Source organism: Leuciscus leuciscus (assembly GCF_965113295.1).
Source record: "Leuciscus leuciscus genome assembly, chromosome: 20".
NCBI lineage: Eukaryota > Metazoa > Chordata > Actinopteri > Cypriniformes > Leuciscidae > Leuciscus > Leuciscus leuciscus.
The window spans coordinates 25,533,315-25,605,403 of record NC_138744.1 but is presented as its reverse complement, the minus strand read 5'-3'; the positions used below and the strand labels follow the sequence as shown (position 1 = coordinate 25,605,403).

At 42.4% G+C, this 72,089-nt stretch overlaps 2 protein-coding genes across 3 annotated transcripts; one reads left to right on the top strand and one right to left on the bottom strand.

The window, feature by feature from the left end:
• Positions 1-27,959: 27,959 nt before the first annotated feature.
• On the top strand, positions 27,960-34,095 carry LOC309483126 (uncharacterized protein; the record flags this gene model as incomplete). Its single annotated transcript, XM_082148771.1, has 16 exons — positions 27,960-28,151; positions 28,301-28,439; positions 29,196-29,291; positions 29,377-29,760; positions 29,894-29,995; positions 30,070-30,302; positions 30,396-30,574; positions 30,674-30,764; positions 31,264-31,611; positions 31,713-31,830; positions 32,108-32,199; positions 32,295-32,412; positions 32,650-32,754; positions 33,024-33,209; positions 33,497-33,673; positions 33,878-34,095. The coding sequence occupies exons 1-16, from the start codon at positions 28,077-28,079 to the stop codon at positions 34,093-34,095; spliced, it is 2,661 nt and encodes an 886-aa protein (XP_082004897.1). The 5' UTR covers positions 27,960-28,076.
• A 3,637-nt stretch (positions 34,096-37,732) lies between these two features.
• LOC309484353 (uncharacterized protein) lies at positions 37,733-43,049 on the bottom strand. Of its 2 annotated transcripts, XM_082150580.1 has the most exons (8): positions 42,699-43,049; positions 41,842-42,144; positions 40,474-40,533; positions 40,002-40,061; positions 39,547-39,606; positions 39,101-39,174; positions 38,920-38,963; positions 37,733-37,931 (listed from the first exon to the last, which is right to left on the bottom strand). In XM_082150580.1, exons 2-8 carry the CDS (start codon positions 42,062-42,064, stop codon positions 37,883-37,885), a joined length of 570 nt encoding a protein of 189 aa, XP_082006706.1. In that variant the 5' UTR covers positions 42,065-42,144; positions 42,699-43,049; the 3' UTR covers positions 37,733-37,882. The 2 variants fall into 2 exon arrangements, with proteins under 2 accessions (XP_082006706.1, XP_082006707.1); XM_082150581.1 differs by lacking the exon at positions 40,002-40,061.
• Positions 43,050-72,089: the final 29,040 nt, after the last annotated feature.

The following is a 72,089-nucleotide window of genomic DNA, read 5'->3' as shown; positions in this document are numbered from 1 at the left end:
AATAACTTAGAACACCATATCAACCACTCAGAACACCCTAGCAACTGCTTAACAACCACCCAGAACACCCTAGCAACCACCTATAATACCTTAGAACACCCTAGCAACACCATAGCAACCACTCAGAACACCGTAGCAACTGCCTAACAACCACCCAGAACACCCTAGCAACCACCCAAAATACCTTAGAACACCCTAGCAACCACTCAGAACACCCTAGCAACCACCCAAAAGACCCTAGCAACCACCCAAAATATTCTAGCAACCACCTAGCAACCACCCAAAACACCCTAGCAACCACCTAGAAACCACCCAAAAAACCTTAGCAACGACTCAAAATATCCTAGCAACCGCCTAGCAACCACCCAGAACACCCTAGCAACCACCCAAAACAGCCTAGCAACACCATAGCAACCACCCAAAATACCTTAGCAACCGCCTAGCAACACCCTAGCAACCACCCAAAATACCTTAGAACACCATAGCAACACCACAGCAGACACTCAGAACACCCTAGCAACCACCCAAAATACCTTAGAAAACCCTAGTAACTCCATAGCAACCAGTCAGAACACCCTAGCAACCACCCAAAATACCTCAGAACAAACTAGCAACTGCCTAGCAACCACCCAAAAGACCTTAGCAACCGCCTAGCAACACCCTAGCAACCACCCAAAATACCTTAGAACACCATAGCAACACCATAGCAACCAGTCAGAACACCCTTGCAACCGCCCAAAATACCTCAGAACACCCTAGCAACTGCCTAACAACCACCCAGAACACCATAGCAACCACCTAGCAACCACCCAAAAGACCCTGGCAACCACCCAAAATACCCTAGAAACCGCCTCAACCACCCAAAAGACCATAGCAACCACTGAAAATATTCTAGCAACCACCCAGAACACCATAGCAACCGCCTAGCAACCACCCAGAATACCTTAGCAACCACCTAGCAACACCATAGCAACCACCCAGAACACCCTAGCAACCTCCTAGCAACACTGTAGCAACCGCCTAGCAACCACCCAAAATACCTTAGCAACTGCCTAGCAACAACATAGCAACCACCCAGAACACCCAGGCAACCGCCTAGAAACCACCCAGAATACCCTAGCAACCGCCTAGCAACACCATAACGACCACCCATAACATCCTAGCAACTGCCTAGCAACCACCCAGAATACCTTAGCAACCACCTAGCAACACCCTAGCAACCACCCAGAACGGCCTAGCAACCGCATAGAAACACCCTAGCAACCACCCAAAATACCTTAGCCATCGCTTAGCAACACCATAGCAACCGCCTAGCAACCACCCAGAACACCCTAGAAACCACCCAAAAGACCCTAGCAACCGCCTTGCAACCACCCAGAGTACCTTAGCAACCGCCTAGGAACACCATAGCAACCACCCAGAACACCCTAGCAACCTCCTAGCAACACCCTAGCAACCGCCTAGCAACCACCCAGAATACCTTAGCAACCACCTAGCAACACCATAGCAACCTCCTAGCAACACCCTAGCAACCGCTTAGCAACCAACCAAAATACCTTAGCAACTGCCTAGCAACAACATAGCAACCACCCAGAACACCCAGGCAACCGCCTAGAAACCACCCAGAATACCCTAGCAACCGCCTAGCAACACCATAACGACCAACCATAACATCCTAGCAACTGCCTAGCAACCACCCAGAATACCTTAGCAACCACCTAGCACCACCATAGCAACCACCCAGAACAGCCTAGCAACCGCATAGAAACACCCTAGCAACCACCTAACATACCTTAGCCATCGCTTAGAAACACCCTAGCAACCACCTAACATACCTTAGCCATCGCTTAGCAACACCCTAGCAACCACCCAAAAGACCCTAGCAACCACACAAAAGACCCTATCAACCACCTTGCAACCACCCAGAGTACCTTAGCAACCGCCTAGCAACCACCCAGAACATTGCATTGCATTGCCTTGTTTTGCTTTGCACTGCATTGCATTGCATTGCATTGCATTAACGATCTAACGTTGTGCACTGAAGAATAACATATGCACTTTTCACACTGCATTGCATTGCACACCAGAACTAAATCCTTCCCATGTTCATTAAAGAGATATGTGTGTTGTTGCATTGCATTGCAAAAACTATCTAACCGTTGTGCACTGAAGAAAAACATATAGGTTATGCTCTTTTTGCATTGCATTGCACAACAAACTGTCATTCCCATATTCATTAAAGAGATAACGTGTGTTGTTGCATTGCATTGCATTGCACACCAGAACTAACTCATCCCCATGTTGATTAAAGACATAACGTGTGGTTGCATTGTATTGCATTGCATTGCATTGCATTGCTTTGCATTGCATTGCATTGCATTGCATTGCATTGCATTGCATTGCATTGCATTGCATTGCATTGCATTGCATTGCATTGCATTGCATTGCATTGCCTTGTTTTGCTTTGCTTTGCACTGAACTGCGTTGCATTGCATTGCATTGCATTAACGATCTAATGTTGTGCACTGAAGAATAACATATGCACTTTTCACATTGCATTCCATTGCACACCAGAACTAACTTATTCCCATGTTGATTAAAGACTTAACGTGTGGTTGCTTTGCATTGCATTGCATTGCATTGCATTGCATTGCATTGCCTTGCATTGCATTGCATTGCTTTGCATTGCATTGCATTGCATTGCATTGCATTGCATTGCAATAACATACGTTATGCACTTTTTGCATTGCATTGCATTGCACACCAGAACTAACTCATCCCCATGTTGATTAAAGACATAACCTGTGGTTGCATTGAATTGCATTGCATTGCATTGCATTGCTTTGCATTGCATTGCATTGCTTTGCATTGCATTGCATTGCATTGCATTGCATTGCATTGCATTGCATTGCATTACCTTGTTTTGCTTTGCATTGCATTGCATTGCATTGCTTTAACGATCTAACGTTGTGCACTGAAGAATAACATATGTACTTTTCACATTACATTGCATTGCACACCAGAACTAACTCATTACCATGTTGATTAAAGACATAACGTGTGGTTGCATTGCAATGCATTGCATTGCATTGCATTGCATTGCATCGCATCGCATCGCATCGCATCGCATCGCATCGCATCGCATCGCATTGATTTGCTTTGCTTTGCACTGCATTGCATTGCATTGCATTGCATTGCATTGCATTGCATTGCTTTGCTTTGCTTTGCTTTGCTTTGCTTTGCTTTGCTTTGCTTTGCTTTGCTTTGCTTTGCTTTGCTTTGCTTTGCTTTGCTTTGCATTGGATTGCATTGGATTGCATTGTATTGCATTGTATTGCATTGCATTGCATTGCATTGCATTGCTTTGCACTGAACTGCGTTGCATTGCATTGCATTGCATTAACGATCTAACGTTGTGCACTGAAGAATAACATATGCACTTTTCACATTGCACACCAGAACTAAATCCTTCCCATGTTTATTAAAGAGATATGTGTATTGTTGCATTGCATTGCACAAACGATCTAACCGTTGTGCACTGAAGAATAACATATAGGTTATGCACTTTTTGCATTGCATTGCACACCAGAACTGTCATTCCCATGTTCATTAAAGAGATAACGTGTGTTGTTGCATTGCATTGCATTGCACACCAGAACTAACTCATCCCCATGTTGATTAAAGACATAACGTGTGGTTGCATTGCATTGCATTGCATTGCATTGCATTGCATTGCCTTGTTTTGCTTTGCTTTGCACTGCATTGCATTGCATTGCATTGCATTGCATTGCATTGCTTTGCATTGCATTGCATTGCATTGCATTGCATTACCTTGTTTTGCTTTGCATTGCATTGCATTGCATTGCATTAACGATCTAACGTTGTGCACTGAAGAATAACATATGTACTTTTCACATTACATTGCATTGCACACCAGAACTAACTCATTCCCATGTTGATTAAAGACTTAACGTGTGGTTGCTTTGCATTGCATTGCATTGCATTGCTTTGCATTGCATTGCATTGCATTGCATTGCATTGCATTGCATTGCAATAACATACGTTATGCACTTTTTGCATTGCATTGCATTGCACACCAGAACTAACTCATTACCATGTTGATTAAAGACATAACGTGTGGTTGCATTGCAATGCATTGCATTGCATTGCATTGCATTGCATTGCATTGCTTTGCATCGCATTGCATTGCATTGCATTGCATTGCATTGCATTGCATTGCATTGCATTGCACTGCATTTCTTTGCATTGCATTGCATTGCATTGCATTGCATTGCATTGCATTGCTTTGCTTTGCATTTCATTGCATTGCATTGTATTGCATTGCATTGCATTGCATTGCATTGCATTGCATTGCATTGCATTGTTTTGCTTTGCTTTGCTTTGCTTTGCTTTGCTTTGTCTTGCTTTGCTTTGCTTTGCTTTGCTTTGCTTTGCTTTGCTTTGCTTTGCTTTGCTTTGCTTTGCTTTGCTTTGCATTGGATTGCATTGGATTGCATTGCATTGCATTGCATTGCTTTGCACTGAACTGCGTTGCATTGCATTGCATTGCATTAACGATCTAACGTTGTGCACTGAAGAATAACATATGCACTTTTCACATTGCACACCAGAACTAAATCCTTCCCATGTTTATTAAAGAGATATGTGTGTTGTTGCATTGCATTGCACAAACGATCTAACCGTTGTGCACTGAAGAATAACATATAGGTTATGCACTTTTTGCATTGCATTGCACACCAGAACTGTCATTCCCATGTTCATTAAAGAGATAACGTGTGTTGTTGCATTGCATTGCACTAACATACGTTATGCACTTTTTGCATTGCATTGCATTACACACCAGATCTAACTCATTCCCATGTTGATTAAAGACATAACGTGTGGTTGCATTGCATTGCATTGCATTGCATTGCATTGCCTTGTTTTGCTTTGCTTTGCACTGCATTGCATTGCATTGCATTGCATTGCTTTGCATTGCATTGCATTGCATTGCATTGCATTGCATTGCATTGCATTGCATTGCATTGCATTGCATTGCATTACCTTGTTTTGCTTTGCATTGCATTGCATTGCATTGCATTAACGATCTAACGTTGTGCACTGAAGAATAACATATGTACTTTTCACATTACATTGCATTGCACAACAGAACTAACTCATTCCCATGTTGATTAAAGACATAACGTGTGGTTGCATTGCAATGCATTGCATTGCATTGCATTGCATTGCATTGCTTTGCTTTGCTTCGCATTGCATTGCATTGCATCGCATTGCATTGCATCGCATTGCATTGCATTGCATTGCATTGCATTGCATTGCATTGCATTGCTTTGCACTGAACTGCGTTGCATTGCATTGCATTGCATTGCATTAACGATCTAACGTTGTGCACTGAAGAATAACATATGCACTTTTCACATTGCACACCAGAACTAAATCCTTCCCATGTTTATTAAAGAGATATGTGTGTTGTTGCATTGCATTGCACAAACGATCTAACCGTTGTGCACTGAAGAATAACATATAGGTTATGCACTTTTTGCATTGCATTGCACACCAGATCTAACTCATTCCCATGTTGATTAAAGACATAACGTGTGGTTGCATTGCATTGCATTGCATTGCATTGCATTGCATTGCATTGCATTGCATTGCATTGCCTTGTTTTGCTTTGCACTGCATTGCATTGCATTGCATTGTATTAACGATCTAACGTTGTGCACTGAAGAATAACATATGCACTTTTCACATTGCATTGCATTGCACACCAGAACTAACTCATTCCCATGTTGATTAAAGACATAACGTGTGGGTGCATTGCATTGCATTGCATTGCATTGCATTGCATTAACGATCTAACGTTGTGCACTAAAGAATAACATATGCACTTTTCATATTGCAATGCATTGCCCACCAGAACTAAATCCTTCCCATGTTCATTAAAGAGATATGTGTGTTGTTAACGTTGTGCAATATTATAGCTTATGCACTTTTCGCATTGCATTGCATTGCACACCAGAAATAACTCATTGCCATGTTCATTAAAGAGAAATCTCTCTATGTCTTTAATTAACATGGGAATGAGTTAGTTCTGGTGTGCAATGCACTGCAAAAAGTACAAAACCTATGGTGTTGCTAGGCGGTTGCTAAGGTATTCTTGGGTGTTTGCTAGGCGGTTGCTATGGTGTTGCTAGGATATTTTCAGTGGTTGCTATGGTCTTTTGGGTGGTTGCTAGGCGGTTGCTAGGGTATTTTGGGTGGTTGTTAGGGTGTTCTGGGTGGTTGCAAGGATGTTATGGTTGATTACTAGGGTTTTCTGGGTGGTTGCTAGGCGGTTGCTAGGGTATTTTGGGTGGTTGCTAGGGTCTTCCGGGTGGTTGGCTATGGTGTTATGGATGGTTACTAGGGTGTTTTGGGTGGTTGCTAGGGTGTTGCTAGGTGGTTGCTAGGGTATTCTGGGTGGTTGCAAGGCGGTTGCTAGGGTATTTTGGATGGTTGCTAGGGTCTTTTGGGTGGTTGCTAGGTGGTTGCTAGGGTGTTTCTAAGCGGTTGCTAAGGTATTTTGGGTGGTTGCTAGGGTGTTTCTAGGCGGTTGCTATGGTGTTGCTAGGCGGTTGCTTAGGTATTCTGGGTGGTTGCTAGGCGGTTGCTATGGTGTTGCTAGGATATTTTCAGTGGTTGCTAAGGTCTTTTGGGTGGTTGCTGGGCGGTTGCTAGGGTATTTTGGGTGGTTGTTAGGGTGTTCTGGGTGGTTGCTAGGATGTTATGGTTGATTACTAGGGTGTTCTGGGTGGTTGCTAGGGTATTTTGGGTGGTTGCTAGGGTGTTGCTAGATGGTTGATAGGGTGTTCTGGGTGGTTGCTATAGTGTTGCTAGGCGGTTGCTAGGGTGTTCTGGGTGGTTGCTATGGTGTTGCTAGGCGGAGGCTAAGGTATTTTGGGTGGTTGCTAGGCGGTTGCTAGGGTGTTGCTAGGTGGTTGCTAAGATATTTTGGGCGGTTGCTAGGGTTTTGTTAGCGGTTGCTAAGGTATTTTGGGTGGTTGCTAGGGTGTTGCTAGGTGGTTGCTAGGGTATTCTGGGTGGTTGAGAGGCGGTTGCTAGGGTATTTTGGGTGGTTGCTAGGTGGTTGCTAGGGTGTTGCTAAGCGGTTGCTAAGGTATTTTGGGTGGTTGCTAGGGTGTTTCTAGGCGGTTGCTATGATATTCTGGGTGGTTGCTAGGCGGTTGCTATGTGTTGCTAAGATATTTTCAGTGGTTGCTAGGGTCTTTTGGGTGGTTGCTAGGCGGTTGCTAGGGTATTTTGGGTGGTTGTTAGGGTGTTCTGGGCGGTTGGTAGGATGTTATGGTTGATTACTAGGGTGTTGTGGGTGGTTGCTAGGCGGTTGCTAGGGTATTTTGGGCGGTTGCTAGGGTCTTTTGGGTGGTTGGCTATGGTGTTATGGATGGTTACTAGGGTGTTTTGGGTGGTTGCTAGGGTGTTGCTAGATGGTTGATAGGGTGTTCTGGGTGGTTGCTATGGTGTTGCTAGGCGTTTGCTATGGTGTTCTTGGTTGTTGCTATGGTGTTGCTAGGCGGAGGCTAAGGTATTTTGGGTGGTTGCTAGGCGGTTGCTAGGGTGTTGCTAGGTGTTTGCTAAGTTATTCTGGGTGGTTGCTAGGCAGTTGCTAGGATGTTATGGGTGGTCGTTATGGTGTTGCTAGGCGGTTGCTAGGGTATTCTGGGTTGTTTCTAGGCGGTTGCTATGGTGTTGTTAGGCGGTTGTTAGGGTCTTTTGGGTGGTTGCTAGGGTCTTTTGGGTGGTTGCTAGGTGGTTGCTAGGGTGTTCTGGGTGGTTGCTAGGCGGTTGCTATGGTGTTGCTAAGCGAGAGCTAAGGTATTTTGGGTGGTTGCTAGGGTGTTTCTATGCGGTTGCTAGGCTGTTCTGGGTGGTTGCTATGGTGTTGCTAGGCAGTTGCTCTGGTGTTCTGGGTGGTTGCTAGAATATTTTCAGTGGTTGCTATGGTCTTTTGGGTGGTTGAGGCGGTTGCTAGGGTATTTTGGGTGGTTGCTAGTGTGTTCAGGGTGGTTGCTAGGATATTATGGGTGGTTGCCAGGGTCTTTTGGTTTGTTGCTAGGCGGTTGCCTGGGTGTTGCTATGATGTTGCTAGGCAGTTGCTAAGGTATTTTGGGTGGTTGCTAGGCGGTTGCTAGGGTGTTGCTAGGAGGTTTCAAGGGTGTTCTGGGTGGTTGCTATGGTGTTCCTAGGCGGTTGCTAAGGTACTCTGGGTGGTTGCAAGGCGGTTGCTAGGGTCTTTTGGGTGGTTGCTAGGGTCTTTTGGGTGGTTTCTAGGGTGTTCTGGGTGGTTGCTATGGTTGCTATGGTGTTGCTAAGCGATGGATAAGGTATTTTGGGTGGTTGCTAGGGTGTTCTGGGTGGTTGCTATGCTGTTGCTAGGTGGTTGCTAAGGTATTCTGGGTGGTTGCTAGGCAGTTGCTAGGATGTTATGGGTGGTCGTTATGGTGTTGCTAGGCGGTTGCTAGGGTATTCTGGGTGGTTTCTAGGCGGTTGCCTGGGTGTTCTGGATGGTTGCTATGTTGTTGCTAGGCAGTTGCTAAGGTATTTTGGGTGGTTGCTAGGCGGTTGCTAGGGTGTTGCTAGGAGGTTGCTAGGGTGTTCTGGGTGGTTGCTATGGTGTTGCTAGGCGGAGGCTAAGGTATTTTGGGTGGTTGCTAGGCCGTTGCTAGGGTGTTGCTAGATGGTTGCTAAGATATTTTGGCCGGTTGCTAGGGTTTTGTTAGCGGTTGCTAAGGTATTTTGGGTGGTTGCTAGGGTGTTGCTAGGTGGTTGCTAGGGTATTCTGGGTGGTTGCTATTGTGTTGCTAGGCGGTTGCTAAGGTATTCTGAGTGGTTGCAAGGCGGTTGCTAGGGTATTTTGGGTGGTTGCTAGGGTCTTTTGGGTGGTTTCAAGGCGGTTGCTAGGCGGTTGCTAAGGTATTCTGGGTGGTTGCTAGGCGGTTGCTAATATATTTTGGGTGGTTGCTAGGTTGTTGCTAGGCGGTTGCAAAGGTATTCTGGGTGGTTGCTAGGCGGTTGCTATGTTGTTCTGGGTGGTTGCTAGGTTATTTTCAGTGGTTGCTATGGTCTTTTGAGTGGTTGATAGATCTATCTATCTACTTCAAACTATTTTAAACTTCAAATACTTTAAACTTCAAACTAAATTAAACTTTAAACTAATTTAAACTTTTTAAACGTCAAACTTACATAAACTTTAAGATAATTTAAACTTCAAACTACTAAATTTACTTCATTTTAACTTATAAACTGTAACGCATATAAACTCTGAGTGTGTAAGTTTTATCGAGTTATTGTATGTGTGTGTGTGTATATGTATGTGAGTTAATGTGTGTGTGTGTGTGTGTGTGTGTGTGTGTAACCGCCTAGAACACAATAGCAACCACTGAGAACAACCTAGAAACCGCCTAGCAACCACCCAGAACACCCTAGCAACCATCCAGAATAACTTAGAACACCATATCAACCACTCAGAACACCCTAGCAACTGCTTAACAACCACCCAGAACACCCTAGCAACCACCTATAATACCTTAGAACACCCTAGCAACACCATAGCAACCACTCAGAACACCGTAGCAACTGCCTAACAACCACCCAGAACACCCTAGCAACCACCCAAAATACCTTAGAACACCCTAGCAACCACTCAGAACACCCTAGCAACCACCCAAAAGACCCTAGCAACCACCCAAAATATTCTAGCAACCACCTAGCAACCACCCAAAACACCATAGCAACCACCTAGAAACCACCCAAAAAACCTTAGCAACGACTTAGAAACACCCTAGCAACCACCCAAAATACCTTAGAACACCATAGCAACACCACAGCAGACACTCAGAACACCCTAGCAACCACCCAAAATACCTTAGAAAACCCTAGTAACTCCATAGCAACCAGTCAGAACACCCTAGCAACCACCCAAAATACCTCAGAACAAACTAGCAACTGCCTAGCAACAACCCAAAAGACCTTAGCAACACCCTAGCAACCACCCAAAATACCTTAGAACACCATAGCAACACCATAGCAACCAGTCAGAACACCCTTGCAACCGCCCAAAATACCTCAGAACACCCTAGCAACTGCCTAACAACCACCCAGAACACCCTAGCAACCACCTAGCAACCACCCAAAAGACCCTGGCAACCACCCAAAATACCCTAGCAACCGCCTCAACCACCCAAAAGACCATAGCAACCACTGAAATATTCTAGCAACCACCCAGAACACCATAGCAACCGCCTAGCAACCACCCAGAATACCTTAGCAACCACCTAGCAACACCATAGCAACCACCCAGAACACCCTAGCAACCTCCTAGCAACACTATAGCAACCGCCTAGCAACCACCCAAAATACCTTAGCAACTGCCTAGCAACAACATAGCAACCACCCAGAACACCCAGGCAACCGCCTAGAAACCACCCAGAATACCCTAGCAACCGCCTAGCAACACCATAACGACCACCCATAACATCCTAGCAACTGCCTAGCAACCACCCAGAATACCTTAGCAACCACCTAGCAACACCCTAGCAACCACCCAGAACAGCCTAGCAACCGCATAGAAACACCCTAGCAACCACCCAAAATACCTTAGCCATCGCTTAGCAACACCATAGCAACCGCCTAGCAACCACCCACAACACCCTAGAAACCACCCAAAAGACCCTAGCAACCGCCTTGCAACCACCCAGAGTACCTTAGCAACCGCCTAGCAACACCATAGCAACCACCCAGAACACCCTAGCAACCTCCTAGCAACACCCTAGCAACCGCCTAGCAACCACCCAAAATACCTTAGCAACTGACTAGCAACAACATAGCAACACCCAGGCAACCACCAAGCAACCACCCAGAACACCCTAGCAACCACCTAGCAACAAACCAAAAGACCCTGGCAACCACCCATAATATCCTAGCAACCACCCAGAACACACTAGCAACCACCCAAAATACCCTAGCAACCGCCTCAACCGCCCAAAAGACCATAGCAACCACTGAAAATATTCTAGCAACCACCCAGAACACCATAGCAACCACCTAGCAACCACCCAGAATACCTTAGCAACCACCTAGCAACACATAGCAACCACCCAGAACACCATAGCAACCGCATAGAAACACCCTAGCAACTACCCAAAATACCTTAGCTCTCGCTTAGCAACACCATAGCAACCGCCTAGCAACCACCCAGAACACCCTAGCAACCACCCAATAGACCATAGCAACCACCCAAAAGACATTAGCAACCGCCTTGCAACCACCCAGAGTACCTTAGTAACCGCCTAGCAACACCAAAGCATCCACCCAGAACACCCTAGCAACCTCCTAGCAACACCCTAGCAACCGCCTAGCAACCACCCAAAATACCTTAGCAACTGCCTAGCAACAACATAGCAACCACCCAGAACACCCAGGCAACCGCCTAGAAACACCATAGCAACCGCCTAGCAACCACCCAAAATACCTTAGCAACTGCCTAGCAACAACATAGCAACCACCCAGAACACCCAGGCAACCGCCTAGAAACAACCCAGAATACCCTAGCAACCGCCTAGCAACACCATAACGACCACCCATAACATCCTAGCAACTGCCTAGCAACCAACCAGAATACCTTAGCAACCACCTAGCAACACCATAGAAACCACCCAGAACAGCCTAGCAACCGCATAGAAACACCCTAGCAACCACCCAAAATACCTTAGCTCTCGCTTAGCAACACCATAGCAACCGCCTAGCAACCACCCAGAACACCCTAGCAACCACCTAGCAACCACCCAAAAGACCCTAGCAACCGCCTTGCAACCACCCAGAGTACCTTAGCAACCGCCTGGCAACACCATAGCATCCACCCAGAACACCCTAGCAACCTCCTAGCAACACCCTAGCAACCACCCAAAAGACCTTAGCAACTGCCTAGCAACAACATAGCAACCACCCAGAACACCCAGGCAACCGCCTAGAAACAACCCAGAATACCCTAGCAACCGCCTAGCAACACCATAACGACCACCCATAACATCCTAGCAACTGCCTACCAACCACCCAGAATACCTTAGCAACCACCTAGCAACACCATAGCAACCACCCAGAACAGCCTAGCAACCGCATAGAAACACCCTAGCAACCACCCAAAATACCTTAGCCATCGCTTAGCAACACCATAGCAACCGCCTAGCAACCACCCAGAACACCCTAGCAACCAACTAGCAACCACCCAAAAGACCCTAGCAACCACCCAAAAGACCCTAGCAACCGCCTTGCAACCACCCAGAGTACCTTAGCAACCACCCAGAACACCCTAGCAACCACCTAGCAACCACCCAAAAGACCCTGGCAACCACCCATAACATCGTAGCAACCACCCAGAACACACTAGCAACCACTGAAAATATTCTAGCAACCACCCAGAACACCATAGCAACCGCCTAGCAAGCACCCAGAATACCTTAGCAACCACCTAGCAACACCATAGCAACCTCCTAGCAACACCCTAGCAACCGCTTAGCAACCACCCAAAATACCTTAGCAACTGCCTAGCAACAACATAGCAACCACCCAGAACACCCAGGCAACCGCCTAGAAACCACCCAGAATACCCTAGCAACCGCCTAGCAACACCATAACGACCACCCATAACATCCTAGCAACTGCCTAGCAACCACCCAGAATACCTTAGCAACCACCTAGCACCACCATAGCAACCACCCAGAACAGCCTAGCAACCGCATAGAAACACCCTAGCAACCACCTAACATACCTTAGCCATCGCTTAGCAACACCATAGCAACCGCCTAGCAACCACCCAGAACACCCTAGCAACCACCCAAAAGACCCTAGCAACCACACAAAAGACCCTATCAACCACCTTGCAACCACCCAGATTACCTTAGCAACCGCCTAGCAACCACCCAGAACATTGCATTGCATTGCCTTGTTTTGTTTTGCTTTGCACTGCATTGCATTGCATTGCATTGCATTAACGATCTAACGTTTGTGCATTTGTGCATTGCATTGCATTGAAGAATAACAAACACATGCACTTCTTGCATTGCAGTGCATTGCACACCAGATCTAACTCATTCCCGTGTTCATATTAAAAGGATTAGATGATACCGTGTGTTGTTGCACTGCATTGCACGGACGATCTAACGTTGTGCATTTGTGCATTGCATTGCATTGAAGAATAACAAACACATGCAAACACATGCAAACACATTTAAACACATGCGCTTCTTGCATTGCATTGCATTACACACCAGATCTAACTCATTCCCGTGTTCATAATAAAAGGATTAGATGATAACATGTGTGTTGTTGCACTGCATTGCACGGACGATCTAACGTTGTGCATTTGTGCATTGCATTGCATTGCATTGAAGAATAACAAACACATGCACTTCTTACATTGCATTGCACACCAGATCTAACTCATTCCCGTTTTCATATTAAAGGGATTAGATGATAACATGTGTGTTGTTGCATTGCATTGCACGAACTATCTAACGTTGTGCATTTGTGCATTGCATTGAAGAATAACAAACATATGCAAACACATGCAAACACAAGCAAACACATGCGCTTCTTGCATTGCATTGCATTACACACCAGAACTAACTCATTCCCGTGTTCATATTAAAGGGATTAGATTATAACATGTGTGTTGTTGCATTGCATTGCACGAACGATCTAACGTTGTGCATTTGTGCATTGCATTGCATTGAAGAATAACAAACATACAAACACAAGCAAACACATGCGCTTCTTGCATTGCACACCAGATCTAACTCATTCCTGTGTTCATATTAAAGGGATTAGATGATAACGTGTGTTGTTGCACTGCATTGCATGGACGATCTAACGTTGTGCATTTGTGCATTGCATTGCATTGCATTGAAGAATAACAAACACATGCAAACACATGTGCATCCTGCATTGCATTGCATTGCACACCAGAATTAACTCATTCCCATGTTCATATTAAAGGGATTAGAGGATAACATGTGTGTTGTTGGACTGCATTACACGATCGATCTAACGTTGTGCATTTGTGCATTGCATTGCATTGAAGAATAACAAACACATGCAAACACATGCGCTTCTTGCATTGCATTGCATTGCACACCAGATCTAACTCATTCCCGTGTTCATATTAAAGGGATTAGATGATAACATGTGTGTTGTTACACTGCATTGCACAGACGATCTAACGTTGTGCATTTGTGCATTGCATTGAAGAATAACAAACACATGTGCTTCTTGCATTGCACACCAGAATTAACTCATTCCCGTGTTCATATTAAAGGGATTAGAGGATAACATGTGTGTTGTTGGACTGCATTGCACGATCGATCTAACGTTGTGCATTTGTGCATTGCATTGCATTGAAGATGCAAAGTTGTCGAGACAAACTTTAAGTTGGCTTGAGAAAATTTGGACCGGAAAGTTTTTTGCTAGGCGGTTGCTAGGATGTTATGGGTGGTCGCTATGGTGTTGCTAGGCAGTTGCTAGTGTATTTTGGGTGGTTGCTAGGGTGTTGCTAGGCGGTTGCTAGGGTATTCTGGGGGGTTGCTAGGCGGTTGCTAGGGTATTTTGAGTGGTTGCTAGGGTGCTCTGGGGGGTTACTAGGATGTTTTGGGTGGTTGTATGGTGTTGCTAGGTGGTTGCTAGGGTATTTTGAGTGGTTACTAGAGTGTTCTGGGTGGTCGCTAGGTGGTTACTAGGGTGTTATCACTGGTTGCTTGGCTGTTTTGGGTGGTTGCTAGGTTATTTTGGGTGGTTACTAGAGTGTCTTGGGTTGTTGCTAGGTGGTTGCTATTATGTTGTGGGTTGTTGCTAGGGTGTTGTGGGTGGTTGCTAGGTGGTTGCTAACTTACTTTGAGTGGTTGCTAGGGTGCTCTGGGTGGTTACTAGAGTGTTCTGGGTGGTTGTTAGGTGGTTGCTAGGGTGTTTTTGGGTGTTTGCCAGGCTAGGGTGTTCTGGGTGGTTGCTATGGTGTTGCTAGGCAGTTGCTAAGGTATTCTGGGTGGTTGCTAGGTGGTTGCTAGGGTGTTCTGGGTGGTTGCTATGCTGTGTCTAGTCGGTTACTAAGGTATTTTGGGTGGTTGCTAGGGTGTTGCTAAGTGGTTGCTAGGATATTTTGGGTGGTAGCTAGGCAGTTGCTAGGGTGTTCTGGGTGGTTGCTATGGTGTTGCTAGGCGGTTACTAAGGTATTTTGGGTGATTGCTAGGGTGTTGCTAAGCGGTTGCTAGGGAATTCTGGATTGTTGCTAGGCAGTTTCTAGGGTGTTCTCGGTGGTTGCTATGCGGTTGCTAGGGTGTTCTGGGTGGTTGCTATGGTGTTGCTAGGCGGTTGCTAGTGTATTTTGGGTGGTTGCTAGGGTGTTGCTAGGTGGTTGCTAAGGTATTTTGGGTGGTTGCTAAGCGGTTGATAGGGTATTCTGGGTGGTTGCTAGGCGGTTGCTAGGGTGGTTGCTTTGTTGTTGCTAGGCGGTTGCTAAGGTATTCTGGGTGGTTTGATAGGTCGGTTGCTAGGGTGTTCTGGGTGGTTGCTATGCTGTTTGGGGTGGTTGCTAGGATATTTTGGGTGGTTGCTAGGCAGTTGCTAGGGTGTTCTGGGTGGTTGCTATGGTGTTGCTAGGCGGTTGCTAAGGTATTCTGGGTGGTTGATAGTCGGTTGCTAGGATATTTTGGGTGGTTGCTAGGGTATTTTGGGTGGTTGCTAGGGTGTTCTGGGTGGTTGCTAGGCGGTTGCTAGGGTGTTATGGGTGGTTACTAGGATGTTTTGGGTGGTTGCTAGGTGATTGCTAGGGTATTTTGGGTGGTTACTAGTGTGTTCTGGGTGGTCGCTAGGTGGTTACTAGGGTGTTATCGGTGGTTGCTTGGCTGTTTTGGGTGGTTGCTAGGTTATTTTGGGTGGTTACTAGAGTGTCCTGGGTTATTGCTAGGTGGTTGCTTTTATGTTGTGGGTTGTTGCTAGGGTATTTTGGGCGGTTGCTAGGGTGTTGTGGGTGGTTGCTAGGCGGTTGCTAGGGTGTTCTGTGCGGTTGCTATGGTGTTGCTAGGCGGTTGCTAAGGTATTCTGGGTGGTTGATAGGCGGTTGCTAAGGTGTTCTGGGTGGTTGCTAGGCTGTTTGGGGTGGTTGCTAGGCGGTTGCTAGGATATTTTGGGTGGTTGCTAGGCGGTTGCTAGGGTGTTATCGGTGGTTGCTTGGCTGTTTTGGGTGGTTGCTAGGATATTTTGGGTGGTTGCTAGGCGGTTGCTAGGGTGTTCTGGGTGGTTGCTATGGTGTTGCTAGGCGGTTACTAAGGTATTTTGGGTGGTTGCTAAGCGGTTGCTAGGGTGTTCTGGGTGGTTGCAATGGTGATGCTAGGCAGTTTCTAAGGTTTTTTGGATGGTTGCTAGGGTGTTGCTAAGCGGTTGATAGGGTATTCTGGGTGGTTGCTAGGCGGTTGCTAAGGGTGGTTGCTTTGTATTCTTGGTTGTTGATAGGCGGTTGCTAAGCGGTTTCTAGTGTATTCTGGATTGTTGCTAGGTGGTTGCTAGGGTGTTCTGGGTGGTTGCTATGATGTTGCTAGGTGGTTGCTAAGGTATTCTGGGTGGTTGCTAGGCTGTTTGGGGTGGTTGCTAGGCGGTTGCTAGGATATTTTGGGTGGTTGCTAGGCGGTTGTTAGGTTGTTCTGGGTGGTTGCTATGGTGTTGTTAGGCGGTTGCTAGACGGTAGCTAGGTTATTCTGGATGGCTGCTAGGCAATTGCTAAGCGGTTGCTAGGGTGTTCTGGGTGGTTGCTAGGCTGTTTGGGGAATTTGCTAGGCGGTTGCTAGGATATTTTGGGTGGTTGCTAGGCGGTTGCTAGGGTATTTTTTGTGGTTGCTGGGGTGTTCTGGGTGGTTGCTATGGTGTTCTGGGTGGTTGCTAGGCCTTTGCTAGGGTGTTATGGGTTGTTACTAGGATGTTTTGGGTGGTTGCTAGGTGGTTGCTAGGTTATTTTGGGTGGTTGCTAAGTTGTTTTGGGTGGTTGCTAGGCGGTTGCAAAGGTGTTCTGGGTGGTTGCTATGGTGTTCTGGGTGGTTGCTAGGCCTTTGCTAGGGTGTTATGGGTGGTTACTAGGATGTTTTGGGTGGTTGCTAGGTGGTTGCTAGGGTATTTTGGGTGGTTGCTAAGTTGTTTTGGGCGGTTGCTAGACGGTTGCTAGGGTATTCTGGATGGCTGCTCTCCAGTTGCTAGGCGGTTGCTAGGGTGTTCTGGGGTGTTGCTATGGTGTTGCTAGGCAGTTGCTAAGGTATTCTGGGTGGTTGATAGGCGGTTGCTAGGGTGTTCTGGGTGGTTGCTAGGCTGTTTGGGGTATTTGCAAGGCGGTTGCTAGGATATTTTGGGTGGTTGCTAGGCGGTTGCTAGGGTATTTTTTGTGGTTGCTGGGGTGTTCTGGGTGGTTGCTAGGCCTTTGCTAGGGTGTTATGGGTGGTTACTAGGATGTTTTGGGTGGTTGCTAGGTGGTTTCTAGGGTATTTTGGGTGGTTGCTATGATATTCAGGGCGGTTAATATGGTGTTACTAGGTGGTTTGTAGTTGTCACAGATGGTTAAAATTGAGTTTTTATAGAGTTCTTAGCATGATCTTGGCATGATTTAACACTTAACTAATCGCTATTAGCTATTCACTGCTAGCATGTGTAGCATGTTGGAAGTGCTGTTTGCTAGCATGAGTCAAAAGAGCCAAACCTCATCTCTATACGATGTTCTGATACAGAGATATATGTCTTGCTAAACGGTTGCTAGGGTACTCATGTTTGGTTGCTATGGAGTTGCTTGGGAGCTGGAAGCTTTAAACTTAAGAAATTTAAAGTGGTTTGAAGTTAAAAGTAGTTTGAAGTTTACTTAGAGTTTATGAATTTAGAGTTTATAAGTGTATTAAATTGATGTTTATAAGTACAAGTTTTTGAGTTTAGAGTTTATAAGTCATTCCCGTGTTCGTATTAAAGGAATTAGATGAAAACATGTGTGTTGTTGCACTGCATTGCACGGACGATCTTACTTTGTGCATTTGTGCATTGCATTGAAGAATAACAAACACATGCAAACACATGCAAACACATGCGTTTCTTGCAATGCATTGCATTGCATTGCACACCAGATCTAACTCATTCCCGTGTTCATATTAAAGGGAATAGAAGATAACATGTGTGTTGTTGCACTACATTGCATGGACGATCTAACGTTGTGCATTTGTGCATTGCATTGAAGAATAACAAACACATGCAAACACATGTAAACACTCGCTGCTTGCATTGCACACCAGATCTAACTCATTCCCGTGTTCATAATAAAAGGATTAGATGATAACGTGTGTTGTTGCATTGCATTGCACGAACGATCTAACGTTGTGCATTTGTGCATTGCATTGCATTGCATTGCATTGCATGAAGAATAACAAACACATGCAAAAACATGCGCTTCTTGCATTGCATTGCACACCAGATCGCCCGGGTTCATATTAAAAGGATTAGATGATACCGTGTGTTGTTGCACTGCATTGCACTGACCATCTAACGTTTGTGCATTTGTGCATTGCATTGCATTGAAGAATAACAAACACATGCACTTCTTGCATTGCGGTGCATTGCACACCAGATCTAACTCATTCCCGTGTTCATATTAAAAGGATTAGATGATACCGTGTGTTGTTGCACTGCATTGCACGGACGATCTAACGTTGTGCATTTGTGCATTGCATTGCATTGAAGAATAACAAACACATGCACTTCTTGCATTGCAGTGCATTGCACACCAGATCTAACTCATTCCCGTGTTCATATTAAAGGGATTAGATGATAACATGTGTTGTTGCACTATATTGCACGGACGATCTAACGTTGTGCATTTGTGCATTGCATTGAAGAATAACAAACACATGCAAACACATGCAAACACATTTAAACACATGCGCTTCTTGCATTGCATTGCATTACACAACAGATCTAACTCATTCCCGTGTTCATAATAAAAGGATTAGATGATAACATGTGTGTTGTTGCACTGCATTGCACGGACGATCTAACGTTGTGCATTTGTGCATTGCATTGCATTGCATTGAAGAATAACAAACACATGCACTTCTTGCATTGCAGTGCATTGCACACCAGATCTAACTCATTCCCGTGTTCATATTAAAGGGATTAGATGATAACATGTGTTGTTGCACTGCATTGCACGGACGATCTAACGTTGTGCATTTGTGCATTGCATTGAAGAATAACAAACACATGCAAACACATGCAAACACATTTAAACACATGCGCTTCTTGCATTGCATTGCATTGCACACCAGATCTAACTCATTCCCGTGTTCATATTAAAAGGATTAGATGATACCGTGTGTTGTTGCACTGCATTGCACGGACGATCTAACGTTGTGCATTTGTGCATTGCATTGCATTGAAGAATAACAAACACATGCACTTCTTGCATTGCAGTGCATTGCACACCAGATCTAACTCATTCCCGTGTTCATATTAAAGGGATTAGATGATAACATGTGTTGTTGCACTGCATTGCACGGACGATCTAACGTTGTGCATTTGTGCATTGCATTGAAGAATAACAAACACATGCAAACACATGCAAACACATTTAAACACATGCGCTTCTTGCATTGCATTGCATTGCACACCAGATCTAACTCATTCCCGTGTTCATATTAAAGGGATTAGATGATAACATGTGTGTTGTTGCATTGCATTGCACGAACGATCTAACGTTGTGCATTTGTGCATTGCTTTGAAGAATAACAAACATATGCAAACACATGCAAACACAAGCAAACACATGCGCTTCTTGCATTGCATTGCATTACACACCAGAACTAACTCATTCCCGTGTTCATATTAAAGGGATTAGATTATAACATGTGTGTTGTTGCATTGCATTGCACGAACGATCTAACGTTGTGCATTTGTGCATTGCATTGCATTGAAGAATAACAAACACATGCAAACACAAGCAAAACACATGCGCTTCTTGCATTGCACACCAGATCTAACTCATTCCTGTGTTCATATTAAAGGGATTAGATGATAACGTGTGTTGTTGCACTGCATTGCATGGACGATCTAACGTTGTGCATTTGTGCATTGCATTGCATTGCATTGAAGAATAACAAACACATGCAAACACATGTGCATTTTGCATTGCATTGCACACCAGAATTAACTCATTCCCATGTTCATATTAAAGGGATTAGAGGATAACATGTGTGTTGTTGGACTGCATTACACGATCGATCTAACGTTGTGCATTTGTGCATTGCATTGCATTGAAGAATAACAAACACATGCAAACACATGCGCTTCTTGCATTGCATTGCATTGCACACCAGATCTAACTCATTCCCGTGTTCATATTAAAGGGATTAGATGATAACATGTGTGTTGTTACACTGCATTGCACGGATTATCTAACGTTGTGCATTTGTGCATTGCATTGAAGAATAACAAACACATGCGCTTCTTGCATTGCACACCAGAATTAACTCATTCCCGTGTTCATATTAAAGGGATTAGAGGATAACATGTGTGTTGTTGGACTGCATTGCACGATCGATCTAACGTTGTGCATTTGTGCATTGCATTGCATTGAAGATGCAAAGTTGTCGAGACAAACTTTAAGTTGGCTTGAGAAAATTTGGACCAGAAAGTTTTTTGCTAGGCGGTTGCTAGGATGTTATGGGTGGTCGCTATGGTGTTGCTAGGCGGTTGCTAGTGTATTTTGGGTGGTTGCTAGGGTGTTGCTAGGCGGTTGCTAGGGTATTCTGGGGGGTTGCTAGGTGGTTGCTAGGGTATTTTGAGTGGTTGCTAGGGTGCTCTGGGGGGTTACTAGGATGTTTTGGGTGGTTGTATGGTGTTGCTAGGTGGTTGCTAGGGTATTTTGAGTGGTTACTAGAGTGTTCTGGGTGGTCGCTAGGTGGTTACTAGGGTGTTATCGCTGGTTGCTTGGCTGTTTTGGGTGGTTGCTAGGTTATTTTGGGTGGTTACTAGAGTGTCTTGGGTTGTTGCTAGGTGGTTGCTATTATGTTGTGGGTTGTTGCTAGGGTATTTGGGCGGTTGCTAGGGTGTTGTGGGTGGTTGCTAGGCGGTTGCTAACTTATTTTGAGTGGTTGCTAGGGTGCTCTGGGTGGTTACTAGAGTGTTCTGGGTGGTTGCTAGGTGGTTGCTAGGGTGTTTTTGGGTGTTTGCCAGGCGATTGCTAGGGTATTCTGGGTGGTTGCTAGGTGGTTGCTAGGGTGTTCTGGGTGGTTGCTATGCTGTGTCTAGTCGGTTACTAAGGTATTTTGGGTGGTTGCTAGGGTGTTGCTAAGCGGTTGCTAGGATATTTTGGGTGGTAGCTAGGCAGTTGCTAGGGTGTTCTGGGTGGTTGCTATGGTGTTGCTAGGCGGTTACTAAGGTATTTTGGGTGATTGCTAGGGTGTTGCTAAGCGGTTGCTAGGGAATTCTGGATTGTTGCTAGGCAGTTGCTAGGGTGTTCTCGGTGGTTGCTAAGCGGTTGCTAGGGTGTTCTGGGTGGTTGCTATGGTGTTGCTAGGCGGTTGCTAGTGTATTTTGGGTGGTTGCTAGGGTGTTGCTAGGCGGTTGCTAAGGTATTTTGGGTGGTTGCTAAGCGGTTGATAGGGTATTCTGGGTGGTTGCTAGGCGGTTGCTAGGGTGGTTGCTTTGTTGTTGCTAGGCGGTTGCTAAGGTAATCTGGGTGGTTTGATAGGTCGGTTGCTAGGGTGTTCTGGGTGGTTGCTATGCTGTTTGGGGTGGCTGCTAGGATATTTTGGGTGGTTGCTAGGCAGTTGCTAGGGTGTTCTGGGTGGTTGCTATGGTGTTGCTAGGCGGTTGCTAAGGTATTCTGGGTGGTTGATAGTCGGTTGATAGGATATTTTGGGTGGTTGCTAGGGTATTTTGGGTGGTTGCTAGGGTGTTCTGGGTGGTTGCTAGGCGGTTGCTAGGGTGTTATGGGTGGTTACTAGGATGTTTTGGGTGGTTGCTAGGTGGTTGCCAGGGTGTTTTGGGTGGTTACTAGGGTGTTCTGGGTGGTTGCTAAGTGGTTGCTAGGGTGTTATCAGTGGTTGCTTGGCTGTTCTGGGTGGTTGCTAGGCGGTTGCTAGGGTGTTATGGGTGGTTAATAGGATGTTTTGGGTGGTTGCTAGGTGGTTGCTAGGGTATTTTGGGTGGTTACTAGTGTGTTCTGGGTTGTAGCTAGGTGGTTACTAGGGTGTTATCGGTGGTTGCTTGGCTGTTTTGGGTGGTTGCTAGGTTATTTTGGGTGGTTACTAGAGTGTCCTGGGTTATTGCTAGGTGGTTGCTTTTATGTTGTGGGTTGTTGCTAGGGTATTTTGGGCGGTTGCTAGGGTGTTGTGGGTGGTTGCTAGGCGGTTGCTAGGGTGTTCTCTGCGGTTGCTATGGTGTTGCTAGGCGGTTGCTAAGGTATCCTGGGTGGTTGATAGGCGGTTGCTAGGGTGTTCTGGGTGGTTGCTAGGTGGTTGCTAGGATATTTTGGGTGGTTGCTAGGCGGTTGCTAGGGTGTTATCGGTGGTTGCTTGGCTGTTTTGGGTGGTTGCTAGGATATTTTGGGTGGTAGCTAGGCGGTTGCTAGGGTGTTCTGGGTGGTTGCTATGGTGTTGCTAGGCGTTTACTAAGGTATTTTGGGTGGTTGCTAAGCGGTTGCTAGGGTGTTCTGGGTGGTTGCAATGGTGTTGCCAGGCAGTTTCTAAGGTTTTTTGGATGGTTGCTAGGCGGTTGCTAAGGGTGGTTGCTTTGTATTCTTGGTTGTTGATAGGCGGTTGCTAAGCGGTTTCTAGTGTATTCTGGGTGGTTGCTATGGTGTTGCTAGGTGGTTGCTAAGGTATTCTGGGTGGTTGCTAGCTGTTTGGGGTGGTTGTAGGCGGTTGCTAGGATATTTTGGGTGGTTGCTAGGCGGTTGCTAGGGTGTTATCGGTGGTTGCTATGGTGTTGCTAGGCGGTTACTAAGGTATTTTGGGTGGTTGCTAAGCGGTTGCTAGGGTGTTCTGGGTGGTTGCAATGGTGATGCTAGGCAGTTTCTAAGGTTTTTTGGATGGTTGCTAGGGTGTTGCTAAGCGGTTGATAGGGTATTCTGGGTGGTTGCTAGGCGGTTGCTAGGGTGGTTGCTTTGTTGTTGCTAGGCGGTTGCTAAGGTATTCTGGGTGGTTTGATAGGTCGGTTGCTAGGGTGTTCTGGGTGGTTGCTATGCTGTTTGGGGTGGTTGCTAGGATATTTTGGGTGGTTGCTAGGCAGTTGCTAGGGTGTTCTGGGTGGTTGCTATGGTGTTGCTAGGCGGTTACTAAGGTATTTTGGGTGATTGCTAGGGTGTTGCTAAGCGGTTGCTAGGGAATTCTGGATTGTTGCTAGGCAGTTGCTAGGGTGTTCTCGGTGGTTGCTAAGCGGTTGCTGGGGTGTTCTGGGTGGTTGCTATGGTGTTGCTAGGCGGTTGCTAGTGTATTTTGGGTGGTTGCAATGGTGTTGCTAGGCGGTTGCTAAGGTATTTTGGGTGGTTGCTAAGCGGTTGATAGGGTATTCTGGGTGGTTGCTAGGCGGTTGCTAGGGTGGTTGCTTTGTTGTTGCTAGGCGGTTGCTAAGGTATTCTGGGTGGTTTGATAGGTCGGTTGCTAGGGTGTTCTGGGTGGTTGCTATGCTGTTTGGGGTGGTTGCTAGGATATTTTGGGTGGTTGCTAGGCAGTTGCTAGGGTGTTCTGGGTGGTTGCTATGGTGTTGCTAGGCGGTTGATAAGGTATTCTGGGTGGTTGATAGTCGGTTTCTAGGATATTTTGGGTGGTTGCTAGGGTATTTTGGGTGGTTGCTAAGGGTGGTTGCTTTGTATTCTTGGTTGTTGATAGGCGGTTGCTAAGCGGTTTCTAGTGTATTCTGGGTGGTTGCTATGGTGTTGCTAGGTGGTTGCTAAGGTATTCTGGGTGGTTGCTAGGCTGTTTGGGGTGGTTGCTAGGCGGTTGCTAGGATATTTTGGGTGGTTGCTAGGCGGTTGCTAGGGTGTTATCGGTGGTTGCTTGGCTGTTTTGGGTGGTTGCTAGGATATTTTGGGTGGTAGCCAGGCGGTTGCTAGGGTGTTCTGGGTGGTTGCTATGGTGTTGCTAGGCGGTTACTAAGGTATTTTGGGTGGTTGCTAAGCGGTTGCTAGGGTGTTCTGGGTGGTTGCAATGGTGATGCTAGGCAGTTTCTAAGGTTTTTTGGATGGTTGCTAGGGTGTTTCTAAGCGGTTGATAGGGTATTCTGGGTGGTTGCTAGGCGGTTGCTAAGGGTGGTTGCTTTGTATTCTTGGTTGTTGATAGGCGGTTGCTAAGCGGTTTCTAGTGTATTCTGGATTGTTGCTAGGAGGTTGCTAGGGTGTTCTGGGTGGTTGCTATGGTGTTGCTAGGTGGTTGCTAAGGTATTCTGGGTGGTTGCTAGGCTGTTTGGGGTGGTTGCTAGGCGGTTGCTAGGATATTTTGGGTGGTTGCTAGGCGGTTGCTAGGTTGTTCTGGGTGGTTGCTATGGTGTTGTTAGGCGGTTGCTAGACGGTAGCTAGGTTATTCTGGATGGCTGCTAGGCAGTTGCTAAGCGGTTGCTAGGGTGTTCTGGGTGGTTGCTAGGCTGTTTGGGGTATTTGCTAGGCGGTTGCTAGGATATTTTGGGTGGTTGCTAGGCGGTTGCTAGGGTATTTTTTGTGGTTTCTGGGGTGTTCTGGGTGGTTGCTAGGCGGTTGCAAAGGTGTTCTGGGTGGTTGCTATGGTGTTCTGGGTGGTTGCTAGGCCTTTGCTAGGGTGTTATGGGTGGTTTCTAGGATGTTTTGGGTGGTTGCTAGGTGGTTGCTAGGGTATTTTGGGTGGTTGCTAAGTTGTTTTGGGCGGTTGCTAGACGGTTGCTAGGGTATTCTGGATGGCTGCTTGGCAGTTGCTAGGCGGTTGCTAGGGTGTTCTGGGGTGTTGCTATGGTGTTGCTAGGCAGTTGCTAAGGTATTCTGGGTGGTTGATAGGCGGTTGCTAGGGTGTTCTGGGTGGTTGCTAGGCTGTTTGGGGTATTTGCAAGGCGGTTGCTAGGATATTTTGGGTGGTTGCTAGGTGGTTGCTAGGGTATTTTTTGTGGTTGCTGGGGTGTTCTGGGTGGTTGCTAGGCCTTTGCTAGGGTGTTATGGGTGGTTACTAGGATGTTTTGGGTGGTTGCTAGGTGGTTTCTAGGGTATTTTGGGTGGTTGCTATGATATTCAGGGCGGTTGATATGGTGTTACTAGGTGGTTGGTAGTTGTCACAGATGGTTAAAATTGAGTTTTTATAGAGTTCTTAGCATGATCTTGGCATGATTTAACACTCAACTAATCGCTATTAGCTATTCACTGCTAGCATGTGTAGCATGTTGGAAGTGCTGTTTGCTAGCATGAGTCAAAAGAGCCAAACCTCATCTCTATACGATGTTCTGATACAGAGATATATGTCTTGCTAAACGGTTGCTAGGGTACTCAAGTTTGGTTGCTATGGAGTTGCTTGGGAACTGGAAGCTTTAAACTTAAGAAATTTAAAGTGGTTTGAAGTTAAAAGTTGTTTGAAGTTTATGAATTTAGAGTTTATAAGTGTATTAAATTGATGTTTATAAGTACAAGTTTTTGAGTTTAGAGTTTATAAGTCATTCCCGTGTTCGTATTAAAGGAATTAGATGAAAACATGTGTGTTGTTGCACTGCACTGCACGGACGATCTTACTTTGTGCATTTGTGCATTGCATTGAAGAATAACAAACACATGCAAACACATGTAAACACTCGCTGCTTGCATTGCACACCAGATCTAACTCATTCCCGTGTTCATAATAAAAGGATTAGATGATAACGTGTGTTGTTGCATTGCATTGCACGAACGAGCTAACGTTGTGCATTTGTGCATTGCATTGCATTGCATTGCATTGCATGAAGAATAACAAACACATGCAAAAACATGCGCTTCTTGCATTGCATTGCACACCAGATCGCCCGGGTTCATATTAAAAGGATTAGATGATACCGTGTGTTGTTGCACTGCATTGCACTGACGATCTAACGTTTGTGCATTTGTGCATTGCATTGCATTGAAGAATAACAAACACATGCACTTCTTGCATTGCAGCTGAAGCGTGTAATACACACGCTGGTCCACTAGCGGATGCGTGTCAATGTCACGCTTTGCCTCCTCAAGGCGTGAAAATGACACGCATGAATGAAGGTTGAGTATCAGTAGGGGGCGATCATTTCCTCAATGCCAACAACTCCCCACGGACCAAATAGAGAAGCGATATATTGCATTCTCCAAAATTCCCGCGTCGTTCAGGTAGGTCAAAGCCATATTTTTTATTATGGTTCTGTAATTTAAGAAAATCGAACGTTGCTGTAGCCTAACGTTATATTTGTGTGTGTGTGGACTGTGGAGCTTTTTAATCTATGGTAATAGATTAACGTTAATAAACGTCAATAACGTTAATAGAAATTGATATTAATTGGCTAATTACGTTTATGAAAAGTTGTTATGGGCGATGGGAAGTAACTTTAGATAAACCCCGCTGCTTGTTGATGATGATGATGATGATGATAACTTATAGCCTATGCGCGGATTTCGATCCTGAAATATCGATACTGATGTTGTAGGCCTATCTATTCTAAAGGATCTATCCACACATAAAAAATGTCGATCCTAGGGTGTTTTTTTTTAAACCAGTAATTTTATTTATTTAGCACGAATTTATTTTATTCAGAAAGTATGCATTAAATTGATTAAACGTGACAGTAAAGGCTTTTACATTGTTACACAAATATATATATTTCATGTAAATGCTGTCCTAATTATGATGCTGAAAATTCAGTTTTGATCACCGGAATAAATTACATTTTAACATATTCAAATAGAAACCAGATCGCCTGTTTTAAATTGCAATAATATTTCACAATATTTGTTTTAACAAAGATTTACTGTATTTTTGATCTAATAAATGCAGCCTTGGTAAGCAGATTAGACTTCTTTCAACATCTTACCAACCCCAAACTTTTGAAAAGTAGCATGTAACATGTAATATTTACTAGAATTTAGCTAGTTTTGGAAATTTTATTTTGTTTGATCGTTAAAGTTCAAATGGATTGTGTTATGTTCTGTAATTGTTGTTAATAAATCTGTCAGAAGAAAATGTGCAAAAGTTTTCCCTATTGGGGTACAACAGTGGCAGTCTTTAAAACAATTAACAATGGTTTTACTACGGTAACCATACACATGACTAATAACAGGTGCATCAAGAGCACAAATCACAAATTATTTTAGAGGTCATGAAAATGTATTCATATTTAGCATATTAATGATGCATTCACCACCTCATATATCACGACACACTGCTTCTGTTCATAAATGCAGTTTACATGCTGAATATCCATTGTGCAATAACAGAATCACAGTTATCTTCTTTATTTTGTTACAGTTCTGCATCTATAATATGACAAATCCAGGAAGCCTTGCTGCAAGAGAATTAACTATGTTTTTGTTTTCCTTTGTCCAACAGCTCCTGTTTTTACCTACCATCCTTCCCTGTTACCGCTACCTGTATCTCGTCATAAAAAAACCAACGGCTCTTTTAAGAGCCACTCCTATACTCCTCTTACTGCCTCTCTCCTCACACACTCTCTCTATTTCTATTTCTCTCTCTCTCGCTCTCTCTCTCTCTCTCTCTCTCTCTCTCTCTCTCTCCTCACACACACACACACACACACACACACATTTTCTCTCTCTCTCTCTCTCTCTCTCCATTTCTTTCTTCTAAAAGCTTCACTGTCTTCAAGTAAGTATTGGTACTGTTCTTTATTTTTCTTTCACCTTACTCTCTCTCACTGTCCAAAACATTTTTAAAAATGTAGTTTTATATAGCCTATACTCTGTCCTCAATTCTTTTTGTCTGACCGTGTTTTTATCTTCCTTTCCAGTATAGTATACTATCTTTGAAATGGCTGCTCAGCAAGACAGAGGGAGAGCAGAAGATGCTATTTTCCTCGCAGACATGCTTCTTGCTCAAACCAAAGTGAGTATTTTTTTTTGAGATAGTGATCTTCCAGTATTAATGTAATTAATACTAAATAGTGGGAATTAGAGTGCGAAATTTGAATGAACTGCTCAAGAGTTGGCTGTATTTCAGTGTTATCATACAATGTTCACTTTCTGTCATGCAAGGAAAAGGAAGCGAAGGGCAAAGCAACATCTGCTAAAGGCAGTAAATTTAATGTCCGATGGGTGGAGAGAGATGCTGAAGGACGTCCACTGCTAAAAAGAAGCAGAAGTGGAGAGACACGAAAACGTGCTTCAGCTACAGGTAGTCCATGTCTTCCAGGATTATTTGTGATTACCCACCCAGTCTTTCTTAACTAAGTATAACTGTGCCCATTGTATACAGAATTCAGCTTGCTATTTGTTAGGTAACATAAATATGGTTTTGTGTCACTTTTGAAACATAGACCACTAAACTGCGGGGCTTCCAGTGCACAGCTTTTTCCTTTATTTTTTTCCATGGTAAAACTTTCTGGATTTCTGTTTCCGGTTTTTAATAATTTTCCTTTGAATACTGTATGTTAAACTGTAAAGTAGGAGAGAGGCCGCACTGAAGAAGGCACGCTCCGAAACGCGTCTGTGCAAATAAAAGTATATATGCATAATGCGGCCTCTCTCCTGCTTTGCGTATTCTAATTATCCAGGCCAGCACTCTTAAAGTTTATAAGTATATGCATTGAGTGAAGCCTTCTCCTATCCTCACTTACTTGTTAAACTGTGCCATCAGAAACACAACGTGGTGGTGGATGTGTTACTTATGTTATTGACTTCACTGTAATGTTAAGTAATTCCAAAGAAATTAAGTGGAAGTGAAGCAATCGGTGTCAGGTTCATGCTGCTAACAGTTCAATATTATGTCCAGATAATGAGGAAAAAAAACATATGGAGATTAATGGAATTGTCAGACATGTCAATTAGCCTATTATAGCCTTAAGTCACTAATATTGTACTGAACACTGTATTATATGCTTGTAAGACATAAAAAAATTGTTATCTCGTTCCTTTCTATCTATCTTTTCAGTTGTTTCCGTTGTTGGCAGTGAGGGAACTACTCCTTTTGAGTCATCTGAGGAGGTTCCCACAGTTACCCAATCAAACTGCTCTCAACACTCATTTGGTATGACAGATGACACCTGACCTTACTGTAAGCAAGTTAGCAATAAGCGTGAAAGGAATGATTATTTCTTATTTCTGTCTTTTAGACAGTGAGATGCAGAAACTGCAGGACATTCTGACCTCAGCAGATGTTGAAGGCATCAGCAAGTATCCTTCGACATCCACATCATGGTGCTTGCGCCAATCTGTAGCCCAAGATGAGTGGCGGAAAGCAAGGGCCTATCACATCAACTGCTTGCTGTCCTGTAATGTGGCTCCAGAAAATAACTGCAGCCACTGCACATCTCCTGCCGTCATTCGCTGCAGAGACTGCATGCCCCAAGAGTGGCTGTGTATGGATTGTGACATACACATACACAAAAAACTCACCCTCCATAACAGGGAGTCCTGCATTGAGGGAATTTACAAGCCCATTGAGCCAACAGTGTGCTGTGTACAAAAAGAGGGCAAATATACACTGGTCAATCAAGGTAGTGTTCTGAACCTCTTCGGCAAAGTGATTAAAAAGTGATTTTATTAAAAAAAAATTTTTTTTTTACTTTTATTGTCTTAATTGGACATATTTTAATGCTTTCTCACTAATTATTTAACTTCTCTTTTCAGTATGTTTATTGCCTACAGTGAGACCTGTCCAGTTATGTACTTGCGACCCTTCAAACGTCACAGAATCAGCTGGCAGAGCAATCATTTTGGTTTGCATAAATGGTATGAATTATGGTTTATATTTTTATTTATTCTTGTCCCCTTGTGTGTTACAAGGTTCTACTTTTTGATTTTAGGTCGGTATGATTTGCACTTGCCAAACTTGCTGTGCAAATTGTGTCTGGCACATTGGACACCTGACATGAGCGACCTAATAAGCAGTGGGTATTGGCCGGCATCTGTGAATGCTGACACGCTGTTTTCCATAGATGTCTTCAGCTCATTTGAAGAAATGAAAACTGTTGCACCAGGTTTATCGAGACAAGGTTTTTTGCGGATGTTGGAGAGGAGGACCTGTCTCTTTGGAAGGGTGAGATCAGTGTAGATCAAAGTTGCCTCAAGTAGAGATGAGAGAATATTAGTGTAGCTATTTCATTTTACTCTTTACTAATCGAATGTGCAGGGTGGGAAAATACATGGAGACGTATTCCAAAGAAGCTTCATGGAATACACATTCTGCCAGTACCAGTGTGAGAAAATGGCCAGTGTAGAGCACTTCACCTGCCCGGCATGTACACCCAACATGCTTGCTCTTTGTGCAGATGGCAACAGAAAAGTGTACCGGTTTCGGCAGTCAAAAGGGTTAGTTGTTTTACACTTGTAGTTGTTTTACTTAATGTAAAATTAACAGAACATATAATGTCTGACACTGAACATATATTTTTTTCTTATTCTATCTAGGTCAGAGGAACCCTATTTTGATGGCACCTTCATTGCCAAGGACACTGATGTACACCATTTTGTTGATGAGATCAGGAGTAAAATGAAAAGTGTTAGTAAAATATGTCGTTTTTTGCACCTTTGATTTATATCCAAAATTTGCAATGTGTAATTGTTGTTTTATTAAATAGATGTGTATCCCTAGTTGGTGTAAGCTTATATGATACACTTAGTTTGTTACTAGCACTTTTAGCATGGTGCACTCTTTCAAGCAATCTTGTGTTGAGGTATAAATTAGATATGGTATGTGTGGTGGCATCCAAAGTGGCTAGTTTAGTCATGTAATAGCAGATCTCTGCAAGAGATAGTGACTATGCATGCAGTTTGTCACCCTGCCTTTCAACTAGTTTGTGTAGCTAGAGTAGAGAAAGTAGAAGATGCATTTTCTGAAGCTCCTCTTTAGTAGTAGTTTGAAAGTAAACCTTTATTGTCACCGATCATTACAAAGATGCCATTTGGTGTGATGTAACCTGACTCATCTTGGTGGATGAAGTAACTAGTTAGAAAAAATAGCAACTTTCAGTTTTAACCAGAATTATTGTGTCATGCAGACTGCCGGCAAAGGGATCTGTGGAGCCAGTCAGTGGTCTGCTGCACGTGAAACGGCCAGAAGAGCAAGCAAACTGGATGAAGAGGGCCTTGAGGTGGTTGTTTGCAGACATGGAGTGCTACTCAAGGCTCTTAACATGTACAGGGGGGAAATATTTGCTTATCCGCTGTACCTGCAGAAGGAGCTCCAAGCAGCCACAAACGGACAGTTCTATTGCACAGATATTGCTTGCAAGTATTGGCCTTACCTTGAGAAGTTGGCAGTCTCCATGTTGGAACTCAGACCTTTACTGCAGATGAGACCATTCCTTTCTGTCATGCATGCCAAGGCTCATTCAACCAAGTGTGAGGTACTGCATATTCTTTATCATACCATTTAAAAAAAAATGTTTTATTACTTATATAAAACACTGTATATGACTATAATTTATGTGCCATGCTGATTTGTAAGATAATCTGGAGTGGAAAAAATCAGGAAGGTGCTGGCACAACTGCAGGGGAGGAGGTCGAAATGGTCAACAGCTACCTGTCTCGTTGTGCCCTCACAACCAAGTACATGACAAAATCTGGTAATTATTGCTCATTTATATTATCTTAGGAAACCTGTCTTTTATTCTTTTTTTATTTTTATTCTTTTTATTCTAACTGTCTAATACTTTGTACTGAGATTACAAATATTATATAATATAGCAAATATACAGTTGTAAATATTCTAACATACAGCACATTAATAAAACTGCATTACATCTCTCTTAAATTAAAAATCAATTGTCAATGCGTGGATGAACTGCAATACCATGAGCATTAATGGTACTTTCCTCCATCACATCATTTTGTTGTTTAAAGCCAGGAATGATATGCTAACTGTCCATGCTATTGGGTGGAACCGACGGAAGTGGGAAGGCCTTCATCTTGCCCTATCCAGCAGATACATCAAGGTATTATGTTATGTCTGAGTTATGTATACTAAGCTTTTCATGATTTTCCTCACTTTTTAAGATTGCAAAGTCAAAAATCTTTTTTTTTACACCAGACTTTGAAAAAGGCTGAGGCTGAATCTCAGAAACTGGAGGATTTGAGCAGTGAACTGGGGTGTCCTGAGAACATCGTGCATCAGTGGGTACATGATGTCAGACAATGGGCTACTGACGGTACAGTATTTTATGGACATTCTTCAACAACATGTAGTTTACTAATACTGCAATTTTATAAGTGAGAATCTTTGCCATGCATAAGGATTAAGTAAGGGGGCGCTGTCCTGTTTTTGTTTGATATAAACTTGTGGGCTTGTAAACTCCTTTGACACTGTTAACAGTGATTTTGGGCTCTAAATGAACTTGAACTTGCAAGACATAATAATTTACTTGTATTATTGTTGTTGCTTTAAGATTCTGTAGGTACCAGATGTGATGACCAACATAACCTTCAGAAATCAATTGAACAAATGTTTCTTGGTGTTCATCAAAAAAAAGCCAGCCTTTATAATCACACTGGTATGTTGAAAACTCATCTAATATTTGTGTCTTTTTTAATACTTGCAGATGACTTATGTGGATTGTTTTGGTATTATAGTGTTTTTAGGTCCTTAATTTTAAAATGTCTTCCTTTTAATGTTAGGCCGATTATGCCTTTTAAGTCATTTGATTTTATTACATTTTGATGTATTAATTCTTAAGTCAGTTATAAGTATTTCATGTAACTTTCTGATATCTGTATACACATGCTTGTGCATCATGTTTTCTGTGTTTTAAAAATTTTATAGACAGCAACAAAATTCGACACTTGCGTCGAAGAAAATTGTGGGAAGAGAAGAGAAAACTCCTGCAAACAATCAAGCTCTACAATGAGCAGGTGCCAGATGAGGAGCGCATCGTTGAGGAGAAGGTGGAGAGCGGTTTCTCCGTGGGAGGAGACAGTCTAATATGGCCGTGGGAAGTGCACAGCAGTGGTAAGTAGCAATTTCTTCTACATACGTGTGTGTGTGTGTGTGTGTGTGTGTGTGTGTGTGTGTGTGTGTGTGTGTGTGTGTGTGTGTGTGTGTGTGTGTGTGTGTGTGTGTGATATGTTGTATATGCTACTGTAAACATATGCCACATTTTATCTGATTACATTTATATTACATTTTTGCACTCTGTACCAGTATATGGGATGTTCATACACTACTTGGGTTTTGCCTGCTGTTTAGACTGTACAGGTCAAATTTTAATCGAAGGGATGTTATTTGTGTGACTTCAGAATCCAGCAACATCCTCACCAAGAAGAAGATTTTTGATGTGTACATGTCAAAAGTGCGGCTTCAAGAGGAAAAGATCATTGTGATGAGGGAGATGAGACAGCACTGCACCTATCTCAGAGAGCTGTCTGGAAACATAAGGACAGTGATATCAGAAATGTCTTCTGGCAGAAACAGTGGTAAGATGCTAACTTTTATTACATTCTTGCTGTAATGCTTTTGGGGATCCTATAAAACCCCACTCAATTTGAGATCAAGTGTTACATTATGGATTCCTTGTGGCTGGATCTAAATGGTCTGTAGTTCTTTAGTAAAGTCAGTTAAAGAATAGCTCAACAACAATGGAAGTATTGTCATGCCTCGCTTTTCATTTTTCATTCTAGGCAGTTTAAGTGAAGAGGGTCATCGCGGGCTCCTGTGTCTCCTTCAGAAAAGACTTGCAGATGTAGAGGAGAAGTTCCAAGTCGTTTGCTCAAGTTACAGCCTGGCTTTAGGACCAAATGCTGCTTCTCTGCTGGAGGATGGGCCCGAGGAGATACCAGAGGACCATGAAGAAGTTGATTTTGAGAGTTCAGATGACAGTGATTTTGAGGCAGTGTAAATGAGTGCTTCTTAACTGGTCGGATGCGTTTAGACTGCGTGCGTGTCAATTATGACTGGACTGCAGGTGTGTTTCAAGGAAAACAAAAAACTTTTTTAAGTGTAATAATGGATGTCTTATGCAGTGCTTTTATTGTGGACTATTGTTACCTCAGTTCACAAAGAGCAGGTCGATTTTTAAGTTTCACCTCTGATGTTTCATGGACTATTTCTACAGTCAACTGTGGTGCTAGAGCTTGCGAATGACAACAGCCTCTTGCAGTGGTGACTTTCCCAAGCTTTGCCCATCTCATCTTGTCAACATAATGACCTTTACTGTACAAAAATGTTACACTTACATTAATGTAATAGTTTGTTTGTTTTATTCACAGTGATTGTGGATACTTTTAGAATGAACCATTTACTGTACATGTCACTACATTAAATACTTTCCAGAAATGACTGATCAATACCCATAGTTGAGTCTTAAGTGTAGTATTTCCTGTTGTTATTACTGCTGTTATCTTGCCAACAAAAGGAACTAATTTACCATGGCATTACTTAAGGTAACTATAAAACTGTGTTGTACATGCATGCAAACTAGTTCATGCTGAGCTGTTGTTTTGATTTTCTCTGTCTTCTTGAAAATAAGATATTCAATTACTGATTTTTTCATTTGTATCTTAACATTGTATGCCAGTTGTACACGGTATATTACACAGGGTGTGTAATCGCACAAAATACAATTTTCACATGCTAATAGTCAAGTAGGTATACAGTTATGTGTTGTATAAATTAATTAGTAAATTATAGCCATAAATAAGATAAGTTCTTCATTATCTTGCTGCATAACTTCGCTCTGGATAAAATAATTAACACTAGACAACTGGTGTTGTAAATATCAGCTTACAATTATAGGGTATTTGCTTTAATTCATGTCTACCATTTTATACATGCATATATTTATGTATGAATGTCCTTGTGGTCTTTGTATCACATATAACTTTGTTCTTTACATAAATAAATAAAAAGTGCTATGTAAATAATGTTATTTTTATCATTATTATCTGTGTAAAAACATAAGTTGAAAATATTTAACCTAAAGAAAACGAATAGAATAGGTTCATTGGAGACTCTAAAATTGCCCTAGGTGTGAATGGGAGTGTGAGTGGTTGTGTGATGGATTGGCGACAAGTCCAGTCAGTGTACCCTGCCTCTCCAAAATGGCGGCGAAAAGTGCCTGCATTTCAACATGAAAACACAAATTTTAATAAAGGATGACATATTTTTTTATTATTTGTTGGCAATATCAGTTGTTCATATTTCTTTACCTAACACGTTTTTTTTTTTAGTTTTTTTTTTTTTTTTTACTTCTTCCGTTTCTGTGGTCAGGTTACGCGCCTGCGTCATAACGGTTACCTTAGCAACTAATATGAATCTCCCGAAACAAGCAGTTTTAGCTAATAATAATAACCATAAGACGATGTTTTTGGTCTGAATTAATACAACACGTATTATGCTTTTGCAGTAGCATGTCTGTTAGGAAGTTACTTTATACTATAGTTCTTTTTGAAACCCTACTTACTTACAACCCCAGTTTGCCAACCAGAAGAACTACATATTTAACGGGCTGTCTATCACGTTGTAATCTGCTGCAACAGGGAATTGTAGTTTTATTTTTGTAAATTACTAAAACATGTAAATGGATGTCTGGACTATTAAACTGAGAGTGCACTCATGGGTATGGGTGGATGTAAAACACAGTAGTTTGGTCAAAATTTTTAATTATAAATAATAACTAGGTGAGATTCAGTTTTTACAATTTTTGGTGATGTCCCCTATTGGTGATTGCACCAAACGGTAGCCCTCGTGATGGAAGAGTTCAAGAGCTTTATATAACAGTTGGTGTCATCATTGTAGCCCATTCAGTTGCTGAATTATAAGACTCACAAAATGCATCAATGTCAAAGTTCAGAGGTCAATATTTCAAAGCAGGAGCCAGGTACAGCCTTCAGATTGCAATGCTGTTACTCGGCTGATCAAGACCTTTCCGGTGATGTGTTTGGTTTAATCATATGACAAAATAAAAAATTTCACTCTGCCCACTCAGCCCTTGTGTCATGCATGCATTTCAAAGACACATGAAGTGGTCTAATGTATAAATGTTAATTAAAATGTATTTGTTGGACACAGTTGCCAAATTCATTAATGAAATGTTTATTTTGACTTATTTGAATCACAGATGTCACTGTGGGCCTCTTGGAACTTTTCTTTTTCACAAACCCTAACCTAATAAAAAAGTGTTTCAGAGTGATCTGATTTAATATGAATTAAAATACAGAGGTGAGTTACATTAAAAATCATTATAGTCCATCCTCCCATCCCATACTTTTATAGTTCATAATTAAGTGTTTTTATGCTGTGGTCATATGGCTAAGTGACTTCAACCGTCATCCAATTTACCTTACATATGTAATTATATTACACTTCCCATTGCAAGAGCAATACAGTAATTAGATTTACTAATTACTTTTGTGTTACTTTGAAATCTCACACCAGCCTATACCACAAGCAGAGCAAGATACCAAATCATGAGGTCTGATTCAGGGTCAGTTTCACACACAAAAAAAAACACATATTAAAACCTGGTCCTTGACCAAAAGACACCTCAGCTCTCATGATATTTTTCAAAAGTCCAGAGCTCAAGTAACTGAAGTAAAGATAATTTGATTACAATAGTAACTGTAATGTGATTTCTAAGATTATACATGTAATCCTGTACATTACCTTGTTAATGAAAGACATCTGTTTGCAGTAATCTTAGTAAAAGTAATCTATACACTGTTGTAATAACAGTGCCATCTGAAGAGGAAGGGGAATCCAGGGACAGCTCCATCCAGGACAACAGTAAAGTCACAAAATGTATGTCATAATGACACAACACATATGTACAATGCTTTATGAGGTCACTGACACACTTTTAAAACTATTTTTATTGAACAAAACTTCACAATGTGATTGGTAGGACTTGCAACAGTTCACATTATTTTTAATTATGGTACAATTACTCAACACATTATGTAATGTAGTTTCACATATATTTAAAACATGTATTTGTTATTTCCCAAATTTGTCAATCTTTATGTAAAAAAGCTTTGTATAGTTGTATAACAGGTTGCCATTTAGAATCATGGTGCTGTATGCAAAGGCATTTCCATTGTTTGACAGATGAAATGTGTAGGCAAAATATGTGATCAATTAATTAGTGTGGATGATTGATATGTTTCAATAGCCCAACACTGACAGGACATCATGTATTATTCATAGGAGAGACAGTATGGTTTCTATATAGAGAAAAGTTAAGGACCAAAAGCTACGAATGTTTATTTTTTTATAAAACTATTCTCTGAATAAATTCCCATATATATTTTATGTTGTCTTGGATGCTCATATAATGAAGTGTACAATTCAATAAATAGTGTATCTGAAAATAAAGAACAAATTCATTCCTCAATGTTTTATTGATGAAAGCACAGTAAAACAGAGTGCAAAACATGAAAGTATTAATACCCAATACAAAGTGCAAAATGAAATACACCTGAAAGAGGCAATGAAAGGGTCCAGTCGCAAGAAGCGTTTATTCACAACAGTAAGAAAGAAAGAAAGAAAGAAAGAAAGAAAGAAAGAAAGAAAGAAAGAAAGAAAGAAAGAAAGAAAGAAAGACAGAAAGAAAGAAAGAAAGAAAGGCAAACTATTACAAAAAAAACATAACAGTGCTCCAGCACCTTCTTGGGCACCTGATGGGAGCACTAACAAGTGTCCATATCCGCTACCCACTCCAATGGCCACTTCTTTCCACTATAACACAATAAGGAAATATGCAATTAGCTGTTTTGGTTCTGCAGATGAACTGTAGACACAAAGACACACATTAAGACCCCTGTAGCCTTTTTTCAATAGCTGTTTTAGTGGGGTTTCATTACATCACAGTAGGCTAATGCTAGTCAACTACAATGCAATGAAAGCCTTAATTGTTATTTTAAGACAAGAAAATCCTATAATCTGTTATGTTTCTGACATGAATCACTGTTTGGTGTGCACAATACTCACAATAATACGTGTTTTACATTTTTGGTAGGTTTATCTATACTTAGGCCAACTGCTCAGTTTTAGAGACAATTCTATTTAAACAAATCAAAATTTTTTTTTTTTGTAACTCATAAATGAGGAATGTGAAGTCCACATTTTACTGTAAGACAACATATGTGACAAATGAAGATCACAAGCTGACACTAAATATATTGATCCAGTTATTAAAGGGATAGTTCACCCAAAAATCGGTCCCCATTGACTACAATAGTATATTTTTTTCCTACTATGGAAGTCAATGGGGACCGAGATCTGTTTGATTAAAACATTCTTCCAAATATCTTCCTTTGTGTTCAGCAAAACAAAGAAACTCATACAGGTTTGGAACAACTTGAGGGTGAGTAAATGATGACAGAATTTTCATTTTTCAGAGCCACCATAACAACTTTTTGGACTGAAGTTGTTATGGTTTTGGACACCACCGTCATCAAAACACCAAATGAAAGCATATACTGTATTTTGGACGAATGGAGCTCCCCAGATTTCAGAGACTTAGAGAATCTATGCCAAAGAACATGAAACTCTTCTGGTGGCACGTAGTAGCCCAACACCTTATTAAGACACTTTGTGTTGGTTATAATAATATATTTATGAACTATATAGACACATCTTACTTTAATCTTACCTAACATATGTCAATAGTTTGTGCATGTTAAAATTAATTGACTATGTGTTACCCATGAGAAGTCGTACATACCAGAGTTTGCATGGCTCCCACTCCACTTGCTTCCATTTTTGGCCCTAAAAATAGTGAGACTTTTTTAGTTTCAAATATTTGCCATGTTTAGCAGTTATACCAATCACCAATACTTTTTCAAGACCATTACACCAATAAAAGAACATTATGTAACCTGTATAGTGTTTTAGTGGTATTTAACCTTGATAACTCTGTATTTGGCAACCCTCTTCACAGGGTAATAATCCTGGCTCCCTGTCACTGTATGTGGGCATTCTGAAAAAAAAAAAAAAAATTACATTCACAAAGCTTAACACTACAGAAAGCCATTATATAATGATAAGTGGTTATTAAGCTATCATGGGTTGTACTTAGTTACAGTTTTCATATTGTAGTTATTATGGAACAGAAGTTGTATTGAACACTGGTAATTTACTGTAATCAACAGTTTAGGGTTGGGCAGTTGTGATAAATATATAGGCAAACAAATACAAGTTAAATCCATGAATTCAAATTAATCTCTATTGTGCTGCCTGGGAATTGTTAATCACTTTCTCATAGCAGACTAACATGCTTTTGACTGTGAAAACCAAAACCAAAAAATGTTTTACTTTCTGACTATGTACAGTATACTGTACATCAACACACCTTTCCTTTTATTTGGCCGCACAGTAGTGGGAGCAGGGCAGCCTCCTTCCACAACTTCCACTGTCAAACAAGGTAATAACAACAAATTTAAATGATTATGGTGTAATATTTGCAAGGGTTTGAATCTAACAAAGAGCTGTAGAATATGATGTGTAGGACAGGACATCTCTGCAGCAGCGCAATATTTAATTTAAAATGGTATTTTAACACAAATTTTGCCTTTAACAAATATTGCACCTCCTGTGATTTGAAAATTGCAGTAGGCCATATTGCGATTTCGATAAGATTTTGATTAGTTGTTCAGCCCTACTGTTAAATAAACAAATGAACATATGCATTTGGACATCGACCAAACCTAATAGGCCACAGCCAAATGCAAATACAGCCTTCATGAAGACTCACAACCATTAATATCAATCCCAATGTATGGATTTACACACAGTACATCAACACACCTTTCCTTTTATTTGGCCGCACAGTAGTGGGAGCAGGACAGCCTCCTTCCACACCTTCATCTGTTAAATACAGAGAACATTTAAAATATGTAAAAAAAAAAAATTTTATTTGTCAAAATATTTTTCTAAGGTGAGAGAGAGACCTTTAAAAAGTGCTCTTTAGACAGACCAATTTCGAATAATATAACCAGGTTTCCTACACATTTCAAAATTCCAGACTTTTATGTAGGTTTTTCAGAACATCTGAAGATACATCAGAGATCTGAGTACAAATATCTAGATGTTTATGTACATGAATGGTTTTAAAATCCAACTATTAACATGTAAGTTACTTTCTGACTATGTATGCTATTATGTTGCCAGATAATTGCAATAAGACTGTAGCTAGATTCTGCAGCTCATACTCATCAATTTTGTGGCATTCAGTCCACACTCATATACAGAAAGCTGGACAAACAGTACATCAACACACCTTTCCTTTTATTTGGCCGCACAGTAGTGGGAGCAGGGCAGCCTCCTTCCACAACTTCATCTGTTAAACACAGGGAAACATTTAAAATATGTAAAAAAAAATATTTAAGCACAGTTTATAATGAAGACTGGGCTTTATTTGTCAAAATGTCTTTCCATGAACAACTAAAACTTTGATTCAGGAATTGAAGGCAGCATACAGTGAGCACTTGATACATAAATTATGCATTATGGGTGAATTATTCCTTTAAGGATAACCAGGTTCTGCCATTAGCAGGCTAAAGTCGCTGAATGACTTTACCAGGCTAAAGAGGCTGAAAATAGCCTATCATTCAACAACTTTATAACCTTGAATAGACAGTTGATCTTGCAAATCAATTTCCACCAAAGTGTCTATGGGAATTAGGGTTGCACGAAATTGACAAAATGTTATATTGGAATATTGATCATGAATATTGTTATAACGATATTAATTTAGATATTCTTCAACATATGTAAAAACACAAAAGTTCATTGGCCCCATTTCTGATATTTTTCGCCTCCGATCGCCTCTCTCCACAAAATAAACAAAATATTGCATACTTTCTGCAACATTTTCATATGATGTTGCACAACGTGATATTGCAATTACAATAGTGAGTCAATATATTGTGGACCATGAATAGGAAGACACCAAAACACCCAAACAATGTCCTAAATATGGGCAAACACAGGCATTACTGAAGTAATGAAGTAATGACAACAGCAGCAGTTCATGGAATTTGATGAGAGGTTCTAATCATATAATCGTTTTAAAATGTATATACAGTGGTGGCCAAAATCATTAGAACGGTTCGATTTTTTTATGTTTTAAAAGAAGACTTCCGATCTCCAAGGATTTATTTGATCCAAAATACAGCAAATACAGTAATATTGTGAAATATTTTTACAATTTAAAAAAACTGTTCTCTGTTTGATTACATTTTTAAACGTAATTTATTCCTGTGATCAAAGCAGGATTTTCAGCATCATTTCTCCAGTCTTCAGTGTCACATGATCCTTCAGAAATCATTCTAATATGATGATTTGATGCTCAAGAAACATTCATATATTTTTTTTTTTTCCGCTTTTATCCGAAGCAACTTACAGTGCACTTACAGGGACAATCCCTCTGGAGCCCCTGGACTTCACTGCCTTGCTAACGGACACACTATGTAATTTATTATTATTATCAATGTTGAAAACAGTTGTTTAATCTTTTTTTTAGGATTATAATAATAATACATGTTTCTGGACTCTGAATTTGTTTACAGTTTCACATTACACAAAGTAAGAGAATGGTTTTGTGGGGCTTACAACTTATTTTCAATACAATTTCAATTTTGCTTACCTTTTTCAAGAGAAACTGGGGAGGCTGCTGAAGGTTCTTCTGGGGAGTGGGGTCTTTTCCCCAGGTTCTGGGATAGCTGCGGTGGTTGTACTGAGGGTGCTAAAAGGGACACTGACTGTCCAATTGGGGACTTCGGTGGTTCAATAAGTGCTGCTGGGGGTCCCGTTGGAGCTGTTGGGGGATTAAGCAGGGCCACTGTTTCCTGTTGATCTGGTGTGACCATTGGTGGTCCTGTTGGGGGTTCAACTGGGGCTGCTGATGAAGGTTCATTAAGTTGTTCTGCAGCAACTTGTGGGGTCCAGCCTACATTGTAGAAGTACAGAATTATTAAACATTGATCAACCTTTTTCACAAATTTACGTCATTTTATAGAACAAACATCTAATCGATTAATTTAAGGGGAAAAAAACAACAGTAGAAATAATCGTTGGTTGCAGCCGTAGTAGCAAAAAGAGATGTATTGTGTATAGACCTAACAAGTGCTGTTCTACCAAACTACTTCTACCAAGCAGTATTGATTTAATAGGTGAATGTTCTTAAGACATGTGATGGATGTTTGAGTTAGTCTGGTGGTTGACCAATTGTGCCATTTTTTTCTACTGGAATTTTGTAATTAAAATTATAGCATGGCTAATTACCTTGTGTTCCAATTCAATGTCATAGTTCGTTATAAACAAACAAATAATAAAATATAGGCTATCGTGAAGTTACTCTGCTAGGAGCAGTTTTAATTGTAAGCGAAAACAATCAATGATAATCTGAATGATCTATTAGTCAAGAGAAGGCAACCACAGCCTTACCTGTGACAGCATCAAATACAGGACATTTAAAAAAATCAAATAACAGAATATTCTTACCTTGAATAACAATATCATACAGGCCCTTAATTCTTTCGAGGCATGTATGTGATGTCACATTCAGCTGACAGCGGGGTGCCAAAACCTCAGACACCCAAGCATTCGGCTGTTTTCCAGGCTTGGACAAAAGTAAACCCCCCCTTAAACCCAGTGCCTGCAATTTTTCAAGCTAGAAATACAAGGACACACACATACAAAGTAACATGTATTATTTTAAAATATATATAGCAACATTTGGAAAATAACCTGCGTAACCTGCATAAAAACAATGAAAGCAATCGCATACCAACAACACAGCTTCATCCTGGATATGAGAGGTGGTCCGATTTTTTTTCTGCATATACACCCAGCTCTCCCTCTTCTGATCAAATTTTTTAGTTTTTTTTTTAGCCTCAGCTTATGTGGCTGTTCTTCCTTACATGTGTTGCAAGTTTTGCAGGCCACATTCATTTCTGCATGGCAAACCATACAATTTCGCCTTGTTGACCCTTGACCTGGCATTTCTATCATAGATAGAGTAAGCGGGAGAGAGTGACAAAGACACAAAAAGATTTTGAGAAGTACTTCACACAAAGTATTTCACACAAACAAAACAGGACGAGATTTAAATTTAAAAAAGCAATACTTACTTGAAGACACCAGGCTTCTGGAAGAGAGGAAGACAATGTGACAATGTTATTAACGACAGCTTGTTGTACGACTGCATAAAATAAGAGAAAGAAATAGTGGAGATTGCACACCACAGAACAGAAAGTACACTGGATACTGCAAAATTTGGTATTGATCCGATACCAAGTAAATAAAGGGTTCAATAACGCTGATACCGATACTTTTTACTTTTAAAAGCATGCACTTTGGGTTGATATATGAGGTGAATACATTTTCATGACCTCTAAAATAATTTGTGATTTGTGCTCTCGATGCGCCTGTAATTAGTCATGTGTATGGTTACCGTAATAAAACCATTGTTAATTTTTTTAAAGGGCTGCCAGTGTTGTTGTACCCCAATCAAAGAGTATAGAAGCCGAAGAGGCGAAACTCTGTTGTGTTATGGGTAACAGTCTGTAGATGGCGCTGCGGAGGCGCGTCCGCCATTATGGACTGAAAGCTGCTGAAATCGTTAGCGCCAGTCAATGGCAAAAACAATGCCTCTTCTCTCACAAAAAGAAAAAAATACAAAAAAACGTCTCATACACAAATGCACACACAATAGATGGTGGTGTCTGATTAATTACTGAGATCTTGCCACCACTTCCATTTTAGTACTGTTTATAGTTCATGTGTGCACTTGCTAGTTTGCACATCTTTTTTGTAGCCTACCTTTCCGCCTGTAATAGGACATTCATAGATTGTTTTTGTTCTTGCCATTGAAACGTTCACTGTGTGCACTTTCACTGAAGATGTTGAAAAAACAAGTTGTTAATATTTTTGTGATATTCTATGTAAAAGATTAACTGTCTTTAGAAATGTTCATTTATAATTGTATTTATTTATTTATTTTTCCAAATCATATGGTGATGTTCACTAATTTCAAAATCAACATTTGAATACATTTCTTATTACTGTGTGTCTGCATATATATTATTTCATGAATTTCTGTTATTCATATAACAAGGAAAATGCATAATAGAACATAAATATTGATAGATTAAAGGTTTGCAGTAATTTTATAATTGTATCTTTGCAAACCGTAAGTGTTAGGCTAATGAAGCCGATTCGGTGGGGGACATACCCTTACGAAAAAGTACTATAGGAATCTTATAGTATTTTGGGACAAAATATTATAGTAATCTTATAGGAATACGAGCCGCTATAGTATTTCTATAGTAGTCTTATAGTCCTTCTATAGTAATATTTTGTCCCAAAATACTATTTTCCTAAGGGTAATTAGGCCATGCATAACCAACACATAAACGTAACATTTTCTGTCATTTAACGTAGGTCATCCTCATTAATGTATTTTAAATTGTTTTCATATTTAGATATGACGGCCAGAAAAAATTAAGTTATGTTAAGTTTTTGTTATGTTAAGTTGGTTCAGTGCCATTGACTCCCATTATTTTTCGGCGTTTTCCTTCAGTTTTCAGTCCATAATGGCGGCCGCGCCGTCATGTCATGGGGGCAACTGTTGCTATGGAGCGTTCTATTGAGTTTCGCCTCTTGGGCTTCTATACTCTTTGCCCCAATAGATAAACCTTTTGCAAATTAAAAACTACATTTTTAAAAATGTTTTGGACAGTGAGAGATAGAGTAAGGTGAAAGAAAAATAAAGAATAGAGTAACAATACTTACTTGAAGACAGTGAAGCTTTACAAGAAAGAAATTGAGATAGAGATAGAGAGAGAGCGAGAGAGAGAGAGAGAGAGAGAGAGAGAGAGCGAGAGAGAGAGAGAGCGAGAGAGAGAGAAATAGAAATAGAGAGAGTGTGTGAGGAGAGAGGCAGTAAGAGGAGTATAGGAGTGGCTCTTAAAAGAGCCGTTGGTTTTCTTATGACGAGATACAGGTAGCGGTAACAGGGAAGGATGGTAGGTAAAAACAGGAGCTGTTGGACAAAGGAAAACAAAAACATAGTTAATTCTCTTGCAGAAAGGCTTCCTGGATTTGTATGGTTACCGTAGTAAAACCATTGTTAATTGTTTTAAAGACTGCCACTGTTGTACCCCAATAGGTAAAACTTTTGCACGTTTCATTCTGACAGATTTATTAACAACAATTACAGAACATAACACAATCCATTTGAACTTTAACGATCAATCAAAATAAATTTAATTGCACAAACTAGCAAAATTATAGTAAATGTTACATGTTACATGCTAGTTTTCATGTTTTCAAGTTTGGGGTTGGTAAGATGTTTAATGTTGGAAGAAGTCTAATCTGCTTACCAAAGCTGCATTTATTTGATAAAAAATACAGTAAATCTCTGTAAAAACAAATATTGTGAAATATTATTGCAATTTAAAACAATATGTTAAAATGTAATTTGTTCCTGTGATCAAAGCTGAGTTTTCAGCATCATAATTAGGACAGCATTTACGTGAAATATACATATTTGTGTAACAATGTAAAAGCCTTTACTGTCACGTTTAATCAATTTAATGCATACTTTCTGAATAAAATAAATTCGTGCTAAATAAATAAAATTACTGGTTTAAAAAAAACACCCTAGGATCGACATTTTTTATGTGTGGATAGATCCTTTAGAATAGATAGGCCTACAACATCAGTATCGATATTTCAGGATCGAAATCCGCGCATAGGCTATAAGTTATCATCATCATCATCATCATCATCATCAACAAGCAGCGGGGTTTATCTAAAGTTACTTCCCATCGCCCATAACAACTTTTCATAAACGTAATATAACCTAATATGCAGTCACTGCAGCTTTCTGTGATTAATTAATTAGCCAATTAATATCAATTTCTATTAACGTTATTGACGTTTATTAACGTTATTCTATTACCATAGATTAAAAAGCTCCACAGTCCACACACACACAAATATAACGTTAGGCTACAGCAACGTTCGATTTTCTTAAATTACAGAACCATAATAAAAAATATGGCTTTGACCTACCTGAACGACGCGGGAATTTTGGAGAATGCAATATATCGCTTCTCTATTTGGTCCGTGGGGAGTTGTTGGCATTGAGGAAATGATCGCCCCCTACTGATACTCAACCTTCATTCATGCGTGTCATTTTCACGCCTTGAGGAGGCAAAGCGTGACATTGACACGCATCCGCTAGTGGACCAGCGTGTGTATTACACGCTTCAGCGTGATACCGGGTTGGCACACCAGATCTAACTCATTCCCGTGTTCATATTAAAAGGATTAGATGATACCGTGTGTTGTTGCACTGCATTGCACGGACGATCTAACGTTGTGCATTTGTGCATTGCATTGCATTGAAGAATAACAAACACATGCACTTCTTGCATTGCAGTGCATTGCACACCAGATCTAACTCATTCCCGTGTTCATATTAAAGGGATTAGATGATAACATGTGTTGTTGCACTGCATTGCACGGACGATCTAACGTTGTGCATTTGTGCATTGCATTGAAGAATAACAAACACATGCAAACACATGCAAACACATTTAAACACATGCGCTTCTTGCATTGCATTACACACCAGATCTAACTCATTCCCGTGTTCATAATAAAAGGATTAGATGATAACATGTGTGTTGTTGCACTGCATTGCACGGACGATCTAACGTTGTGCATTTGTGCATTGCATTGCATTGAAGAATAACAAACACATGCAAACACAAGCAAACACATGCGCTTCTTGCATTGCACACCAGATCTAACTCATTCCTGTTTTCATATTAAAGGGATTAGATGATAACGTGTGTTGTTGCACTGCATTGCATGGACGATCTAACGTTGTGCATTTGTGCATTGCATTGCATTGCATTGAAGAATAACAAACACATGCAAACACATGTGCATCTTGCATTGCATTGCATTGCACACCAGAATTAACTCATTCCCATGTTCATATTAAAGGGATTAGAGGATAACATGTGTGTTGTTGGACTGCATTACACGATCGATCTAACGTTGTGCATTTGTGCATTGCAATTGCATTGAAGAATAACAAACACATGCGCTTCTTGCATTGCATTGCATTGCACACCAGATCTAACTCATTCCCGTGTTCATATTAAAGGGATTAGATGATAACATGTGTTTTGTTACACTGCATTGCACGGACGATCTAACGTTGTGCATTTGTGCATTGCACTGAAGAATAACAAACACATGCGCTTCTTGCATTGCACACCAGAATTAACTCATTCCCGTTTTCATATTAAAGGGATTAGAGGATAACATGTGTGTTGTTGGACTGCATTGCACGATCGATCTAACGTTGTGCATTTGTGCATTGCATTGCATTGAAGATGCAAAGTTGTCGAGACAAACTTTAAGTTGGCTTGAGAAAATTTGGACCAGAAAGTTTTTTGCTAGGCGGTTGCTAGGATGTTATGGGTGGTCGCTATGGTGTTGCTAGGCGGTTGCTAGTGTATTTTGGGTGGTTGCTAGGGTGTTGCTAGGCGGTTGCTAGGGTATTCTGGGGGGTTGCTAGGCGGTTGCTAGGGTATTTTGAGTGGTTGCTAGGGTGCTCTGGGGGGTTACTAGGATGTTTTGGGTGGTTGCTACGGTGTTGCTAGGTGGTTGCTAGGGTATTTTGAGTGGTTACTAGAGTGTTCTGGGTGGTCGCTAGGTGGTTACTAGGGTGTTAACGCTGGTTGCTTGGCTGTTTTGGGTGGTTGCTAGGTTATTTTGGGTGGTTACTAGAGTGTCTTGGGTTGTTGCTAGGTGGTTGCTATTATGTTGTGGGTTGTTGCTAGGGTATTTTGGGCGGTTGCTAGGGTGTTGTGGGTGGTTGCTAGGCGGTTGCTAGGGTGTTTTTGGGTGTTTGCCAGGCGATTGCTAGGGTGTTCTGGGTGGTTGCTATGGTGTTGCTAGGCAGTTGCTAAGGTATTCTGGGTGGTTGCTAGGTGGTTGCTAGGGTGTTCTGGGTGGTTGCTATGCTGTGTCTAGTCGGTTACTAAGGTATTTTGGGTGGTTGCTAGGGTGTTGCTAAGCGGTTGCTAGGATATTTTGGGTGGTAGCTAGGCAGTTGCTAGGGTGTTCTGGGTGGTTGCTATGGTGTTGCTAGGCGGTTACTAAGGTATTTTGGGTGATTGCTAGGGTGTTGCTAAGCGGTTGCTAGGGAATTCTGGATTGTTGCTAGGCAGTTGCTAGGGTGTTCTCGGTGGTTGCTAAGCGGTTGCTAGGGTGTTCTGGGTGGTTGCTAGGGTGTTGCTAAGCAGTTGCTAGGATATTTTGGGTGGTAGCTAGGCGGTTACTAAGGTATTTTGGGTGATTGCTAGGGTGTTGCTAAGCGGTTGCTAGGGAATTCTGGATTATTGCTAGGCAGTTGCTAGGGTGTTCTCGGTGGTTGCTAAGCGGTTGCTAGGGTGTTCTGGGTGGTTGCTATGGTGTTGCTAGGCGGTTGCTAGTGTATTTTGGGTGGTTGCTAGGCGGTTGCTAAGGTATTTTGGGTGGTTGCTAAGCGGTTGATAGGGTATTCTGGGTGGTTGCTAGGCGGTTGCTAGGGTGGTTGCTTTGTTGTTGCTAGGCGGTTGCTAAGGTATTCTGGGTGGTTTGATAGGTCGGTTGCTAGGGTGTTCTGGGTGGTTGCTATGCTGTTTGGGGTGGTTGCTAGGATATTTTGGGTGGTTGCTAGGCAGTTGCTAGGGTGTTCTGGGTGGTTGCTATGGTGTTGCTAGGCGGTTGCTAAGGTATTCTGGGTGGTTGATAGTCGGTTTCTAGGATATTTTGGGTGGTTGCTAGGGTATTTTGGGTGGTTGCTAAGGGTGGTTGCTTTGTATTCTTGGTTGTTGATAGGCGGTTGCTAAGCGGTTTCTAGTGTATTCTGGGTGGTTGCTATGGTGTTGCTAGGTGGTTGCTTAGGTATTCTGGGTGGTTGCTAGGCTGTTTGGGGTGGTTGCTAGGCGGTTGCTAGGATATTTTAGGTGGTTGCTAGGCGGTTGCTAGGGTGTTATCGGTGGTTGCTTGGCTGTTTTGGGTGGTTGCTAGGATATTTTGGGTGGTAGCCAGGCGGTTGCTAGGGTGTTCTGGGTGGTTGCTATGGTGTTGTTAGGCGGTTACTAAGGTGTTTTGGATGGTTGCTAAGCGGTTGCTAGGGTATTCTGGGTGGTTGCAATGGTGATGCTAGGCAGTTTCTAAGGTTTTTTGGATGGTTGCTAGGGTGTTGCTAAGCGGTTGTCAGGGTATTCTGGGTGGTTGCTAGGCGGTTGCTAAGGGTGGTTGCTTTGTATTCTTGGTTGTTGATAGGCGGTTGCTAAGCGGTTTCTAGTGTATTCTGGATTGTTGCTAGGCGGTTGCTAGGATGTTCTGGGTGGTTGCTATGGTGTTGCTAGGTGGTTGCTAAGGTATTCTGGGTGGTTGCTAGGCTGTTTGGGGTGGTTGCTAGGCGGTTGCTAGGATATTTTGGGTGGTTGCTAGGCGGTTGCTAGGTTGTTCTGGGTGGTTGCTATGGTGTTGTTAGGCGGTTGCTAGATTATTCTGGATGGCTGCTAGGCAGTTGCTAAGCGGTTGCTAGGGTGTTCTGGGTGGTTGCTAGGCTGTTTGGGGTATTTGCTAGGCGGTTGCTAGGATATTTTGGGTGGTTGCTAGGCGGTTGCTAGGGTATTTTTTGTGGTTGCTGGGGTGTTCTGGGTGGTTGCTATGGTGTTCTGGGTGGTTGCTAGGCCTTTTCTAGGGTGTTATGGGTGGTTACTAGGATGTTTTGGGTGGTTGCTAGGTGGTTGCTAGGTTATTTTGGGTGGTTGCTAAGTTGTTTTGGGTGGTTGCTAGGCGGTTGCAAAGGTGTTCTGGGTGGTTGCTATGGTGTTCTGGGTGGTTGCTAGGCCTTTGCTAGGGTGTTATGGGTGGTTACTAGGATGTTTTGGGTGGTTGCTAGGTGGTTGCTAGGGTATTTTGGGTGGTTGCTAAGTTGTTTTGGGTGGTTGCTAGACGGTTGCTAGGGTATTCTGGATGGCTGCTTGGCAGTTGCTAGGCGGTTGCTAGGGTGTTCTGGGGTGTTGCTATGGTGTTGCTAGGCAGTTGCTAAGGTATTCTTGGTGGTTGATAGGCGGTTGCTAGGGTGTTCTGGGTGGTTGCTAGGCTGTTTGGGGTATTTGCAAGGCGGTTGCTAGGATATTTTGGGTGGTTGCTAGGCGGTTGCTAGGGTATTTTTTGTGTTTGCTGGGGTGTTCTGGGTGGTTGCTAGGCCTTTGCTAGGGTGTTATGGGTGGTTACTAGGATGTTTTGGGTGGTTGCTAGGTGGTTTCTAGGGTATTTTGGGTGGTTGCTAGGATATTCAGGGCGGTTGATATGGTGTTACTAGGTGGTTGGTAGTTGTCACAGATGGGTAAAATTGAGTTTTTATAGAGTTCTTAGCATGATCTTGGCATGATTTAACACTTAACTAATCACTATTAGCTATTCACTGCTAGCATGTGTAGCATGTTGGAAGTGCTGTTTGCTAGCATGAGTCAAAAGAGCCTTGCACTGCATTGCACGGACGATCTTACTTTGTGCATTTGTGCATTGCATTGAAGAATAACAAACACATGCAAACACATGCAAACACATGCGTTTCTTGCAATGCATTGCATTGCATTGCACACCAGATCTAACTCATTCCCGTGTTCATATTAAAGGGAATAGATGATAACATGTGTGTTGTTGCACTACATTGCATGGACGATCTAACGTTGTGCATTTGTGCATTGCACTGAAGAATAACAAACACATGCAAACACATGTAAACACTCGCTGCTTGCATTGCACACCAGATCTAACTCATTCCCTTGTTCATAATAAAAGGATTAGATGATAACGTGTGTTGTTGCATTGCATTGCACGAACGATCTAACGTTGTGCATTTGTGCATTGCATTGCATTGCATTGCATGAAGAATAACAAACACATGCAAAAACATGCGCTTCTTGCATTGCATTGCACACCAGATCGCCCGGGTTCATATTAAAAGGATTAGATGATACCGTGTGTTGTTGCACTGCATTGCACTGACGATCTAACGTTTGTGCATTTGTGCATTGCATTGCATTGAAGAATAACAAACACATGCACTTCTTGCATTGCAGTGCATTGCACACCAGATCTAACTCATTCCCGTGTTCATATTAAAAGGATTAGATGATACCGTGTGTTGTTGCACTGCATTGCACGGACGATCTAACGTTGTGCATTTGTGCATTGCATTGCATTGAAGAATAACAAACACATGCACTTCTTGCATTGCAGTGCATTGCACACCAGATCTAACTCATTCCCGTGTTCATATTAAAGGGATTAGATGATAACATGTGTTGTTGCACTATATTGCACGGACGATCTAACGTTGTGCATTTGTGCATTGCATTGAAGAATAACAAACACATGCAAACACATGCAAACACATTTAAACACATGCGCTTCTTGCATTGCATTGCATTAAACACCAGATCTAACTCATTCCCGTGTTCATAATAAAAGGATTAGATGATAACATGTGTGTTGTTGCACTGCATTGCACGGACGATCTAACGTTGTGCATTTGTGCATTGCATTGCATTGCATTGAAGAATAACAAACACATGCACTTCTTGCATTGCATTGCATTGCACACCAGATCTAACTCATTCCCGTGTTCATATTAAAGGGATTAGATGATAACATATGTGTTGTTACACTGCATTGCACGGACGATCTAACGTTGTGCATTTGTGCATTGCATTGAAGAATAACAAACACATGCGCTTCTTGCATTGCACACCAGAATTAACTCATTCCCGTGTTCAAAATAAAGGGATTAGAGGATAACATGTGTGTTGTTGGACTGCATTGCACGATCGATCTAACGTTGTGCATTTGTGCATTGCTTTGCATTGCATTGAAGAATAACAAACACATGCAAAAACATGCGCTTCTTGCATTGCATTGCACACCAAATTGCCCGTGTTAATATTAAAAGGATTAGATGATAACGTGTGTTGTTGCAATGCATTGCACGGACGATCTAACGATGTGCATTTGTGCATTGCATTGCATTGAAGAATAACAAACACATGCAAACACATGCGCTTTTGAATTGCATTGCATTGCATTGCACACCAGAATTAACTCATTCCCATGTTCATATTAAAGGGATTAGAGGATAACATGTGTGTTGTTGCACATTGCACGGACGATCTAACGTTGTGCATTTGTGCATTGCATTGCATTGAAGAATAACAAAGACATGCAAAAACATGCGCTTATTGCATTTTATTGCACACCAGATAGCCCGTGTTCATATTAAAAGGATTAGATGATAACGTGTGTTGTTGCACTGCATTGCACGGACGATCTAACGTTGTGCATTTGTGCATTGCATTGCATTGAAGAATAACAAACACATGCAAACACATGCACTTCTTGCATTGCATTGCATTGCACACCAGATCATAACGTTAGATATCATCATTAGATGATAACGTGTGTGTTGTTGCACTGCATTGCACGGACGATCTAACGTTGTGCATTTGTGCATTGCATTGCATTGAAGAATAACAAAGACATGCAAACACATGCGCTTCTTGCATTTTATTGCACACCAGATAGCCCGTGTTCATATTAAAAGGATTAGATGATAACGTGTGTTGTTGCACTGCATTGCACGGACGATCTAACGTTGTGTTTTTGTGCATTGCATTGCATTGAAGAATAACAAAGACATGCAAAAACATGCGCTTATTGCATTTTATTGCACACCAGATAGCCCGTGTTCATATTAAAAGGATTAGATGATAACGTGTGTTGTTGCACTGCATTGCACGGACGATCTAACGTTGTGCATTTGTGCATTGCATTGCATTGAAGAATAACAAACACATGCAAACACATGCACTTCTTGCATTGCATTGCATTGCACACCAGATCTAACTCATTCCCGTGTTCATATTTATAGGGATTAGATGATAACGTGTGTGTTGTTGCACTGCATTGCACGGACGATCTAACGTTGTGCATTTGTGCATTGCATTGTATTGAAGAATAACAAACACATACAAACACAAGCAAACACATGCGCTTCTTGCATTGCACACCAGATCTAACTCATTCCTGTGTTCATATTAAAGGGATTAGATGATAACGTGTGTTTTTTGCACTGCATTGCATGGACGATCTAACGTTGTGCATTGGTGTATTGCATTGCATTGCATTGAAGAATAACAAACACATGCAAACACATGTGCATCTTGCATTGCATTGCATTGCATTGCACACCAGAACTAACTCATTCCCGTGTTCATATTAAAGGGATTAGATGATAAATAGATGATAGATGTGTTGTTACACTGCATTGCACGGACGATCTAACGTTGTGCATTTGTGCATTGCATTGCATTGAAGAATAACAAACACATGCAAACACATGCGCTTTTGAATTGCATTGCACACCAGATCTAACTCATTCCCTTGTTCATATTAAAGGGATTAGATGATAACATGTGTGTTGTTAGACTGCATTGCACGGACGATCTAACTTTGTGCATTTGTGCATTGCATTGCATTGCATTGAAGAATAACAAACACATGCAAACATATGTGCATCTTGCATTGCATTGCATTGCACACCAGAACTAACTCATTCCCGTGTTCATATTAAAGGGATTAGATGATAACATGTGTGTTGTTAGACTGCAATGCACGGACGATCTAACGTTGTACATTTGTGCATTGCATTGCATTGAAGAATAACAAACACATGCAAACACATTCGCTTTTGAATTGCATTGCATTGCATTGCATACCAGAATGAACTCATTCCCATGTTCATATTAAAGGGATTAGAGGATAACAAGTGTGTTGTTGGACTGCATTGCACGATCGATCTAACGTTGTGCATTTGTGCAATGCATTGCATTGTAGAATAACAAATACATGCAAATACATGCGCTTCCTGCATTGCATTGCATTGCACACCAGATCTAACTCATTCCCGTGTTCATAATAAAAGGATTAGATGATAACATATGTGTTGTTGCATTACATTGCACAACGATCTAACGTTGTGCATTTGTGCATTGCTTTGCATTGCATTGAAGAATAACAAACACATGCAAAAACATGCGCTTCTTGCATTGCATTGCACACCAAATCGCCCGTGTTCATATTAAAAGGATTAGATGATACCGTGTGTTGTTGCACTGTATTGCACGGACGATCTAACGTTGTGCATTTGTGCATTGCATTGCATTGAAGAATAACAAACACATGCAAAAACATGCGCTTCTTGCATTTCATTGCACACCAGATAGCCCGTGTTCATATTAAAAGGATTAGATGATAACGTGTGTTGTTGCACTGCATTGCACGGACGATCTAACGTTGTGCATTTGTGCATTGCATTGAAGAATAACAAACACATGCAAACACATGCACTTCTTGCATTGCATTGCATTGCACACCAGATCTAACTTATTCCCGTGTTCATATTAAAGGGATTAGATGATAACGTGTGTTGTTGCACTGCATTGCACGAACGATCTAACGTTGTGCATTTGTGCATTGCATTGAAGAATAACAAACCAATGCAAACACATGCAAACACATGCGCTCCTTGCATTGCACACCAGAACTAACTAATTCCCGTGTTCATATTAAATGGATTAGATGATAACATGTGTGTTGTTACACTGCATTGCACGGACGATCTAACGTTGTGCATTTGTGCATTGCATTGCATTGAAGAATAACAAACACATGCAAACACATGTGCATCTTGCATTGCATTGCATTGCACACCAGAACTAACTCATTCCCGTGTTCATATTAAAGGGATTAGATGATAACATGTGTGTTGTTACACTGCATTGCACGGACGATCTAACGTTGTGCATTTGTGCATTGGATTGAAGAATAACAAACACATGCAAACACATGCACTTCTTGCATTGCATTGCATTGCACACCAGATCTAACTTATTCCCGTGTTCATATTAAAGGGATTAGATGATAACGTGTGTTGTTGCACTGCATTGCACGAACGATCTAACGTTGTGCATTTGTGCATTGCATTGAAGAATAACAAACCAATGCAAACACATGCAAACACATGCGCTCCTTGCATTGCACACCAGAACTAACTAATTCCCGTGTTCATATTAAATGGATTAGATGATAACATGTGTGTTGTTACACTGCATTGCACGGACGATCTAACGTTGTGCATTTGTGCATTGCATTGCATTGAAGAATAACAAACACATGCAAACACATGTGCATCTTGCATTGCATTGCATTGCACACCAGAACTAACTCATTCCCGTGTTCATATTAAAGGGATTAGATGATAACATGTGTGTTGTTACACTGCATTGCACGGACGATCTAACGTTGTGCATTTGTGCATTGGATTGAAGAATAACAAACACATGCAAACACATGCAAACACATGCGCTTCTTGCATTGCACACCATAATTAACTCATTCCCGTGTTCATTTTAAAGGGATTAGAGGATAACATGTGTGTTGTTGGACTGCATTGCACGATCGATCTAACGTTGTGCATTTGTGCATTGCATTGCATTGAAGATGCAAAGTCGTCGAGACAAACTTTAAGTTGGCTTGAGAAAATTTGGACCAGAAAGTTTTTTGCTAGGCGGTTGCTAGGATGTTGTGGGTGGTCGCTATGGTGTTGCTAGGCGGTTGCTAGTTTATTTTGGGTGGTTGCTAGGGGGTTGCTAGGCGGTTGCTGGGGTATTTTGAGTGGTTGCTAGGGTGCTCTGGGGGGTTACTAGGATGTTTTGGGTGGTTGTATGGTGTTGCTAGGTGGTTGCTAGACTATTTTGAGTGGTTACTAGAGTGTTCTGGGTGGTTGCTAGGTGGTTGCTAGGGTGTTTTTGGGTGGTTGCCAGGCGGTTGCTAGGGTGTTCTGGGTAGTTGCTATGGTGTTGCTAGGCAGTTGCTAAGGTATTCTGGGTAGTTGCTAGGTGGTTACTAGGGTGTTCTGGGTGGATGCTATACGGTTGCTAGGGTGTTCTGGGTGGTAGCTATGCTGTTGCTAGGGTATTCTGGGTGGTTGCTAAGGTGTTGCTAGGTGGTTGCTAAGGTATTTTTGGGTGGTTACTAGGACATTACTAAGGTATTTTGGGTGGTTGCTAGGGTGTTGCTAGGCGGTTGCTAAGGTATTTTGGGTGGTTGCTAAGCGGTTGCTAGGGTGTTCTGGGTGGTTGCTATGGTGTTGCTAGGTGTTTTCTACGTTTTTTTGGGTGGTTGCTAGGGTGTTGCTAAGCGGTTGATAGGGTATTCTGGGTGGTTGCTAGGCGGTTGCTAGGGTATTTTGGGTGGTTGCTAGGGTGTTCTGGGTGGTTGCTAGGTGGTTGCTAGGGTGTTATGGGTGGTTACTAGGATGTTTTGGGTGGTTGCTAGGTGGTTGCCAGGGTGTTTTGGGTGGTTACTAGGGTGTTCTGGGTGGTTGCTAAGTGGTTGCTAGGGTGTTATCAGTGGTTGCTTGGCTGTTTTGGGTGGTTGCTAGGCGGTTGCTAGGGTGTTATGGGTGGTTAATAGGATGTTTTGGGTGGTTGCTAGGTGGTTGCTAGGGTATTTTGGGTGGTTACTAGTGTGTTCTGGGTGGTCGCTAGGTGGTTACTAGGGTGTTATCGGTGGTTGCTTGGCTGTTTTGGGTGGTTGCTAGGTTATTTTGGGTGGTTACTAGAGTGTCCTGGGTTGTTGCTAGGTGGTTGCTTTTATGTTGTGGGTTGTTGCTAGGGTATTTTGGGCGGTTGCTAGGGTGTTGTGGGTGGTTGCTAGGCGGTTGCTAGGCGGTTGCTAACATATTTTGAGTGGTTGCTAGGGTGCTCTGGGTGGTTACTAGAGTGTTCTGGGTGGTTGCTAGGTGGTTGCTAGGGTTTTTTGGGTGTTTGCCAGGCGATTGCTAGGGTGTTCTGGTTGGTTGCTATGGTGTTGCTAGGCAGTTGCTAAGGTATTCTGGGTGGAAGCTAGGTGGTTGCTAGGGTATTCTGGGTGGTTGCTATGCGGTTACTAGGGTGTTCTGGGTGGTTGCTATGCTGTGTCTAGGCGGTTACTAAGGTATTTTGGGTGGTTGTTAGGGTGTTGCTAAGCGGTTGCTAGGATATTTTGGGTGGTAGCTAGGCGGTTGCTAGGGTGTTCTGGGTGGTTGCTATGGTGTTGCTAGGCGGTTACTAAGGTATTTTGGGTGGTTGCTAGGGTGTTGCTAAGCGGTTGCTAGGGTATTCTGGATTGTTGCTAGGCGGTTGCCTGGGTGTTCTGGGTGGTTGCTAAGCGGTTGCTAGGGTGTTCTGGGTGGTTGCAATGGTGTTGCTAGGCGGTTTCTAAGGTTTTTTGGATGGTTACTAGGGTGTTGCTAAGCGGTTGATAGGGTGTTCTGGGTGGTTGCAATGGTGTTGCTAGGCGGTTTCTAAGGTTTTTTGGATGGTTGCTAGGCGGTTGCTAAGGGTGGTTGCTTTGGTGTTGCTAGGCGGTTGCTAAGGTATTCTGGGTGTTTGATAGGCGTTGCTAGGGTTTTCTGGGTGGTTGCTAGGCTGTTTGGGGTGGTTGGTAGGCGGTTGCTAGGATATTTTGGGTGGTTGCTAGGCGGTTGCTAGGGTGTTATCGGTGGTTGCTTGGCTGTTTTGGGTGGTTGCTAGGTTATTTTGGGTGGTTACTAGAGTGTCCTGGGTTGTTGCTAGGTGGTTGCTATTATGTTGTGGGTTGTTGCTAGGGTATTCTAGGTGGTTGCTAGGCGGTTGCTAGGATATTTTGAGTGGTTGCTAGGGTGCTCTGGGTGGTTACTAGGATGTTTTGGGCGGTTGCTAGCAACCACCCAGAACACTCTAGTAACCACCCAGAGCACCCTAGCAACCCACCCTAGCGGTTGCTAACATATTTTGAGTGGTTGCTAGGGTGCTCTGGATGGTGCTCTAGGATGTTTTGGGCGGTTGCTAGCAACCACCCAGAACACTCTAGTAACCACCCAGAGCACCCTAGCAACCCACCCTAGCGGTTGCTAACATATTTTGAGTGGTTGCTAGGGTGCTCTGGGTGGTTACTAGAGTGTTCTGGGTGGTTGCTAGGTTGCTAGGGTTGCTAGGGTGTTTTTGGGTGTTTGCCAGGCTTTTGCTAGGGTGTTCTGGGTGGGTGCTATGGTGTTGCTAGGCAATTGCTAAGGTATTCTGGGTGGTTGCTAGGTGGTTGCTAGGTGGTTGCTAGGGTGTTCTGGGTGGTTGCTATGCGGTTACTAGGGTGTTCTGGGTGGGTGCTATGGTGTTGCTAGGCAATTGCTAAGGTATTCTGGGTGGTTGCTAGGTGGTTGCTAGGGTGTTCTGGGTGGTTGCTATGCGGTTACTAGGGTGTTTTTGGTGGTTGCTAGGGTGTTGCTAAGCGGTTGATAGGGTATTCTGGGTGGTTGCTAGGCGGTTGCTAAGGGTGGTTGCTTTGGTGTTGCTAGGCGGTTGCTAAGGTATTCTTGGTTGTTGATAGGCGGTTGCTAAGCGGTTTCTTGTGTATTCTAGATTGTTGCTAGGCGGTTGCTAGGGTGTTCTGGGTGGTTGCTATGTTGTTGCTAGGCGGTTGCTAAGGTATTCTGGGTGGTTGATAGGCGGTTGCTAGGGTGTTCTGGGTGGTTGCTAGGCGGTTGCTAGGGTGTTATCGGTGGTTGCTGGCTGTTTTGGGTGGTTGCTAGGTTATTTTGGGTGGTTACTAGAGTGTCCTGGGTTGTTGCTAGGTGGTTGCTATTATGTTGTGGGTTGTTGCTAGGGTATTCTAGGTGGTTGCTAGGCGTTTGATAGGATATTTTGGGTGGTTGCTAGGCGGTTGCTAGGGTGTTATCGGTGGTTGCTGGCTGTTTTGGGTGGTTGCTAGGTTATTTTGGGTGGTTACTAGAGTGTCCTGGGTTGTTGCTAGGTGGTTGCTATCATGTTGTGGGTTGTTGCTAGGGTATTCTAGGTGGTTGCTAGGCGGTTGCTAGGATATTTTGAGTGGTTGCTAGGGTGCTCTGGGTGGTTACTAGGATGTTTGGGCGGTTGCTAGGGTGTTGCTAGGCATTGTTAACATATTTTTAGTGGTTGCTAGGGTGCTCTGGGTGGTTACTAGAGTGTTCTGGGTGGTTGCTAGGTGGTTGCTAGGGTGTTTTTGGGTGTTTGCCAGGCGGTTGCTAGGGTGTTCTGGGTGGTTGCTATGGTGTTGCTAGGCAGTTGCTAAGGTATTCTGGGTGGTTGCTAGGTGGTTGCTAGGGTGTTCTGGGTGGTTGCTATGTGGTTACTAGGGTGTTCTGGGTGGTTGCTATGGTGTTACTAGGCAGTTGCTAAGGTATTCTGGGTGGTAGCTAGGCGGTTGCTAGGGTGTTCTGGGTGGTTGCTATGGTGTTGCTAGGCGGTTACTAAGGTATTTTGGGTGGTTGCTAGGGTGTTACTAAGAGGTTGCTAGGGTATTCTGGATTGTTGCTAGGCGGTTGCTAGGGTGTTCTGGGTGGTTGCTAAGCGGTTGCTAGGGTGTTCTGGGTGGTTGCAAAGGTGTTGCTAGGCGGATTCTACGTTTTTTTTGATGATTGCTAGGGTGTTGCTAAGCGGTTGATAGGGTATTCTGGGTGGTTGCTAGGCGGTTGCTAGGGTTGTTGCTTTGGTGTTGCTAGGCGGTTGCTAAGGTATTCTTGGTTGTTGATAGGCGGTTGCTAAGCGGTTTCTAGTGTATTCTGGATTGTTGCTAGGCGGTTGCTAGGGTGTTCTGGGTGGTTGCTATGGTGTTGCTAGGCGATTGCTAAGGTATTCTGGGTGGTTGATAGGCGGTTGCTAGGGTGTTCTGGGTGGTTGCTAGGCTGTTTGGGGTGGTTGCTAGGTGGTTGCTAGGATATTTTGGGTGGTTGCTAGGCGGTTGCTAGGGTGTTATCGGTGGTTGCTTGGCTGTTTTGGGTGGTTGCTAGGATATTTTGGGTGGTTGCTAGGTGGTTGCTATGGGTATTTCGGGTGGTTGCTAGGGAGTTCCGGGTGGTTGCTAGGTGGTTGCTAGGATGTTGTGGGCGGTTGCTAGGGTATTTTGGGTGGTTGCTAGGGTTTTATGGGTGGTTAATAGGATGTTTTGGGTTGTTGCTAGGTGGTTGCTAGGGTTTTTTGGGTGGTTACTAGGGTGTTCTAGGTGGTTGCTAGGCGGTTGCTAGGGTGTTATCGGTGGTTGCTTGGCTGTTCTGGGTGGTTGCTAGGTTATTTTTGGTGGTTACTAGAGTGTTCTGGGTGGTACCTAGGTGGTTGCTAGGATGTTGTGGGTGGTTGCTAGGGTATTTTGGGCGGTTGCTAGGGTGTTGTGGGTGGTTGATAGGTTGTTCTGGGTGGTTGCTATGGTGTTGTTAGGCGGTTGCTAGACGGTTGGTAGGTTATTCTGGATGGCTGCTAGGCAGTTGCTAGGGTGTTCTGGGTGGTTGCTAGGCTGTTTGGGGTATTTGCTAGGCGGTTGCTAGGATATTTTGGGTGGTTGCTAGGCGGTTGCTAGGGTATTTTTTGTGGTTGCTGGGGTGTTCTGGGTGGTTGCTATGGTGTTCTGGGTGGTTGCTAGGCCTTTGCTAGGGTGTTATGGGTGGTTACTAGGATGTTTTGGTTGGTTGCTATGTGGTTGCTAGGGTATTTTGGGTGGTTGCTAAGTTGTTTTGGGTGGTTGCTTGGCGGTTGCAAAGGTGTTCTGGGTGGTTGCTATGGTGTTCTGGGTGGTTGCTTGGCCTTTGCTAGGGTGTTATGGGTGGTTACTAGGATGTTTTGGGTGGTTGCTAGGGTCTTTTGGGTGGTTGCTAAGTTGTTTTGGGTGGTTGCTAGACGGTTGCTAGGGTATTCTGGATGGCTGCTTGGCAGTTGCTAGGCAGTTGCTAAGGTATTCTGGGTGGTTGAAAGGCGGTTGCTAGGGTGTTCTGGGTGGTTGCTAGGCTGTTTGGGGTATTTGCTAGGCGGTTGCTAGGATATTTTGGGTGGTTGCTAGGCGGTTGCTAGGGTATTTTTTGTGGTTGCTGGGGTGTTCTAGGTGGTTGCTAGGCCTTTGCTAGGGTGTTATGGGTGGTTACTAGGATGTTTTGGGTGGTTGCTAGGTGGTTGCTAGGGTATTTTGGGTGGTTGCTAAGTTGTTTTGGGTGGTTGCTAGGCGGTTGCAAGGGTGTTCTGGGTGGTTGCTAAGGTATTCAGGGCGGTTGATATGGTGTTACTAGGTGGTTGGTAGTTGTCACAGATGGTTAAAATTGAGTTTTTATAGAGTTCTTAGCATGATCTTGGCATGATTTAACACTTAACTAATCGCTATTAGCATGTAGCTATTCACTGCTAGCATGTGTAGCATGTTGGAAGTGCTGTTTGCTAGCATGAGTCAAAAGAGCCAAACCTCATCTCTATACGATGTTCTGATACAGAGATATATGTCTTGTCAAACGGTTGCTAGGGTACTCAAGTTTGGTTGCTATGGAGTTGCTTGGGAGCTGGAAGCTTTAAACTTAAGAAATTTAAAGTGGTTTGAAGTTTAAAGTAGTTTGAAGTTTACTTAGAGTTTATGAATTTAGAGTTTTTTAATAAGTGTATTAAATTGATGAGTTTATAAGTACGAGTTTTTGAGTTTAGAGTTTATAAGTCATTCCCGTGTTCGTATTAAAGGAATTAGATGAAAACGTGTGTTGTTGCACTGCATTGCACGGACGATCTAACTTTGTGCATTTGTGCATTGCATTGAAGAATAACAAACACATGCAAACACATGCAAACACATGCGTTTCTTCAGATCTAACTCATTCCCGTGTTCATATTAAAGGGAATAGATGATAACATGTGTGTTGTTGCACTACATTGCATGGACGATCTAACGTTGTGCATTTGTGCATTGCATTGCATTGAAGAATAACAAACACATGCAAACACATGTAAACACTCGCTGCTTGCATTGCACACCAGATCTAACTCATTCCCGTGTTCATATTAAAGGGATTAGATGATAACATGTGTGTTGTTGCATTGCATTGCACGAACGATCTAACGTTGTGCATTTGTGCATTGCATTGCATTGCATTGCATTGAAGAATAACAAACACATGCAAAAACATGCGCTTCTTGCATTGCATTGCACACCAGATCGCCCGTGTTCATATTAAAAGGATTAGATGATAACGTGTGTTGTTGCACTGCATTGCACGGACGATCTAACGTTGTGCATTTGTGCATTGCATTGCATTGCATTGAAGAATAACAAACACATGCTAGGGTTTGCATTTGCATTTGCATTTGCATTGCATTGCATTGCACACCAGAACTAACTCATTCCCGTGTTCATATTAAAGGGATTAGATGATAACATGTGTGTTAACTGCATTGCACGGACGATCTAACGTTGTGCATTTGTGCATTGCATGGCATTGAAGAAAAACAAACACATGCAAACCAATGCGCCTTTGAATTGCATTGCATTGCATTGCACACCAGAATTAACTCATTCCCGTGTTCATATTAAAGGGATTAGAGGATTACATGTGTGTTGTTGGACTGCATTGCACGATCGATCTAACGCTGTGCATTTGTGCCTTGCATTGCATTGAAGATGCAAAGTCGTCGAGACAAACTTTAAGTTGGCTTGAGAAAATTTGGACCAGAAAGTTTTTTGCTAGGCGGTTGCTAGGATGTTATGGGTGGTCGCTATGGTGTTGCTAGGCGGTTGCTAGTGTATTTTGGGTGGTTGCTAGGGTGTTGCTAGGCGGTTACTAGGGTATTCTGGGGGGTTGCTAGGTGGTTGCTAGGGTATTTTGAGTGGTTGCTAGGGTGCTCTGGGGGGTTACTAGGATGTTTTGGGTGGTTGCTATGGTGTTGCTAGGTGGTTGCTAGGGTATTTTGAGTGGTTACTAGAGTGTTCTGGGTGGTTGCTAGGGTGTTTTTGGTTGGTTGCCAGGCGGTTGCTAGGGTGGTCTGGGTAGTTGCTATGGTGTTGCTAGGCAGTTGCTAAGGTATTCTGGGTAGTTGCTAGGTGGTTGCTAGGGTGTTCTGGGTGGTTGCTAAAAGGTTGCTAGGGTGTTCTGGGTGGTTGCTATGCTGTTGCTAGGGTTTTCTGGGTGGTTGCTAAGGTGTTGCTAGGCGGTTACTAAGGTATTTTGGGTGGTTGCTAGGGTGTTGCTAAGCGGTTGCTAGGTTATTTTGGGTGGTTGTTAGGCGGTTGCTAGGATGTTATGGGTGGTCGCTATGGTGTTGCTAGGCGGTTGCTAGTGTATTTTGGGTGGTTGCTAGGGTGTTGCTAGGCGGTTGCTAAGGTATTTTGGGTGGTTGCTAAGCGGTTGCTAGGGTGTTCTGGGTGGTTGCTATGGTGTTGCTAGGTGGTTTCTAAGTTTTTTGGGTGGTTGCTAGGGTGTTGCTAAGCGGTTGATAGGGTATTCTGGGTGGTTGCTAGGCGGTTGCTAGGGTGGTTGCTTTGGTGTTGCTAGGCGGTTGCTAAGGTATTCTGGGTGGTTTGATAGGTCGGTTGCTAGGGTGTTCTGGGTGGTTGCTATGCTGTTTGGGGTGGTTGCTAGGATATTTTGGTTGGTTGCTAGGGTGTTGCTAGGCTGTTGATAGGGTATTCTGGGTGGATGTTATACGGTTGCTAGGGTGTTCTGGGTGGTTGCTATGGTGTTGCTAGGCGGTTGCTAAGGTATTCTGGGTGGTTGCTAGGCGAATGCTAGGCCATTGCTAGGGTATTCGGGGTGGTTGCTAGGCGGTTGCTGAGGGTGTTCTGGGTGGTTGCTATGGTGTTGCTAGGGTGTTCTGGGCGGTTGCTAGGGTGTTCTGGGTGGTTGCTAGGCGGTTGCTAGGGTGTCCTGGGTGGTTGCTATGAAGATTTTAGGCCATTACTTATTGGCTGCTCGATAATATAAATCCTCTGAGGGAGCAAGAGAGGGAGAGACGCAGGGGTGTCAGGCCTTTTGTGTCTGTGTGTGTGAAAACGTCGGTTTGGATTTGAATTTTTTAGAACTCCCAAGTCAATGGGAGTTTTTCCGAGTTTTGATCGTCATTTTTAGGAAAAAAACGTAAGTCCGATCAGTCTGAAAAGATAGAGCGACTCGAGTCAGAACAGTTTGTGTGTCTGAGCCGAGTTTGGAGTATCCCCACCCTAGCAACCACCCAAAACATCCTAGTAACCACCTATTACACCCTAGAAACCGCCAAGCAAACACCTAGAACACCCTAGCAACCACCCAAAATACCCTAGCAACCACCTAGCAACCACCCAAAATATCATAGCAAACCGCCTAGCAACCACCCAGAATACCCTAGCAACGGCCTAGCAACACTATAGCAACCACCCAGAACACCCTAGCATCCGCCTAGCAACAACCCAGAATACCCTAGCAATCGCTTAGCAACACCATAGCAACCACCCAGAATACCCTAGCAACCGCCTAGCAACACTATAGCGACCACCCATAACATCCTAGCAACCGCCTAGCAAAAAACGTTCTGCTCCAAACTTTCTCAAGCCAACTTAAAGTTTGTCTCGACGAACTTTCGCATCTAGTTAAGTTGGCTTGAGAGAGCCAACTTACTGAAATCCTATTTATTAAACATTATTAATATTCTTCTTACTAAAAAATACAACTCAAACTCCTCCTAGAGCTTTAACTCTACATACTCCAAACTGGGCTCAGACACTCAAACTGTTCTGACTCGAGTTGCTTTATCTTTTCAGACTGATCGGACTTACGGTTTTCCTAAAAAATGACGATCAAAACTCGGAAAAACTCCCATTGACTTAACATTGGGGAGATCTAAAAAATTCTAATCCAAACTGATGTTTTCACACGCCCAGGGTGGTTGCTAGGGTGTTGCTAGGCGATAGCTAGGGTATTCTGGGTGGTTGCTAGGCGGATGTTAGGGTTGTTAGGGTGGTTGCTATGGTGTTGCTAGGCGGTTGCTAAGGTATTCTGGTTGGTTGCTAGGCGGTTGCTAGGCTATTTTGGGAGTTTTTCCGAGTTTTGATCGTCATTTTTAGGAAAACCGTAAGTCCGATCAGTCTGAAAAGATAAAGCAACTCGAGTCAGAACAGTTTGAGTGTCTGAGCCCAGTTTGGAGTATGTAGAGTTAAAGCTCTAGGAGGAGTTTGAGTTGTATTTTTTAGTAAGAAGAATATTAAAAATGTTTAATAAATAGGATTTCAGTAAGTTGGCTCTCTAAAGCCAACTTAACTAGATGCGAAAGTTCGTCGAGACAAACTTTAAGTTGGCTTGAGAAAGTTTGGAGCAGAAAGTTTTTTGCTAGGCGGTTGCTAGGATGTTATGGGTGGTCGCTATGGTGTTGCTAGGCGGTTGCTAGGGTATTCTGGGTGGCTGCTATGGTGTTGCTAAGCGATTGCTAGGGTATTCTGGGTTGTTGCAGGGCGGTTGCTAGGGTGTTCTGGGTGGTTGCTATTGTGTTGCTAGGCGGTTGCTAAGGTATTTTGGGTGGTTGCTAGACGGTTGCTAGGGTGTTCTGGGTGGTTGCTATAGTGTTGCTAGGCCGTTGCTAGGGTGTTCTGGGTGGTTGCTAGGCGGTTTGCTATGATATTTTGGGTGGTTGCTAGGGTCTTTTGGGTTGTTTCTAGGTGGTTGCTAGGGTATTTTGGGTGGTTGCTAGGGTGTTCTAGGTGTTTGCTTGGCGGTTTCTAGGGTGTAATAGGTGGTTACTAGGATGTTTTGGGTGGTTGCTAGGGTTTTGCTAGGTGTTTGCTAGAGTATTTTGGTTGGTTGCTATGGCGTTCTTGGAGGTTGCTAGGCGGTTGCTAGGGTGTTATGGGTGGTTACTAGGATGTTCTGGGTGGTTGCTATGGTGTTGCTAGGGTATTTTGGGTGGTTGCTAGGGTGTTCTGGGTGGTTGCTAGGCGGTTGCTAGGGTGTCCTGGGTGGGTTGCTATGAAGATTTTAGGCCATTACTTATTGGCTGTTCGATAATATAAATCCTCTGAGGGAGAGAGAGAGAGAGAGAGAGACTCAGGGGCAGGGACATGCACAGACATTTTGAGGGGCAGGGTCATGCTCAAGTGAAATAAAGGGCACTTCTCATAATTACGTCTTTTTTTTTTTCTTTTTTTAAACAAAAAAAGTATATATATTAACGCAACTCTGACTTCCTTTTAAACAAAATAATTAAAAAAGTTAATTAATTTTATCTTCCTCAAACTCACGCAATTGTTTCATTTTCAAAAGATGTCTACAAAATAATCCATTCACACAGAAACCATGGTCTCCTTAGTATTCACTAGGTTCATAGAGCAGCAAAGGAAACCATTCCACAATGTGCATATTTTGAAAACATTTTCTATGCTACTAGTTTCAAGTATATATTTAGAATAACCTAAATAACTGCATCAAGCAGAGGGGCGTGTTTTACTAATAATTTGTTTATTTTTGCACAAGGCACTACATCATTTTAATTATTTTGGTGTTATCAGAATACATAACATTTTAAAATCAACACAAATATTCACTCTAAACTGAAGAGGGCTGTTGCTGCTATTTTGTTAACTTTACTGAAAAAATCACTGCAAAAATGATTGACAAAATACAAAAATACAAAAATAAATGTTATTACTAACTTATTTTATTACATGGCTTGGTTGTATTCCAATGTAGAATGCGGTCTGTTATTTCTTGATAACAGACTGCTATGCGGAGTAGACCGTTAATTGCCATGAAAAACAGAGCGTTGCTATGGACTTACGCCGCCTTCACACTGGCAGTTGAAATCAGCTCCGATACGGCTACGAAACGACCGGAAGTCATTCATTTCCTATGGAGATTCGCAGACTGCATGCGAATGGGTCCGAACCGGGTGCGAACGAGTGCGGTGCGAAAAAAATCGTGTCCGTTGGTCATCCGGATGCGTTAAAAAAATTGAACTCTTGCGAAAGGCTACGGACGGTTCCTATCCGACAATTCCAGCGGAAGTTAGCGTTGCTATGGTACTGATAAACAAAACTGAATTCTCAACTTTTAATAAAATAAATAATGATTTTATAACGATAAGTTGTCATGTCATTTTTTTTATTTTCATGATTTTATAACGTTATTAGGGCAGTTAATACAATTAAAAGCCCTATATACCACTATATCACATTTAGCCGACCTGACATATCAACGTCCTTAGGAACTTTCCTCCACGCAGCAGCCTTCCGATTAATGTCTCTATAACCCTCATCAGAGAGATCATACAGAATTGTACATTCTGACACTGACAAAATCAACCGTTAATCTCTCCGCCAGTTTTGTTCTACTCACTTCCGAAGCTTTTCAACGGTGTAGAACGACGTCCGCTGGGGGCGTATTGCGTATTACGGAGCTGATTTCAACTGCCAGTGTGAAGGCGGCGTTACAGGATTCTAACCGTAGAGACGGAGCGTACTATTTTCTTTAGCGAAAGCAATACAATCTGGTTTAAATCAATAAACTCCCTTTTAAATCAATATTTTGTGTCAAATTAATGATTTATTTGGTAGGTAGCCATGTAATAAGCGGGATAATGTATAGCGATTATCCCTTACACATTAGCTAGTCTAGTAGCTCATGAGGCATGCATGCTAGCAAAACACAGGTTAACTATATTTGTCTTTGGCTAATCAGCAGTAAATTCGAGCCTCGACCAGAGGCACTGGTAGTTTAATCGTGTGTGCCGATGTGCGCTTAAGAACTCCTGACCTGAAATTTAGATATACTATTATTCAATAAATATATTTGTTTGACAGGGAAGCTGTGCGCAAACAGGAATATATATTATTTAAAAAGAAAAAAAAAGAAAGAAAAAAGCACCCCAGAAAAAAGGGCACTTTCTCTCCAGGAATAAAAAGGGCAGGTGCTCAAGCCCCCTTTTATGTCTATGTGTGCACGTGCCTGCTCAGGGGTGTCAGGCCCTTTGTGTCTGTGTGTGTGAAAACGTCGGTTTAGATTTGAATTTTTTAGAACTACCCAATGTTAAGTCAATGGGAGTTTTCTAGGTGGTTACTAGGGTATTTTGGGTGGTTGCTAGGGTCTTTTGGGAGGTTGCTAGGTGGTTGCTAGGGTATTTTGGGTGGTTGCTAGGCTGTTGCTAGGATGTTCTGTGTGGTTGCTATGGTGTTACTAGGTAGTTGCTAAGGTATTTTGGTTGGTTGCTAGGGTGTGGCTAGGCTGTTGCTAGGGTATTCTGGGTGGATGTTATACGGTTGCTAGGGTGTTCTGGGTGGTTGCTATGGTGTTGCTAGGCGGTTGCTAAGGTATTCTGGGTGGTTGCTAGGTGAATGCTAGGCCATTGCTAGGGTATTCGGGGTGGTTGCTAGGCGGTTGCTAAGGGTGTTCTGGGTGGTTGCTATGGTGTTGCTAGGGTATTTTGGGCGGTTGCTAGGGTGTTATGGGTGGTTGCTAGGCGGTTGCTAAGGTGTCCTGGGTGGTTGCTATGAAGATTTTAGGCCATTACTTATTGGCTGCTCGATAATATAAATCCTCTGAGGGAGCGAGAGAGGGAGAGACCCATTGACTTTTTCCATTGAAAAAGTCAATGGGAGTTTTTCCGAGTTTTGATCGTCATTTTTAGGAAAAAAAACGTAAGTCCGATCAGTCTGAAAAGATAGAGCAACTCGAGTCAGACAGTTTGAGTGTCTGAGCCGAGTTTGGAGTATGTAGAGTTAAAGCTCTAGGAGGTGTTTGAGTAGTATTTTTTAGTAATAATAAAAATAATAATAAGCCTAGCAACAACCCAAAATACCCTAGCAACCGACTAGCAACTTCCCAAAAGACCCTAGCAACCACCCAAAATAACCTAGCAACCGCCTAGCAACCAACCAGAATACCTTAGCAACCACCTAGCAACACATAGCAACCATCCAGAACACCCTAACAACTGCCTAGCAACCACCCAGAATACCCTAGCAATCGCCTAGCAACACCCTAGCAACCACCCAGAACACTAGTAATCGCTTAGCAAACACCCAAAATACCTTAGCAACCACCCAAAACATCCTAGCAACCACCCAAAACAGCCTAGCAACCACTCAGAACAACCTAGCAACTGCCTAGCAACCACCCAGAATAACTTATTAACCTGTGTGTGTGTGTGTGTGTGTGTGTGTGTGTGTGTGTGTGTGTGTGTGAGATTTTGGTTGGGTGACAGTTGTAGGTTACAGTTTGACAAGAGTTTATAGCTTGACAAAAGCACAATGTTGTGTTTTATTGCGAGTGTACACAAATATAAGGAAACACTTTGCAGTTTGAATGATATCCTGAATGACAGAGTATGTTTTTATGTCTCCATTGTTCGATTGAGCCACACACACACACACACACACACACACACACACACACACACACACACACACACACACACACACACACACACACACACACACACACACACACACACACACACACACACACACACACACACACACACACTTTATGTGTATAATGTAGACACATGGCAGATGTAGACCTGTGAAAGGATTATTGATATCTTAGATACTGTTGCCGTGGCAACGCATCAAACTTTAATATTCTTTTTTGATGCTTTTGAGACTCTTAACATACTTGAAATTGCATGAAACTCGACAGACACATCACATTTATTAGCCAGTAGACATGTGCAAAGTTTCAGAAACGGGCGTGGTGAGGGGCTCAGTAGCGCCACCTTTAGTCAAAAATGTGGTATTAGTTTTACCTACATTAACAAAAATCTCATATTGTTCTCATCAAGCCGGACAACTTTCTAATTTAAAGTCATAATCTCAGACCAACAGGAAGTCAGATATTTTGGTTTGAAGTGGGTTTTTTGGAGAATTTTCTCTCTCTATCTCTGTTTCTCTGTGTGTGTGTGGGGTGTGGGGGATTTTTCTATTGTTTTTAATGTTTTTCAAGGCTTCGGGGGCTTTTGGGGTCCTTAACGTGGTCAAAAACTCTTGAAACTTTGCACACAGGTCAGAACCCACGGCCATCAGGGCCGGGCTGAAGCTGGTACCTGGGCGTGGCAGGGGGGCTCAACAGCGCCCCCTTGAACGGGATCTGAAAACTTGATCCATATATCAAACACGCTTGCATGAATTAATATGAAACTCGGTACACTTATAGATCTCATCGGGCCGAACAACTTTCCCTCGGTCAAGTTGTTTGGAAAACGCTTGCTGTGGAATTTGAAACACTCCTCCTAGAGAATTAATTCAGTTGCCTCCAAACTCAGGCAGCATGAAGTCAAGACATTGAGGATGCTAAATTGCGGACGGATTTTTGATATCTCTAACGGTTTGGCCGTGGCGAGGAAACGAATTTATGGCGAGAAAAGAGAAAAACGAAGTGTTATAACTTCTGCATACATTAACTGATCTTGATGAAAGTCAGCAGTGTGTTAGTAGTAAGAGGCCGATCAGATGGATGTAACTATTGTGAGTCAAAGTTATAGCGCCACCAACTGGCAGCAGGAAGTGTGTCACTTTCAAAATGCTTTTGACAAAAGTGGGGGGGTTAGTTTTACCCACAGTTACACAAATCAGTACGTATATTGGTCTCATCGAGCCGGACAACTTTCTAATTTACAGTCATTAGCTCCAAACAATAGGAAGGCAGATATTTTGCTTTGAATGTGGATTTCTTTGCAAAATCAGCCTCTGAATTTTTACCCACTCCTCTTGAGTGGTATAATTTATTCCCATCAAACTATTTCAACATGATGAAAATACATTAAAGATGCTAAATTGTGTACGGATAGTAAATATCTCAAACGGTTTTGCTATGGCGAGGGATTAAAGTAATGTCAAAAAAGGAAACACTAAAAGCCAAATATCTTCAAAAAATGTAATTATACACCATTTATTTCTGTATAAAATTATAAAAATACCAGAACTAAACCCATTTTATTCTTATTTTAAAAAGATTTTTATTCTAATTTTATTCTAAGTTTAAAAACAGTAAAGTAAAAAAAAAAATCAAGTCATACATAGGGCTATACTGCCCTCTTGTGTTCAAAATCAGGTAGGCCTATTGTATCTATATAAAAAATATACTAGGTATGTGACGGTGAGAATATTTTACCACCGGTTAATCATCGTGTGACACCGCAGGGGGCTTTTGAATCGCTAACTTAACAACGAAAGTAAAATATGTTGGTCTGCACAGACATTGATAATGGTGCAGAGTAGAGCGAGTGTTTTCAATGAATTCCTATGGAAGTTGGAATGAAATAAAAAACGTTGACTGTTCTGCTCGTTCCTCGCCGTGGACACGCAGTCGCACACCGTTATGAATGCCCATGCAGCCGTGAGCATTTTAGTTTCATTTTAATAAAATAGTCAACCTATTTGCAGCAAATTATAGTAGATTTCAGATCAATATATTTGTTTTCCTTTCAATTTTAGTTAACACTAACTTTATTCTCATCTGAATTATAAATAATTTATTTCTGTATAAAATAATACTACCATTAAAAAATACATTTGATTGTCTTTTTTAATCAATGTAGAATGTGTGACTTAAAAATAAACAGATTAGTGCTCGGTTTGATGACAATCAATTAAATCCAATGCAATATGATGAATGTCCAAAAGATAGCAACGACAGACTGTTTTTAAATGGGGTTGGATAAATTTTTTCTTTTCTTTTAAACTGTGTGTGTATGTGTGTGTGTGTGTGTGAGAGATTTTGGTTGGGTGACAATTGTAGGTTACAGTTTGACAAGAGTTTATAGTTTGACAAAAGCACAATGTTGTGTTTTATTGCGAGTGTACACAAATATAAGGAAACACTTTGCAGTTTGAATGATATCCTGTATGACAGAGTATGTTTTTATGTCTCCATTGTTCGATTGAGCCTCACACACACACACACACACACACACACACACACACACACACACA

Bases quoted from the DNA above. Each gene is read 5' to 3' on its own strand.
- LOC309484353 (XM_082150580.1), bottom strand. From the start codon at position 42,064: ATGGTCACACCAGATCAACAGGAAACAGTGGCCCTGCTTAATCCCCCA. The intron at 40,534-41,841 runs GTAAGCAAAATT...TGTGTTTAACAG, and splicing joins CCCAGTTTCTCTTGAAAAAG to ATGAAGTTGTGGAAGGAGGC. The intron at 40,062-40,473 runs GTGTGTTGATGT...TGTATTTAACAG, and splicing joins GCGGCCAAATAAAAGGAAAG to ATGAAGGTGTGGAAGGAGGC.